Source organism: Lactuca sativa, chromosome 7, assembly GCF_002870075.4.
Source record: "Lactuca sativa cultivar Salinas chromosome 7, Lsat_Salinas_v11, whole genome shotgun sequence".
NCBI lineage: Eukaryota > Viridiplantae > Streptophyta > Magnoliopsida > Asterales > Asteraceae > Lactuca > Lactuca sativa.
Genome location: NC_056629.2, coordinates 50,526,717 through 50,598,805, shown reverse-complemented (window position 1 = coordinate 50,598,805; position 72,089 = coordinate 50,526,717).

The window sequence follows — 72,089 nt, the reverse complement described above, 5'->3', positions numbered from 1 at the left end:
ATATTTTAATTATTTATTTTTGTCAAGAATAGGGACTCGACGAGTTGACGCCTAGACTCGTCGAGTAGGATCGCGATTGTTGGATGGATTTAATGAATGGACTCGACAAGTCGGCAAGTTGACTTGATGAGTCCGCGCTATGGATAGAAACCCTAAATCCTTGGGCATGTGCCCTATTTAAGGGATCTTATGGCCCTCATTTGCGGCCACCTTCACCCTTGAGAGCACCAGAGAACCAGAGAGCATAGTGAGAGAGAAAGAGAGGAAGCCATTTTCATCATCTCTAGTGTGATTTTGCAAGGAAGAAGGAAGAAGGGCAAGCTAGACGGCTTAAGGAACTCAGATTTGCTACCATTTTATCAGAAGAGGCTACTAGAGGTATGGATTTGTGGTCAATCTCGTGTTTATGGTGATTTACTTGAATCTAGGGTTTTCTTATACCTTCTTTAGCTTGGATTCGAAGCTTGTGAGGTCCCAAGGTGGAATAACTCTTAGATCTGGACCTTAAGAGGTCCAGAGAGTCCCTTCCATTCTGATTTATGCTGTTCCATTAGAGATATGAACCTAGGTTGCCATTTTAGAAGCTATTTCACCAAAAGAAGCATTATGGACGATGCATGAGTGTAAAAATTGGACCATTACGTGATTATTGAGGATTGGGAAGTCAGATCTATAGGTTAGAGAAACAGATCTGAACTCAGAAGGTCAATTCAGTGTTGCTATGGAAGAAAGTCGCCGAGTCCATAAGAGAACACGACGATTTGAGTCGGGGTTGCCCCACGATTCATGACCAGTGGTAACCCGTCGAGTGGAAGGTTCACTCCACGAGTCGAGCGAGGCCTTAGAAGGATTCGGAGGACACGCTTGGACTCGCCGAGTCATCCGAGTGCACTCGACGAGTCTAGTCAAAGTTTGACCGTTGACTAGAGTTAACTTCAGTTGACCTTAAGATTTTGGTCAAGCTGGTTCAAGAGAGGTTGGGGAGGGGTAGAATGGTCTTCTACCCATCCTTTAGCAATAAGGACATGAGGAAGTATTGATTAGCTATGTTATTATGTTGATAGGAGGAGGCTAGGTCGGGTTATCGAGCACGAGAGGTTATCCGACATGGTACGAGGTGAGTCTTCTCACTATACTTTACCTAGAGTGGTAATTATGTGTGATCGGAAGGTCTTATGTGCTATGAGTACAATGTGATTTATGCTATTATATGATATGTATGTGCTATGTTATGTTGTGAGTAGTATGGTATGGAACGGAAGGTCATTATGATATGGACCGGAAGATCAACAGTGTATGGACCGGAAGGTCAAGGTGATGAGGACCGAAAGGTCATTATGGGTAGGGCCGGAAGGTCTACCAGGGTTGGGACAGAAGTCCCTTGAGACACATGGATCGGAAGGTCCCATAGAGTTATGTCCTTGAGTGACGTGTGTTTTGTATGTGGTATTTTGGGGAAACTCACTAAGCATTTATGCTTACCGTGTTATGTGATATGTGTTTTAGGTTACTAGCGAGGATCGTGGGAAGGCGCCGACATGATCTGTACATACTGATGAAGATTTATGTACTTGTGATTTTGGAGTTGTTTATTGAGATGACATGTGATACAATGGATTTTGTTATGAATGAAATTATGTTTTAAAAATGAAAAATTGTTTTGGAGATTCACGTTGTTACAAGTTGGTATCAGAGCCTTGGTTTGAGGGATTCGGATGCACCTTCGGGCGTATCTGAACTCAAACCGAGGATTTGAGAAAGGTTTTCATAAAAAGGAACAAGTTTTTCTATAAAAGAGTAAAAGACTTTGAGAAAAGCAGAAAGGAGCAGTGTGTACGATCGGCCAGCGCTCGAATGGTGATTTCCCAAAATACCCTTACATTATGTGTTATGAGATATGATATGATATGCTATGCATGCTAGAGTAGGCTAGGTATTCATATTAGGACTAGAGTGGCCTGATTTGTGATGCCTTAGCCTAGGAGATTACTGCTGCTATGAGATGCTTCGAGAGTGAGTAGGTAGCAGTAAGGAGCTTATGAGAAGTCCACCGAAGGGTAGCCCATGCTTAGCGAGATGTAGAGTACTTGTGATCTGGGATCCTAGGAGGAGGACTTGGAATGAATGTTGGTGCAGTGTGGAAGGTAGTATAGGGACCGTACTACTAAAAACACTGGATCAGTGCACAGTCCAAGTAAGAATCCTTAGGGTGCTAGGGAACAAGTAGGGTTATGTTATCGAGTGCGAGTATACTCGAGCGAGTCTCTGATATTTTTATGTCGTATTTCAGAGACATCATGGTTGGGACACACCACAGACCAGAGACCAACGGCGCGAGTGACGAGGAGCTTCGTGAGATGATCCACGATGAAGTGGCTACGGCTATCCGCGCAGAGATACCGAAGATGTTTGGGTCTATCAAGACCACCCTGATTGAGACGTTTGACGAGAGATATGTAGCGGTTACTGAGGCTGCGGCTGCTGCTAGACCTCAGGGGGGGGGGGGGGTTACTCGTTGCTGTTCCGGGAGTTCAGAAACACGAAGCCACTAGAGTTTGTTGGGACGCAGGATCCGATTGTCGCGATGAGATGAATTTATGATATCGAGGGATGCTTCTACACCTTTTCGCGTCCGGAACATCTGAGGGTTTGGTTTGCACTGAACCAGCTTCGCTTAGGAGCGAAGGAGTGGTGGAAGTTTGGATCCGATTGTCGCGATGAGATGAATTTATGATATCGAGGGATGCTTCTACACCTTTTCGCGTCCGGAACATCTGAGGGTTTGGTTTGCACTGAACCAGCTTCGCTTAGGAGCGAAGGAGTGGTGGAAGTTTGTGACGACAAACTTCACTCTTGCAGAGATCTCAGAGGTGACCTGGGAGATGTTCATCACCATGTTCAAAGACGAGTATGTTCCCCCGGTGGAGAGGGAATGGTTGGCACAGGACTTCTTGTCCCTCAAGCAGGGGACAGAGTCTGTGACGGTGATTACACGGATGTTTCACGAGAGGGCATTGTTTTGCCTTGAGCACGTGTCGTCTAAGCAGGCATGCATGAGCCGGTATTTGAGCATTCTGAGGAGGGACATTCGGAAGTTCATGGCGAACTCGACTTACTGAACATTTGCTGAGCTCCAGGAAAATGCCCAGAAGAGGGAGATTGAGCTAGAGACTCATGCTAGGGAGGAGACCGAGTCTTAGGGGAAGGATAGGCGGTCGGTACAGTCTCAGCCAGCTAAGCGGGCTAAGTCCGTTGATACGAGATCTAGAGGCCAGAAGGGCCACACTTGTAGGAAGTTCGGCAAGGGACATGATGGAGTGTGTCGAGCGGGCGCTTGCTACAAATATGGCAAGGAGGGGCATATAGCCAAGGACTGCCCCAAGGGATTCATGGTTTGCTTTCATTGCAACCAGATGGGTCACTGGAAGGCCGAGTGCCCACAACTATTACAGGGATTTGCGCAAGGATCTGCCCTTGCTACTGCACGAGCTACTGAGGGTCGGCCAGTGAAGGCCGAGGCACCGAAGGCTCGCGGGAGAGCCTTCCAGTTGACAGCGGAGGAGGTCCGTGCAGCGCCCGATGTCATGGTTGGTATGTATTCTTTCATTTATTTATGCTGAGTTGAGATGTTGTGCTTATATTATGATATGCGTAGGTACTTTTCTTGTGAGTTCTGTACCTGCTTTGGTGTTATTTGACTCGGGTGCGAGTCGATCATTTGTTTCGTTAGCGTTTAGTATTTGACGATAGGCGTTGAGTCGACCCCTACGAGTTTCCATAGCTGACGAGAGAGCGGTGTATGCTACTGACGTGATTCGAGGATGTGTACTCGAGATCTTCGGTGTTGAGTTCCCGATAGATTTGGTCCCGATTGCGATGGGGGACGTTTGTGCTATAGTGGGCATGGATTGGTTGAGCCGATTTGGGGCGGTTATAGACTGCAAGCGGCAGATGGTGCCGATACGAGACCCTAGTGGGGGAGTGCTGACTATATATGGCGAGGGTACCCGATGTGGGTCAGCATTTTGTTTGGCTGCCAGAGCGAGGCAGAGTTTACAACAGGGCTACAGCGGGTTTGTAGCTTATGTGATGGATACACGAGTGGCCGTAGAGAGGCCGAGCTCGGTTGATGATGTTCCGATAGTGCGTGAGTTTCCGAATGTTTTTCATAAGGAGTTGCCGGGTGTGCCTCCCGAGATGCAGGTGGAGTTCCGCATCGATTTGGTTCTGGGGGCAGCGCCTATCGCCAAGGCGCCTTATCTCCTTGTGCCACTAGAGATGCAGGCATTATCCTCGCAGCTTTAGGAGCTGCTAGGGAAGGGGTTTATTCGACCAAGTAGCTTGCCATGGGGAGCGCCAATCCTTTTTGTCAAGAAAAAGGATGGTTCACACTGGATGTGCATTGATTACCGGGAGTTGAACAAGTTGACGATCAAGAACCGTTATCCATTACCAAGGATTGATGATTTGTTCGATCAGTTGCAGGGAGCATCTTGGTTCTCCAAGATAGACATGAGGTCTGGATATCACCAGATGAGGGTGTGTGATGAGGATATCCAGAAGACGGCGTTTAGTACTCGTTATGGGCACTACGAGTTCGTGGTGATGCCTTTCGGGCTCACCAATGCACTAGCAGTGTTCATGGATCTCATGAACAGAGTATGGAGACCGATGTTGGATAGATCGGTGATTATGTTCATCGACGATATTCTGGTGTATTCGAGATCTAGAGAGCAGCATGAGGAGCATCAGAGAGATTCTCGGAGTTTTGAGATCGGATAGGCTTTACGCCAAATTCTCCAAGTGTGATTTCTAGTTACGAGAGGTCCAGTTCTTGGGGCATCTCGTCAGCCAGAATGGGATATTGGTCGATCCGGCCAAGATTGAGGCTGTGATGAGGTGGGAGGTGCCAAGATCCCCCATCGAGATAAGAAGTTTTCTGGGATTGGTCGGCTACTATCGGAGGTTTATCAGGGATTTCTCCAAGATCGCCATTCCTCTCACCAAGTTGACCCGGAAGGGCGTGACTTTTAGTTGGGGTCCAGAGAAGCAGGCCTCATTTGAGGCGCTCCACCAAAGATTATGCGAAGCCTCGATGTTAGCCCTCCCAGAAGGGATGGAGAATTTTATGGTGTATTGTGACGCATCGATATCGGGGTTGGGTGCGGTGCTTATGCAGAGAGGGCACGTGATAGCATACGCATCAAGGCAGCTGAAGCCTCACGAGGTGAGGTATCCCACCCATGATTTGGAATTGGGGGTCGTGGTGTTCGCCCTCAAGATATGGCGTCATTATTTGTATGGGGTTCGGTGTACCATATACACGGACCACAAGAGTTTGAAGTACTTGATGGATCAACCCAACCTGAACATGCACCAGAGGAGATGGTTGGATGTGGTAAAGGATTATGACTGCGAGATCCTGTACCACCCGAGCAAGGCGAACGTTGTAGCCGATGCCCTGAGCCGAAGGGCGGAGAGTGCCCCGATACGAGATATTTGTATGAGGATGACAGTGATGACTCTGGTGTTGGATACCATCCGAGAGGCCCAGGCAGAGGCTGTGAGACTGGATAACCGCAAGAGAGAGCGAGTGATTGGGCAGGTATCTGAGTTTGTTACCGATGGCCGAGGGCTTATGACCTTTCAGGTTTAGATTTGGGTTCCGTTTGCGGGCGGGGCACGTACCGTCCTGATGGATGAGGTGCACAGATCGAGGTTCTCGATCCATCCCGGGGCCACTAAGATGTATTTAGACCTGAAAATAGACTATTGGTGGCCCAGTATGAAGAAGGATGTTGCGTGGTTTGTTGAGAGGTGCTTGACCTGTCGTAGGGTTAAGACCAAGCACCAGCGTCTGCATGGCAAGTTGCAGCCACTTGAGGTTCCCCAGTGGAAGTGGGAACATATTTCCATGGATTTCATCACCAAATTGCTGAGGACAACGAAGGGTGTCGATGCAATTTGGGTGATCGTTGACCGGCTGACGAAGAGCGCTCACTTCCTTGCTATCAGTGAGAGCTCTTCCGCAGAAAGATTGGCAGAGATGTATTTGAGAGAGGTGGTATCACGGCATGGAGTACCGATCTCGATTGTGTCAGATAGAGATGTACGTTTCACTTCCAGATTCTAGAAGACATTCCATGAGGAGTTGGGTACAAGGTTGCACTTCAGCACCGCTTACCACTTGTAGACGGACGGACAGAGTGAGCGGACGATTCAGACACTCGAGGACATGCTTCGAGCATGTGTGTTGGACTTCGGAGGAAGTTGGGACACATACCTACCTTTGGCTGAGTTTTCCTACAACAACAACCACCATTCGAGCATTGGTATGCCTCCCTTCGAGTTGTTGTATGGGAGGAGGTGTCGGACTCCCATCTACTGGGGAGAGGTAGGGCAGCAAGTGATGGGTAGCACTGGGATAGTGCTTCAGACGACTGAGCAGATAGAGCAGGTTAGACAAAGGTTGCTGACAGAGTCTCCAGAAAAGTTATGCGGATAGGTGACGATCCGAGCTCGAGTTTTAGGTTGGTGACTTTGTACTCTTGAAGGTATCTCCTTGGAAAGGAGTGATCCGATTCAGGAAGAGGGGCAAGCTGGGGCCCCGATAATTGGTCCTTTCAAGGTGACCGTGAGGGTGGGTAGGGCAGCGTATCGTTTAGAGCTACCTGCGGAGCTGAGCCAGATACATGATACCTTCCACGTGTCTCAGTTGAGGAAGTGTATAGCCGATGAGTCGATGGTAGTGCCACTAGAGGATATTTAGGTGGATGCGATGCTGAATTATGTTGAGAGGCCAATCGTGATCCTAGATCGTAGGATCAAGGTTTTGAGGAACAAGGAGGTGCCCCTGGTTCAGGTCCAGTGGCAACATCGGAGAGGGTCCGAGCTGAGAGCCGGAGTTGGAGATGCGGGAGCAGCATCCAGAGTTGTTTGCAGAGCGTGACTTCGAGGGCGAAGTCTAATTCTAGTGGGGGAGAATTATAACATCCAGAATTCCAGGTATCATACTTTAATTATTTATTTTTATCAAGAAGAGGGACTCGATGAGTTGACGCCTAGACTCGTCGAGTAGGATCGCGATTGCTGGCTGGATTTAATGAATGGACTCGATGAGTCGACAAGTTGAATCGACGAGTCCGCGCTATGGATAGAAACCCTAAATCCTCGGGCCTGTGCCCTTGTTAAGGGATCTTATGGCCCTCATTTGCGGTCACCTTCACTCTTGAGAGCACCAGAGAACCAGAGAGCATAGTGAGAGAGAAAGAGAGGAAGCCATTTTCATCATCTCTAGTGTGATTTTGCAAGGAAGAAGGAAGAAGGGCAAGCTAGATGGCTTAAGGAACTCAGATTTGCTACCATTTTATCAGAAGAGGCTACTAGAGGTATGGATCTGTGGTCAATCTCGAGTTTATGGTGATTTACTTGAATCTAGGTTTTTCTTATACCTTCTTTAGCTTAGATTTGAAGCTTATGAGGTCCGAAGGTGGAATAACTCTTAGATCTGGACCTTAAGAGGTCCAGAGAGTCCCTTCCATTTTGCTTTATGTTGTTCCATTAGAGATATGAACCTAGGTTGCCATTTTAGAAGCTATTTCACCAAAAGAAGCATTATGGATGATGCGTGAGTGTAAAGATTGGACCTTTATGTGATTATTGAGCATTGGGAAGTCAGATCTATAGGTTATAGAAATAGATCTGACCTAAGAAGGTCAATTGAGTGTTGCTATGGAAGAAACTCGCTGAGTCCATAAGAGAACTCGACGAGTTGAGTCGGGGTTTCCCTGCGATTCATGACCAGTGGTAACCCGTCGAGTGGAAGGTTCACTAGAAGAGTCGAGTGAGGCCTTAGAAGGATTCGGAGGACACGCTTGGACTCGCTGAGTCACCCGAGTGCACTCGACGAGTCTGGTCAAAGTTTGACCGTTGAATAGAGTTCACTTCAGTTGACCTTAAGATTTTGATCAAGCTGGTTCAAGAGAGGTCGGGGAGGGGTATAATGGTCTTCTACCCATCCTTTAGCAATGAGGACATGAGGAAGTATTGATTAGAGATGTTATTATGTTGATAGGAGGAGACTAGGTCGGGTTATCGAGCACGAGAGGTTATCCGATATCGTACGAGGTGAGTCTTCTCACAATACTTTACCTAGAGTGGTAATTAAGTGTGATCGGAAGGTCTTATGTGCTATGAGTAGAATGTGATGTATATTGTTATATGATATGTATGTGCTATGTTATGTTGTGAGTAGTATGGTATGGACCGAAAGGTCATTATGATATAGACTGGAAGGTCAACAGTGTATGGATCGAAAGGTCAAGGTGATGAGGACCGGAAGGTCATTACGGGTAGAGCCGGAAGGTCTACCAGGGTTGGGATGGAAGTCTCCTGAGACACATGGATCGGATGGTCCCATATAGCTTTGACCTTGAGTGGCATATGTGTTGTATATGGTATTTTGGGGAAACTCATTAAGAATTTATGCTTACCGTGTTATGTGATATGTGTTTCAGGTACTAGCGAGGATCGTGGTAAGGCGCCGACATGATCTGTACACACTGATGAAGATTTATGTACTTGAGATTCTGGGGTTGTTTATTGAGATGACATGTGATACAATGGATTTTTTGATGAATGAAATTATGTTTTAAAAATGAAAAGTTGTTTTGGAAATTCATGTTGTTACAAATATAGCGATAATTATACCAGGTTTCGTCGAAGGAAAATAGAATTATTAGAAGCAAGGCGCTGCTCGAGTTGGGAATCATCACTTTAACAAGAGAGTGCATAGTTACTTTCAACTTACACATAGATATGAAGTACTTAATATAAATTATGTGCTATGTGTGCATATTATCTGTGTTCTTGATATCCATGCTGGATGAACGATTTATACATGTTTTAAATGATTGAAACTGTATATGTATTTTATATCTACGAATATGTTGGGTAGAATATGGGTAAATAAAATAGTTGATATGTGATAAAATAAAATGATGAGAGGCCTCGATGTTTACGATGATCCAGTCATCTAGCAGAGTATAGATGACAACCACAAACTATTCTAGTTTGTCTAGTGGAATGCTAGCAGGCTCGCAACCTATAGGTGTTTGTGAACGATGTGCTCACCGGTGTACTCCATCCCCCCTCATGGTTATCTTACAGTCATATATCGCTGAGGAATCCGCTTAGCAGTATTGTCCATCCCGATGAAAATCATTAGGCTAGGTCCCTTGAATTAGATGCTTTAGGGACAGAAAGTGAGGATAACGAGAATGGGTAATCGGGTTGATTTATTTGATGGAACTAATAAAATTAATTATTATTGGTTGAAAAACCTATGTGCTCACCAGGCTCCCAAGCCCGACCCACTCAGTTTCTTGTATTACAGGTAGTGGCACAAGAGCTTTAGATGTGATGATCGGATGAGAGTTTATGGATTAGAGGCCAGTAGATATAAATAAATGTTGTATGGCCTATGTTGTTTTGGTTTATGCTTTTGATCTGTATTGACAATGTCATCCCGAGGTTTTAATAAATGAAATACATTTCTTCAGAAATGCTTTGATAAAGTCTTTATCATATTTTGGGAACAAATTCCGCAACACTTTCTTTAAAAAGTTAGTCTGATTTTTATATAAAGCATAAAGAAAATCGGTCTTTTCTGGCTGTGAAATTGGGGATGTCGCAGTTGGTATTAGAGCATTAGTTTAAGTGAACTAGGAATTTGTAGGATTTTTAGACTTAAACTTAGAATGCTAAGTGATGATTGTCTACTATATTTTAGACACGAGCACTAGCTTATTTTAGGAAAGATAACTAAATTACTATTATGTGCTAAATGATTTATGTTATAGCTATAAAGATGCCTTATATGTTATTAATTGACCGGATCTATGGTTTATTGCCAATCGGATCTTGAAACTTTATGTGTACATAATTCTAAACGGATAAATTACGGTATTAGAACTAGCATGTAACTTTTCGCAGTGACAAAGAGGAATTAAACGTCTATCGTAAATAAATATCTAAATTCACCTATTTTGGTGTATAGATCGACATGGCGAGAACTCGAAGCGGATTAGGAAACACTAATGGGAACCATCAGCATGAGCCACGTGTGATTGTCCATGCACCAGAAGTAGTAGCTGCACCCGAGCCAATCACAATGGCAGGATAACAAGCCATGATTCAAATGATGTTGGATCGCCAGATGGAAGAGACAAGGCATGTATTTCAACAGAATAGGGATGAACCTACTGTGCATATTAAACAACCTGAACTAAATGAGGGACAGTCAGAAGAAGGAAACTATAGCAGAACCATTGGCCAAGCTAAACCGCTAATGTTTGGAAGGAATAACCAAGATAGAGGAATTGATAGAGATAGGTGTATGTATAAGAACTTCTTGGGTGCCAAACCACCAAGTCTTTTGGGAAGCCCAAAACCAATAGAGATTATGGACTGGATCTCTGAAATGGAGATGGTATTTGAAAGCTGCAACTGTAGTGACAAACAAAAGACCGTCTTTGCAGTTAGACAACTGATGACTAGGGTTTTGAGTTGGTGGAAGTTGTTGGCAGATACGATGCCATGAGGAGAAGCCCTAAGGATGTCTTTGGAAGCGTTCATGGAGCAGTTGAAAATGTAGTACTGCTCGGAGATAGATCTGATAGACCTAAACAATGAGTTTCAGAACCCGAGGAAAGGGAAAATGAGTATTGATGACTATGCTACTGCATTCACCAAGAGGATGAAGTTATTTCCCTACTTAGTGCCAAATGAAATCTCCAAAATAGAGAAGTTTGCTAATGGATTTCCAGCCGACTTTGGCCCAACGGTCAAAATGGCAAACACTTTGAAGGCAGCCGTTAAAGCAGCTAAGAATGTTGAGACCCAACTAACAGAAAAAGGTCTAGAGAGAGCGGAGGTTGGTGAGAAAAGGAAGTTTGATGGATCTTCAAGGTCCAACAAGAAGAGAAAATTCTTGAAGTCTGGTTCAAAGAAATTTGGAGGAGGAGGAGGTGGTGAAGCGAAGTGGTGTGAGAAGTGAAAAAAGAAGCACTTTGGGAAATATGGCGAGGAGGTGACATGTTTTAAGTGTGGAAAGGATAGGCACTATGCCAATGAGTGCAAATTAAAAAATAAGGTATGTTATGGGTGCAATGAAGAAGGGCATATTTCAAGGGACTGCCCAGAGAAGAAGGAGGCGGTAAGGCCTAACATTCCACCGAGGTCAAAATCAAGAGCATTCCAAATGACCCTGGAAGCCGAAGGATACAGCAGATGTCGCTTCAGGTACCTTTCCTGTAAATCGATTGCCTTCCAATATATTGTTTGATTCAGGAGTGAATTACTCATTTATATTGCACAAATTTGATGGAAGACTAGAATTGCCTATAGATAAACTTGATAATGCTCTAGTTATAGAAGTTGCGAGTGGCAAATTCATATTTGTTAGCTATAGTACTAAAAACATCCTCATCTACTTGAATGGGAATAAATTCCACGATGAGTTATTGCCCATTAAGTTGAAAGGTTTCGACATCGTACTGAGAATGGATTGGATTAGCTCCAATGATGTCGAGATACTATGCAAGAAGAAGATATTAAGAGTAAACCCACCTAGAAAAGATTCATTTATGGTGTATAGGGACAAACGTAGAGTGAATTCTAGAATCATTTTCCTAATGAAAGCTAGAAAATGTTTGTTGAAAGGATGCACATCATACTTGGCATTTGTGATCAATGCAAAGAAGGAGAAGAAGGATATACAAAAAAATACTAGTGGTGTGTGACTATTCAGAAGTCTTTCCCGAAGATCTTCCTGGATTGCCCCCTAATAGACAAGTGGAGTTTCGAATAGACTTGTTTCCAGGATCAACACCAATAACTAAAGCACCATATCGGTTAGCACCGACAAAGATGATGGAGCTTATGATGCAACTCCAGGAGTTGTTGGAGAACGGTTTCATTAGACCTAGTTCATCACCCTGGGGAGCTCCAATGTTATTCGTGAAGAATAAGGATGGAAGCATGACGATGTGCATAGACTATAGAGAGTTAAATAAGGCAACGTTAAAGAACAAGTATCCATTACCAAGGATTGATGACCTATTCGATCAGTTGCAAGGTTCGATCTAGTTCTCAAAGATCGATATTAGGTCAGGATATCATCAGTTGAAGGTGGGAGCAAGATATTGAGAAGACTGTATTCAGAACGAGATACGAATACTCTAAGTTCTTGGTTATGTCATTTGGACTAACCAATGCTCAAGAAACATTTATGGATGTGATGAATAGGGTTTGTAAACCATTCCTCTATAAATTTGTGATAGTGCTCATAGATGACATTCTGATTTACTCAAAGAGCCAGCAGGAGCATGGAAAGCACCCGTGAGAAGTTTTGAAGAAGGAGAAGTTGTACACAACGTTCTCCAAATGTGATTTTTGGATTCGAGAAGTCCAATTCTTGGGTCATGTGGTTAACCAAGAAGGGATAATGGTTGATCCATCAAAGATTGAAGCTGTGATGAAATGAGAACGATCAAAAAGTCCCACTAAGATTCAAAGCTTTCTGGGATTAGCTGGATATTACCGAAGATTTATCCAAGGCTTTTCTTCGGTAGCTACTCCATTGACGGCTATGATCCATAAAGGAGCTACCAATACATGGAGTGAGAAACATGAAGAAACATTCGATAAATTAAAGAATAAGTTGTGTGAAGCATCAATTCAATCTTTACCTGACGGAGTTGAAGACTTCGCAATCTATAGCGATGCATTTGGAGTTGGGTTAGGTTGTGTTCTGACTCAAAGAGATAAGGTGATGGAATATGTGTCTCGACAATTGAAGGAGCACGAGAAGAACTACCTCACTCATGATCTGGAGTTGTCAGCGGTAGTATTCACATTAAAGACATTGGGGAACCATCTTTATGGAACAAAGTGCAAACTTTTCACTGATCACAAGAGTCTCCGGTATCTCTTTAATCAGAAGGAATTGAATATGAGACAACAACGCTAGTTAGAGTTACTTAAAGATTACAACTGTGAGATACTTCACCACCCTGGTAAAGCAAATGTTGTAGCTCATACTCTAAGTCAAAAAGTAAACCTTGAAAGAAAAAGTCCAAGAGCATTAAGAATAGAATTTGTCTCAACAATCGTGGAAAGCATTAAGAAAGATCAGGAAGAAGCTATGGAGAAAAATGACCAAAAGGAAGAACGTTTAGGCAAAACGTTGTTATTCAGTATGAATCATCAAAGATTGAAGGTATTATGAGATAGGATTTGGGTGCCTAATATGGGAGGAATAAGGGATCTCTTGATGGAAGAAGCTCACAAGACCATGTACTCGATTCATCCCGACGACACTAAGATGTATTAGGATCTGAAACCCTACTACTGGTGGCTGACGATGAAGCTTGATGTTGCAAAGTATGTGGCAGATTGTGTAACATGTGTGAGGGTTAAGGCACAACATCAAAAACCTTATGGGAGTTTAGAAACTTTACCTGTGCCCATGGGTAAATGGGAAGACATCACCATGGATTTTGTGACTAAATTGCCAAGGAAAAAAACGATGACGACATGATTTGGGTAGTCATGGATCGATTCACAAAGAGTGCATACTTCATAGCAATCAATGAGAGATGGTCTATGGATAATCTTGAAAATGCTTACGTGAAGTAGGTAGTACAAATTCATAGTGTTCCTTTAACGATTGTATCATATCATGATAGTCGTTTCACATCAAGGTTTTGGAGGAGTGTACAAGAGGAAATGGGTATGAAGTTGTGTTTAAGTACAACTTACCATCTGCAGATTGATGGTTAGAGCGGAAGGACAATTCAAACACTGGAAGATATGCTAAGAGCATGTACCCTAGAATTCCAAGGAAATTGGGATGAACACTTACCCCTAGTAGATTTTTCCTATAACAATAGTACCATTCGAGCATCAAGATGGCACCTTATCAAGATTTGTACGGTCAGAAGCGTCGTACGCCGTCTTGTTGGCTTGAGGCCGGAGAAAAGCAGTTTATGGGCCACAAGATAGTCTATCAGACTACTGAAAAGTTGAAAGTGATTAGAGAAAGGACGTTAGCAGCTCAAGATCGTCAAAAGAGCTATGTTGACAAGAAGCGACAACTGATGATATTCGAAGTTGGAGATTCAGAATTGCTCAAAGTCTCACCATGGAAGTGACTTATACGATTTGGAAAGAGAGGAAAGTTGAGTCCAAGGTTTATTGGACCATTCAATGTTCTCTAGAGGATTGGGAACCAAGCTTAAAAGCTAGAACTACCAGAAGAACTAGATGGTATTCATAACACCTTTTGTGTGTGTTATTTAAGGAAGTTTATAGCAGAAGTTCCCGAAATAATTCCACTTTTGGAGTTAAGGATGGATGAAAATAAGAGTCTAATCAAAGAATCTGAGGCAATTGTTGACCGTAAGACAATGAAATTGCGACACAAGATGGTTAACTTAGTGCTTGTGTAATGGAAACATATGAATGTGCCGAACCTCACATGTGAAACAGAGAGTGAAATGATGAGTCGCTATCCACATGTGTTTGCAGATGCATGATTCAGGGATGGAATCATCCTAAGAAGGAGAGAATTGTAACGCCCGTGTTTCTAGGCTAGGCATTAGTGTGACGATGTAATAGGTAGGGTCAACAATTGTAACCTAATTTGAAGTAATAAAGAGGAATTACTTAAATATTATGTGAATTATGTAATTTTATGTGCATTATACTTATTTATAAGGTATATAAATCAAGAATGAAAATAAGCATCAAAAATAAATAATAGATAAACCCAATATCTATGGAGAAAGTTGTATTGGTCGTGACAAGGATTTCGGAGATATAGAGAACACCGCAATCTGTGTTATAACGAACAAGTTATAACCTATCGAAGTTTTATGGCTAAACCAACACGACACCATGTAACATAAAAACTGAATTTTTAATAAATTACTTTTTAACCTCATCGATCTAAAAGAAATTCGTAGTATATGTTAAACCGAGAACGTGCATAAAAAGAACATCCAAATCTGATTTCGTATGAGGAAGTTATGTTTTTTCTTAGATTTAGCATAACAGTGCACATCCTGGAATTCGAATTTTATATCGATCTATTTTTAGTAGACAGAACCTAAATGAGAATTGAAGATCTCTTTAATAGGATCTCAACGATAAAAATACAGTCGAAAACGGAGTCTGTATGTAGAAGTTATGAATTTTACACGGTCGTTAAAAAATTTAATCTTCTCATACTGTTAAATTTAAAATTGGTCAAGAATTAGCCGATGGATTGAAAAGTAGAGTTGTATATTTTCTCAATACCTATGTGTGGATATAAAGAACGTCAAAACGAAGCTCTTATGCGAAAGTTACGGAATTTAGAAGTCAGGATGGGCTGATGCGAAGTGGGTGACGTGACGTGATCTGAGCCATTGCTTCATCCCCACACCTTGCCACCAGATGGTGACACCTGGAACCCAAATTGATGAGTTGGAGGCTCAAGACTTGCGGAGTTGAGCCATTTTTCAGTCTATAAATACCATGTGAGGCTCACTCATTTTCCTTACACCTTAACCCTTCTCTCTCTCTCTCTAACTTTTCTCTAAACCTCCCCCAACCTCTAGTACTTCCCAAGTGCTAAGAGGCGAGTCCCAGAGTGCCAGAAGGTTCCGAGAGAAGAGATTTTGGCTCAAAAGTTTTGCCCCTGCAAAGCCCGTTCCCTAGCCAAATCTCTCGGTAACTGTGTTATGCTTACCCTACTTTAAGTATAGCTAATGTTTAAGTTTATTATCATTATTATGAACTTATAAACAATAAGTATGTTATAAAATATAATATTCAAATTGTTATTATAATATCTCTTAATTACTTGCACTAAGGTGAATCTCGTTTGAAGGGGTGCATAGGGTTGTTGGATTTTAGAAGTGCTATAATGCCAAAATGGTCCTACCCTCCAGTATTTCATGTCTACCCCTATCTGTAGATAATGGTTGAAAAGTCTTGTTTAACACCTATAAAATAATAACGCTCGTGAATAGTCGCAATAAATATTAGACTAAAATATGGCGGTAATGATACCAGGTTTCGTTGAAGGAAAATAGAATTATTAGAAGTTAAGCGCTGCCCGAGTTGGGAATCATCACTTTAACAAGTGAGTGCATAGTTACTTTCAACTTACACATAGATATGAAGTATTTAATATAAATTACGTGCTATGTGTGCATATTATCTGTGTTCTTGATATCTATGCTGGATGAACGATTTATACATGTTTTAAATGATTTAAACTATATATGTATTTTATATCTACGAATAGGTTGGGTAGAATATGGGTAAATGAAATAGTTGATATGTGATGAAATAAAATGATGAGAGGCCTCGATGTTTACGATGATCCATTCATCTAGCAGAGTGTAGATGACAACCACAGACTATTCTAGACAGTCAACGCTAGCAAGCTCGCAACCTGTACGTGTTTGTGAACGTTGTATTCACCGGTTTAAATACATATACAGTTTAAATCGTATAAAACTTGTATAAAATCGTTCATCCAGCATATATAGCAAGTATACGGATAATATGCACACATAACACGCATTTTATATAAAATACTTCATATCTATGTGTAAGATGAAAGGGACCATGCACTCACTTGAAAAGGTGGTGATTCCGAACTCAGACAGCGCTTCGAAACCTAGTATTATTACCACTAGAGTTTAGTCTATTATTCGCCGAGACTAATTAATAGTCTAGCTATTATTACTATTATATAAGCATTAAACAATACTTATATAACCAATAATAATAAATCACGTACTTATTATAAGTTCCTAATAACGTTACTATAATTAAATAAAAGCTATATTAAAAATAGCGTAGGCGTAGCTCACTTACAACGTGTTTTATAGAAAATCGAGCTTTGCTTGGAGCAGCGTTCCCAAGCCGAAAAGCTCTTCTTCTCGGAGACGTCGAGCACTCTAGGGCTCCCGCCTCGTGCTAGGAAGGTTCCCTAGGCTTTTCGGGGGGTTTAGGGGCTAGAGAGAGGTTCTAAAGAGAGAGTAAAGAGAAGAAATAATGGGAAAGGTGTGGAAAAAATGAGGGTGGGAGAGGTTCTATCTATAGGGTGAAATATGGCTGAACTTTGTGCCACATGTCACCATCTGGTGGCAAGACTTGGGGAGAAAGCAATGGTCAAGATTATGTCACATCACCCATTTTCGCACAACACACTTCCGACTTCTAAAATCCGTAACATTCACATACGAGCTCCGTTTTTGACGTTCTTTATATCCACGCGTAGGTAAAAGTAAGAGAATATTATATTGTTAACTATCCGCGAAAAAGTCATAACTTCTACATAAGGACTCTGTTTTCGTCTGTCTTTTTACCATTGAGTTCCTATTAATGAGATCTTCAATTCTCATTTAGGTCACGTAGGCCAAAAACCGCTCGATCTAAAATTCGAGTTTCGGGTTGTGCATTGCTAAGCCAAATCTTAGAAAATTCATAACTTCCTCATACGAAGTCAGATTTGGGTGTTATTTTTTTCGTATGTTCTTGGTTTAATGTACACTAGAACTTTTGTTTATATTTCTAAGGCTAAAGAAATCCTCCATCGTAAATTTACTATTTACGTCTCCCGGTGTCGTGCCGGTTTTGCCGTAAAACTTCAATGGACCATAACTTCTTCGTTATAACTCGGATTTCGACATTCTTTATATGTACGGAACCCTTGAGACGTATTCTACAACTTGGTTAAGATTATTTATTCTAAATAATATTTTTTCAACAATTCGTTTTCGACCCCTATTATCTCTAATTTAACTAGCCCGGATCTACGGGCGTTACATGCTACTTGGTGTCTTGAGGGATTCCTGGTTTTGGTCCTTATCATCAAAAGCAAACTAGTTGGGACAAGATCTCAATTGAGAAATCAAGAAGATCAAGAGATTAGTATTTTTCAAGTTTTAAAGTGGGTTGTAGTCATAGTAAAACCTAGATCCACATGATGCATGTACACACAAGGTATATATATATATATATATATATATATATATATATATATATATATATATATATATATAATTTATTAAATAGAAACCACTAAGGGTTAGGAACCATTTAGGAACCGTTTTCATCAAGGGCATTTTTGTAAATTCAAATATTAACATCATAAGCCTAATCTTCAACAACATTATCATATTAAGATCTATAAAACGCTCTCAATATATCTCATCCTCTCTTACCCATATTTAAGAGCACACAAACTCTAACACCATTGTTGTCAACCACCACCACTGACGGCTACCTCCACCACTATTGACCGCCCTCATCGTTGGAACTCTCATGTTGTTGTCTTTTACCATAATATCTACGAGCTATGTTCGAACTAGCAACCACTCGACACATGTGATCTCTAGAAAATCGTGAGTCTGATGAATTTCCATTGTGTTTCTTGATCATATCTGTGACATCTCCATTTTCTCAGCTAGAAAAGACCGATTTTGTTTATGCTTTATAAAAATCAGAGTACCTCTTTTAATAAAAATGTTGAGGAATTTGTTCCTAGTAAAACATGATAAATACGCTATCAAAGCATTTCCGAAGAAATTTTTTTTTATTCATTTTAAAACATTTGGGATGTCATCGTCAATACAGAAACATAAGCATACACAGAACTTACATTCAGTATCACTAGTGATCTACATCTCTTTTAAATCTCTCAGTGTAATGTAACTTCATATCGACACCTGTGATAGAAATAAACTGAGTGGGTCGGGTTGGGAAACCCGGTGAGTACATAGGGTTTTCAACCCACAATAATATAATTATTATGTTTAAACAATCAAGCAATCAACCCAATTACCCAACCCCATTATCTTCTTTATTCTTAAGGATCTACCCTAAGAATCAACTATTTCTCGTTCACTCATTCCTAAGGATCATCCTAAGGAATCGCACGAAGTCCATCGTTGCCACGGTTTACACAACGGGCACTAAGTCTGCATAGTTGTCAGGGCTTAGGGCATCTCCAACCCACCCCCAAACTCCATTTCTCCCCTCATTTCTTCCCCGATTCTTCTCCAACCCTACCCCATTTTCACCTCTATTTTTGGAGATATGAAGAGTATTCCCCCATATATGGGGGAATACTATTCATATCTCCAAAAATGGAGGTGAAGTTTGGTTGTCAAGTTTAGTCCTTCTCATTTTTATCTTATACATTTTTATTTTAATTTATCTACTAATTATAATTTAAATGCAATATTTAATATTTATAATATCATCTTACATACTAATTTATATTAATTAATCATAAATATAAAGTTTAATTAGTAGAGGGATGTATTTGGCAATATATATAAGTTAAAAAAATGGAATATTCTAAGAATATACTTTTTGTGGTAAAAATGGGGTAGAAAATGGAGTAGGGTTGGAGATGAAACACTATTCACTCCTTTTTTTACTCCATTTATGGGGGGAAAATGGAGATGGGTTGGAGATGGTCTTAGGCACTAACTCTGCATAGTCGCTAGGGTTTAGGCACTAAGTTTGCATAGTCGCCAGGGTTTAGGCATCAAGTCTGCATGATCACCAAGGTTTAGGCATCAAGTCTGCATGATCACCAAGGTTTAGGCACCAAGTCTGCATGGACGCCAGGGTTTAGAGTACATCGGGTAAACACATCATTCACAACACCTACAGGTTGCGAGCCTGCTAGTGTTTCACTGGACTGTCTAGAATAGGTCGTGGTTGTCATCCATACTCTGTAGAATGACGGGGCCATCATTTGGGAAAGGCTTTACACATCGTCCACCTCTCACCCTCACCTCGTGGTCTATAACACCTCTCAACTCATCATCCAACTCATATTCCATCTATTGCATCTACCCATGTTTTACCCCAACATTATCGTAGATATAAAATACATATACAGTTTAAATCATTTAAAACATGTATAAAATCATTCATCTAGCATAGACAATAAGTACTCAGATAATATGCACACATAGCATGTAATTTATATAAAATACTTCATATGTATGTGTAAGATGAAAGTAACTATGCACTCACCTGAGAAGGTGGTGACTCGGTACTCGGACAACGCTTCGTTTACTTTAAAATAATTTTCTTCGACGAAACAAGGGGGTTTTAGCTAGGATTTGGGATCTGCAGGGGCAGAACTTCGTCGCTGAATCTTTCTAAGAAAGATTCATGCAGCGCTTCGGCGCTCACCTTACTATACTAAAACTATAGAAAGAGAAGTCGAATCACAAGGGACCGAAATGCTCAGGGGATAAGAAGAGAAAGACTCTTGAATCAAGAGAATGGTGCAAGAAATATGAGAGCTAGAGGCCCTTATTTACACTAATTGAATTTTCAAAAACTACACTCCATAATTACTTAATGACCTTATAGTTATATAAACAACTAAACACCCTTTATAATATTATTTTAAATAGATTTAATGATATTTGTACTAAATTAATGTCGAAAGAACTCAACATTAGTCTTATAATGACCGCATCGTCGATACCTTTCTAATGATATATATATATATATATATATATATATATATATATATATATATATATATATATATATATATATATATATATATATATATATATATATATGTGTGTGTGTGTGTGTGTGTGTACGTATATATGATTTATACTTTATTTTAATACGTAAATATGCTACTATTATTTTTTAACTCGTTCATACGAACTCCGTTTTTGACGTTATTTATATCCACGTGCAGGTGGATACGTACTCTACAACTTTCGTTTAGACCCCGTCGGCTAATTTTGTATTTATTTTTAAAGTTATATTTTTAATAGGCCGGGACAGGATTGTTCCGTTAAAATCTCATAACTTCTTCATCCAATGTCCATTTTCGTCTGTCTTTTTATTGTTACGCTACTAATAACGAGATCTTCGATTCTCTTTTAGGTTTTGTCGGCTAAAAACCGTTCGATCTAATACTCGAACTTCGGGTTGTAGACCGCTAAGCTGAAACTTCGAAAAATCATAACTTCCTCATACGAAGTCAGATTTGGGTGTTCTTTTTATGGACGCTCTCAGGTTAACATATTCTACGACTTTCATTTAGATTACTAAGGCTAAAAGTCGCTCTATCATAAATTCACTATTTACGTCTTCCCGGTGTCGTGCCAGTTCCGTCGCGAAACTTCGACAGGTCATAACTTCTTCGTTATAACTCAGATTTCGGCGCTCTTTATATGTACGGAACCCTTGAGACTTATTATACAACTTGGTTAAGATTATTTATTCTAAATAATCTTTTGTCGAAAAGTCATTTTTGACCCCTATTATCTCTAAATTGACTAGCCCGGATCTAGGGCCGTTACAATTATCTCCCCCTTAGGATGATTACGTCCCGGAATCATCAACGAAATAGGACTCACATGATGAACCCATACGTTATCTCTTCATCCTAAGTAATAACCGTAACTTTGATGTTTCTTGGAATGAGTATCTAACTCTAAGACTTCCTGACTGTAGGCGGTGCCCGATCTTGGACCCTCTCTCTATCTCATGTTAGACTTTCCATCATGATCTTCATGTCGCGATCTCGATCTTTATTGGAGACTCCTTCTTTAACAAACTTGAGATAAGTTTCTTTCTTCGATTATCATAATAGACCGATGGGTTATGTTCTAATGACCTCTCATCGTATGATGCACCGCTTGGACTCAGGTCTTTTAGAGTCAAATTCCAGAACAGACTATACCTTCCTTCATGTTCTAACCATATCTTAAAAGGTAGCATTTCTAGCTACAAGCAACTGTCGCGATACCTCTACTGATCGTTTTGATTAATTCTTCCGGCTTAAGTCAGGTGCTACATCGAACTTGGTTCTCGGAACCACGTAACATACTCGTCGTAGTTGGACTCAATTTGTATGACCACTAGGGTCGGAATAACAATCATCTTCTTAATCTTTACCGAAACAATGGTAAAGACATACTTGAATAAAATGAATTCAATTACTAGCTCCTTGGTAACCTTGTGACTTTCCCTGATCCAAGCGTGAGTCCTGTGCTTTCGGTAGTATAGGACTCTACTACCATTCACACCTACTCATACTCGTCTTAAGTATTGTCTCGCAGTTCTCCAAGTTATTATCACAAAAACAATTTTAACACATACAAATGTGTCCAAACAATCATATAAATTTCTTTAGACTCTACTAGGAATTCTTCCATGCGTATCTTCAATCATCAATTCTGCTTCAACACGGTTGGTGATGGAAATGCCATACGATGGGACAACTTCATCGATTATATCAAAAATCTTTCATTCTGCTAATCGAAAGTGCACTTCTCCGGTACTAGACGTAATATTTATTAGTCAAATTCTAAAGGCAAGATATCACTCTTACGATATCTTCCGATAGGTATCATTCACTATCGTAAGCCATCTCATTTCCTCCATTTACTCAATTCACTACGAGTCTTCACCATGATGTTTTGCACACCAAAGCAGTAGTTTGGTGTGTCAAGACGAGAATATAGATAGAGGAAGGTTTTGACGCATATTCCTCCTTATTACTACGAAAAATTACATGTCAGTTCTAATATCATAATTAAATGTTTAAAAATCTGAACACATAGAATTTCCAGATCCGGTCAGCAACAGACCATAGATCCGATCAAACGATAGCATAAAACATCACAAATCATTTAGCAGATAAAATCATTTTAGGCATCTTCCCTAATTAAGCTAGTGCTTCTGTCTATTCAGGTGTACTACCTAAAATATATTAGACACACTCCTCACGATCATCGCTTAGCATTCTAAGTTTAAGTCTAGAAATAAATCCTTATTCCTAGTTCGCTTAAACTAATGCTCTGATACCAACTGTGACATCCCCGTTTTCTCGGCTAAAAAAGACCGATTTTGTTTATGCTTTATAAAAATCAGAGTACCTCTTTTAATAAAAATGTTGCGGAATTTTTTCCCAGTGAAACATGATAAATATGCTATCAAAGCATTTCCGAAGAAAGGTATTTTTATTCATTTTAAAACATTTGGGATGTCATCGTCAGTACAACAACATAAGCATAAACAGAACTTACATTCATTATCACTAGTGATCTACATCTCTTTTAAATCTCTCGGTGTAATTTACCTTCATATCGACACCTGTGATACAAATAAACTGAGTGGGTCAGGATGGGAAACCTGGTGAGTACATAGGGTTTTCAACCCATAATAATATAATTATTATGTTTAAATAATCAAGCAATCAACCCAATTACCCAACCCCATTATCTTCTTTATTCTTAAGGATCTACCCTAAGAATTAGTTATTTCTCGTTCACTCATTCCTAAGGATCATCTTAAGGAATCGAAATGAAGTCTATCGTTGCCACGGTTTACACAACTGGCACTAAGTCTGCATAGTCGTCAGGGTTTAGGCACTAAGTCTGCATAGTCGCCAGGGTTTAGGCACTAAGTCTGCATAGTCGCCAGGGTTTAGGCATCAAGTCTGCATGATCACCAAGGTTTAGGCATCAAGTATCCATGATCACCAAGGTTTAGGCATCAAGTCTGTATGATCACCAAGGCTTAGGCACCAAGTCTGCATTGACGCCAGGGTTCAGAGTACACCGCGTGAACACATCGTTCACAACACCTACAGGTTGCGAGCCTACTAGTGTTCCACTGGATTGTCTAGAATAGTCCATGGTTGTCATCCATACTCTGTTCAATGACGGGGACATCATTTGGGAAAGGCTTTTCACATCGTCCACCTCTCACCCTCACCTCGTGGTCTATAACAGCTCTCAACTCATCATCCAACTCATATGCCATCTATGACATCTACCCATGTTTTACCCCAACATTATCGTAGATATAAAATACATATACAGTTTAAATCATTTAAAACATGTATAAAATCATTTATCTAGCATAGACAACAAGTACTCAGATAATATGCACACATAGCACGTAATTTATATAAAATACTTCATATGTATGTGTAAGATGAAAGTAACTATGCACTCACCTGAGAAGGTGGTGACTCGGTACTCGGACAGCGCTTCGTTTACTTTAAAATAATTTCCTTCGACGAAACAAGGGGGTTTAAGCTAGGAGTTGGGCTCTGTAGGGGCATAACTTTTTCGCTGAATCTTTCTAAGAAAGATTCGTGTAGCGCTTCAGCGCTCACCTTAGTATACTAAAACTACTGAAAGAGAAGTCGAATCACGAGGGACCGAAATGCTCGAGGGATAAGAAGAGAAAGACTCTTTAATCAAGAGAATGGTGCAAGAAATATGAGAGCTAGAGGCCCTTATTTATACTAATTGAATTTTCAAAAACTACACTCCATAATTACTTAATGACCTTATAGTTATATAAACAACTAAACACCCATTTATAATACTATTTTAAATAGATTTAATGATATTTGTACTAAACTAATGTCGAAAGAACTCAAAATTAGTCTTATAATGACCGCATCGTCGATACCTTTCTAAAGATATATACATATATATATATATATATATATATATATATATATATATATATGTGTGTGTGTGTGTGTGTGTGTGTGTGTGTGTGTGTTTGTGTGTGTACGTATATATGATTTATACTTTATTTTAATATGTAATATGCTATTATAATTTTTTAACTCGTTCATACGAACTCCATTTTTGACGTTATTTATATCCACTTGTAGGTGGAGACGTACTCTACAACTTTGGTTTAGACTCCGTCGCCTAGACAGGATTAGTCCGTTAAAATCTCATAACTTCTTCATCCGATGTCCATTTTCGTCTGTCTTTTTATCGTTACGCTACTAATAACGAGATCTTCGATTCTTGTTTAGGTTGTGTCGGCTAAAAACCGCTCGATCTAATACTCGAACTTCGGGTTGTACACCGCTAAGCCGAAACTTCAAAAAATCATAACTTCCTCATACAAAGTCAGATTTGGGTGTTCTTTTTATGGACGCTCTCAGGTTAACATATTCTACGACTTTCATTTAGATTACTAAGGCTAAAAGTCACTCTATCATAAATTCACTATTTACGTCTTCCCGGTGCCGTGCCGGTTCCATCGCGAAACTTCGACGGGTCATAACTTCTTCGTTATAACTCGGATTTCGGCGCTCTTTATATGTACGGAACCCTTGAGACATATTCTACAACTTGGTTAAGACTATTTATTCTAAATAATCTTTTGTCAAAAAGTCATTTTCGACCCCTATTATCTCTAAATTGACTAGCTCGGATCTACGGGCTTTACAATATTAGGTTAGAACTAAGTGATTGTAGTGGTTTTTTCTTGTCTCTGATGGTGTTGTTGTTCCATATATGCCTGGGTCTAGTTACATCTAATTGAATATGAATTTTGAAAGCTCCAATATCTCATTTCTGATGTTAATTTTTTGATTTTAATCCACCTTTGGTGTTTCCACGGCCACTACCTCCAATCAACAACAATATATCACCTTTTTACTACAAATTGGTCTTTCTTATCCACCATAATCTTGATATTCCACCGTTTTTACATTCTTTAGTGACTTCACCTTTATCAACGAAGATCTTGAACATCGTTCCTTCTGATGTCTCTCGTTCCAGAACCCTAGGCGAAACACTAGGCTTGTGACGTCATCTACGAGGCTCTCAGATCTGAAGTTTTTCGATCTAGGTCTACAATCTCCGAATATAGATCTATAATCTCTAGAAACGGATCTGCGATTTCCGCCTTTAGACATACAATTTACTTATCGAGATCTATGAGCTCTGGCACGATTGAGGGACCATATTTGAGATCGCCTTCAACCACCATCACCTTTGCTACCTTAACGCTCCGGTGAACCTCTGCCAACTCACCTCCATCTCTTTTTCTCTGATTTCCAGTGAAACACCACTAGATATTTATCAGGTATGTCGATTTTTATTTTAATTGTTTTTTCATTCTATTAAGGTGTGAATTTAATGTTTTAATTACTCATTTTTGGTTTACTTTTGTTAATCCTAGTTTTATATGTTATTAAGTTCTGAATCCAAGTGTGTTTTATTATTTGTTAAGCCGTGAATTTAATGCTTTAAATGGTTAATGTTTTATGGTTGTTATGCTGTGAATTGAGTTTAGAATGTTTGTTATTATGTTAATGTTTTCTGAAATAATTTGAATTTAGGTATTTATAAGTTGTGAATTGTGATGTTTTAATTTTTCAATCATTGTTTAGTTATTTAATGTTAGTTTTAACTAGTATTAATAAGAAGATATAAGCTTTAAGTTATGAATTCATGCATTTTTATAAATTTTAAGCTATGAATTAGTGTTTGAACTAGTCTATTAAGCTAAGAATATGGTTGTGAATGTATAATTTTTTGGTGTTAACTGTTATTAAAAATAAAATTTAAGTTTTAAGATGTGAATTCATGAGTTTTTATAAGTTTGAAATTATAAATTAATGATTGAACTAGTTTATTAAGTTGAGAATATGACTGTGAATATATAATTTGTATGGATAATCACAAAAAATATCATATAGATTGAGTTTTTTTTTCCGGATTAAACCTCTACTTTCTTTTTTACCTAATAAGTCCTTACATTTTTTCTATTTTTCCCGATTTCGCCATTGCATTTTATATTAATTCTATTTACCACTTACGTTTTCATTTTTTTCCAATTTAGCCCATATATTTTTATTTTTATTTTTATTTTTTTGGTTTAAACCTTAACTTTATTTATTTTTTCTAAAAAATCCTTACATCTTTGTTATCTTCAAAGTTTTCTTTCATTTGGTTTCATACTTCCATGGCAGATGCTCCCAACTTCTTAATGGTTTAGAGAAATGCTAGAGAGATTGTGTTGTAACTCCATTGCTTGACGATTGCATAAATTACTCTTCCATGTGGTATCATCGATGTGGTGAGGAACATTGTAGGTGCGTTTAATCATCCCAAGATGTATAACAATCATCAGTATGATTGAGGCTTATTCTCTTTATGAGCCATAAGGTTCGATGATGGAAGAAAAACACCCTCTATCTTCCTTTTCTTCCTAACATATGCTATCCCTCTTCTCCTATTGTCTTTCTCATATTCCATTATAGAACCTTATGACACCTTAATAAGAAAAAAAATCCATCAAGAACAACTTTTATAGTTAATGTGTTATAACCAATATAAAAAAACTCAATGTAGATAACCTGAGATTAAACCGATTACCATTATGCATCTTGAGTTGAACTTTTCCATATAATTACATAAACTTACAATATTCTTGATCAATCGCCAACCAATGGATTTACATGATCACCTCTTTAGATTTACCCCAAATCATGAAGCCGGAAACATCTGCTATGGAATTATGGAACCAGGTGCAAGAAATATTCCAAGATAGCAAATATGTAAGGTTTTTTTTTTTTTTTTAAATTAACTTGAGCTGTAATCCGAAAAAATAAAAAATATAAGGGCTAAATCGACAAAAAATGAAAATGTAAGGGGTAAATCAAAAAAATAAAAATTATAAGGGATAAATTTGGAAAAATAGAAAAAAAAAATGTAAGAGCTTTTCAGGGAAAAAATAAATTTAAGATTTAATATGAAAAAAACCTAATATATATGGTCTTTTAAGCGATTAACCCTAATATGTATTTATTAAACTTTATTATATTAAGATGTGAATTTTATGTACTAAAATGTGAATTGAATGTAGTAAGTTGTGATTTGATTGTATTAAACTATATTTTTATTATGATTTTTCTCTAATTTTGAATAAAGTATGTAATATTTTGAATAAAGTATGTAACATTTAAATTATTAATATTGTGTAAATTAAACTTTAAAAGAATCATTAGCCTCCAGATTTGAAGGTATGAATATAACTTTTAAGTTGATAATATGATTGTACGTTTAAATTTTATGTTAAATTGTAAATGATTTATGTAAGAATATTTGTATTAATTTTTCTGTCAAATTTTTTTTTTCTATTGTATAAATATTTAAGAATCTATTAGTTTCTATAATTATTTTGCGTTAAACTTTGCATGATTGATTTATAAGTTTATTAAACTATGAATATATAATTTAAGTTGTGAATGCATGATTGTAGATACATATATGATCGGGAAAAATGATAGTTGTGACGGTATCATAGGTGGTTGATGGCTACATGTGGTAGATTTTAGGTTTGACTTCTCTGAATCTGTGAATTAGTGTATAGCAGATTGTATTACGTTGTGAATTTTTTTTATACAACTATGAATTGACTGTATTAAGTTGTGTCTTTTATATAAAAATGTGTGATATAATATAAATGAATGTATGAATAAAAATATTAGACTATAAAAATTATAATTTAGTCCTTTTCTTAACAAAAAATTAAGATTTTAAAAGTATTTAATAACTATTTAGAATACATATTTAATAAATATTGACGGTATATATTTGACAAGTATTTATAAAATTGGATTCTTATGGTTCCTATTCTTTTATGGAATGCTCTTTATACTCGCAATTTTTCTTGATAATACCAAAATATTATAAATAAGTTGCTGTGAAATACGGACAATATGTTGCAAACTTTTGCTAGTTTATCATATTTGGTCAAAAATGAGATGATAGCGACTGAAATGTAAATTTAAAATTTTCATAAGTGAGACAACAAGTGACTAGAAATTTTAAAAGAATAAAATTAAATTTGTAATATATTCTCATCAAATTTTAAATTGAATGAAGCTACACATCATTTTACTAAATTTACCCTCTTATTATTTAATTAGGTGACAACGAATATCCTATATGGTTGGTTGACATTAACAAAACAATATAGATACTATAAAAATGACAATCATTTTTTTTAACGTCAGAGATTTTATAAAAAACTAGCAAGGAACTAGAAATAAAAAGACATCACTACAAATTACAAGCTATAAGAAGAATATGGAGCCAAGATGTCCAACTAATTTTAACTTTTTTACACCTATTGGAAATCCAAAAAAAAAAAAGATTTGTCAATCACTTTATCAAGAATAAGAGAGTTCCTGGGATGAGTCGTTCCGAAAATTGTTGAGTTATGGAAGTTCCATAAACACTACAAGGTGGTCAAGATGACGGTATCAAAAGCTTGACGTTGCCCTCGTCTTAAAGAAAGAGAATCAGACTAAAAATAACAATCATTAATCGTGCAAACAAATATTTTTTTTACATAATTTATACATCTAATCATTTAAAGTATCTAACTTGATTAGCTTTTAGATAGTTGTTTATTTATAGCATTTTTAAAACGGAATTATGACTTTACTGGATTATGTTTCATGAGCCACATTTATTGCTTATTTATTGGGGACAATTTTAAAATTAAGAAGCAATAATGCGACAAATTGCATAATATTATTTAGAATGTGTATTCAAGTGTGACACATAACAAAAATAAAAATAAAATTATTTCTTTATTAGTATAGAGAAAAGAGAGAGATGCAAAATGTATATCATGAAAAAAAATTCAAAATTTAATATACATCTTTGACTATTCAACTACAATTAATTAGATTAAGTAAGATATTAAACAGAATGTTCATGTAAATATAAAGATTGTGATGTCTTTTTAGGTTGGTAAAGTTATTTTCCAATTGTTATCATGCTACACGATATTGACTTCAAAGGAAAATGTACCGCTCACTTTCAGTTTCAAGTGTTGAAAAAATGTACAAAAATTCACTTTTTTCAAATTACTAACAATTTCATGATATTAGGTAATTAGACCAACTCCAATGGTCCATTAAAATACATTATTTTAGTGTGTCCTTTTCTGTTTAGGATTCTAACCAACATTTAAAATACATCAATTTTTAGTGTTTGGGTGCTTTCAAACGCAAACATGAAAGCCAAAATATTTGACCTTTAAAATAAATTTTAAAGTGAGATTGGCGTTGGTCTTTGAAAATGGAGAAAGATAAATAAAATAGAATAAATGGGAAATCTTGTCGTTATGTTTAGCAAAATTTTATAAGTTTAGTTATTAAGCTAAGAAAATTGTGTAGAATGCTTTTATGACCATGTTTGACTGTGGGTTTGGGCTTTCATCAATAACTATCATATCTACCAACACAATTTATAATTCTTTCTTTTATTTTAATTTTTAATTATAAAAAAGGTATGAATCTCTCTCTCTCATATCGTGGAATTACGCACTAGCGCCGCCCTTCTTTGCGGTTCGTCCTCTCGCTCCAACCTGACACAAATTTTAAGAGCATATGGTATGAGCAACTTGAAGTGGTGTTATGACAAGAAGCAACAAGAAGAGGGGGTGGTGTTCATGGTGTTATAACACCATGTTAAGCGGAGATATATATATATATATATATATATATATATATATATATATATATATATATATATATATATATATATATATATATATATATATATATAGAGAGAGAGAGAGAGAGAGAGAGAGAGAGAGAATTTGGGCAACCAATAGAAAATCACGTTGCATCTAGTCATGGCCACAACAAGAAGCAACACAACTAGATACAACAAGAAGGGGGGGGGGGGTGTTGATGCTTCTTAACGGCGTTGAGGATGTTCCACCTCAGCAACAACGAGATGTAACATGACCCATACCTTATACTCTAACATGTTTCTTTTATAAATAAATGATTTGGTTGGGCAATCATTTCTCAACGTTCTTCTATAGGACATTTATCGGTCATGGTTTGTTCGGGGCATTTTCATCCTATTCGTTTATTTAAATTAGGTTATCTTATTTTTGTTTTTCCTTTTATACCTAGCATAGATTTGCAAGTGTGACTATAATTCTATCCTCAGAATCTTTTAATCATTTTATCATCGTATTTTAGATAAGATAATTAAGTTACAATCCACATTTTATCCTAAGTCATATATCACATCTTAACCTTTTATGTCTACTCAAAAACTCGGTAAGTGTATTTCCATAATATTAGCGACTACTCGCGAAGAGAATCATTCGTAGATTTACGTCTGATATGAATTTCTTGGGGTTTTTGTTAAATAAATATAAGTATAAATCTCATGTGGGAAAAATAATAAGTAGTTAAAAGTTTAATCATTGAAGATGACTTAAAAATTAAAAATTAATGTAATGTCTGGTTTCTGGTACGTTTTTATTTATCAAATTATTCATTTTTACAGAGCTACTTGACGAGTTGGAAGCCCCAGACTCGTTGAGTAGAATCGAGTCTTGGACGTGGGTTTCCAGCCATCTATTTGACGAGTCGAGAGCCCTCGACTCGGCGAGTAGGTCTGCCAGAGTGAAACCTTAATTTCGGGGTTTCGTATCCTATTTAAGCATCTTAATCCCCACCTTTTGGCCTCATTTCCAGCCTCTAAGTCCTAAACCCTAATCCACAAAACCCTAGAGCATTTTGTGAGTGTGTGAGCCATTCTTGAGTTCTTTTGTGTGTGTTCTTGAAGCTAGAAGAAGAAGAAGGAGCTAGAAGGTTCAAGGAGAAGATTGTATATCCATGGATTTCCTTCCATCCTTATCACTTTCTGGTAATCAAGTCTCTAACTTGATCATTCATTCATTAGATCTACTTACTTCTATTTTTATGAGGGTTTTGGTTCAAGAACCTTGGTCTTTGGGATTTGGACGTTCCACATGACTTACATTTCAGATGTGGGATCTAGAAGGGGTTCCATGGCATAAAGGTGCAAACTTTATGACCATGGAAGCCCCATGCAAGCTTCAAAACGTTATTATGGTGTTTTTTAGCCCTAAAAGGCCATGCATGGAAGGAAATCTAGGAACTTTACGTGTCCAACTAATGTCCAGGGCCTAGATCTATTATAAGGTGCTTTATTTTAGAGTATTATGGCTTATGGACCAAGATCTATTTTCTAGAGAGTTAGGGTTTAAGATAAACCCATTAAGAAGGACTAATAACGGGTAAAGTTGGAAACTTTACCCTTAAAAGTGTATTCCCAGTGTGTAGATGAAGTATGGAGTTTGGATCTGAAGGGTAGGAGTTTAATCCATTGAGATGGCTCAATCAGACAGAGGAACTCGGCGAGTCCATAGAGGGAATCGACGAGTTGAGTCGATTTGTCCCGTTTTAGCTTAAGGTAGAACTCGACAAGTCGATGAAGGGACTCGACGGCTTGCTTTGGTAGATCGCGACTATGAGTAGCCTGGGAACTCGACGATTCAGGGGGGGAGACTCGACGAGTTAGATCGCGATTTTAGGTTCTAGGACTTGACGAGTTGATGGAGCAACTCGACGATTTGGGTCAACCAGAAGGTTGACTTTGGCCAAAGCATTGACTTTGACCAGGGTTAAAATGGTCATTTTACTGTAAGGAGAATTATCAAATTTTGACTAAGTGTTATTGTGATATTAATAGTCGGGGAGTTGTGGGAGCAGCCATCAGAGATTCCTCACTCGAGATTTCAGCAGTCAACTTTGCGAGGTGAGTTTTCCTCCAGTAGGACGGGTCTAAGGCACCAAGGCCGGACCCTATATGTATGATTAGTAGCCGAGTGTGGGTGAGGCTCGTATCTTATAGTAGTTGAGTGTGGGCGAGGCCCGTATCTCATAGCTTACTTGAGTATGAATATATGACTGATCGATAGATTTAATATACTTCTTGTCTGTGTGATACTTGTATGTATGTTTAGTAGCTGGGTGTGGGCGGGCAGGTATCTCATAGTAGCTGAGTGTGGGCGAGGATCGTATCTCATAGCCAGCGGAGTGTGGGCGGGACACGTATGTAACACCGAAATTTTCAAAAAGAAAATTTTCATTTAAAATTCGCTTATTTCTTTAACACATTTCATAAAAATCTCATTTTTATTTAAATTACAATCATGACCCTTTTGTTCAATCAATTAATAAACCAGGATCCTCCAAACCAAACGCTTCCTCTGGTGTGTACAATCGAGCCGGTGCCGTCCTGTGATTCTGACGAAACCTGAAACACATAACACAAAACACTGTAAGCACAAAGCTTAGTGAGTTCCCCAAAATACCACTCTAACACATCTTAGCCACTCAAGGCTATAACTCTATTGACCTTCTGGTCAGTGTGTCTCAGTGGGACCCTCCAGTCCCAACTCTCTATGGACCCTCTGGCCCTAACTCTATGGACCCAAAGGTCCTAACTCTGGTAACTCTGAATCATGCATATCATATATCACAAAAAATCTCATAACATAAATAGCATACAAATACACTGGCACATAACTCTAATCCTAACTCTGTGGACCCTCTGGTCCTAGCTCTGTGGACCTTCTGGTCCTAACTCTGATATACACACAGCATAAATCACATAGAAATAATGTAGTGCCACACATCGCATAGATAGCATACAATAACTCTATCACATAACTCTATTACCACTCTAAGTAAAGTATAGTGAGAAGACTCGCCTCGGATGTCTCTGGTAATCTCCCACGCGGATACACTGATCTAGCCTCTGCCTAAATACATAAACAATTATCTCAATCAATAACGGCTCTCCAGGCTAGAATAATCCCTTCCATGTCCTCTAAGAAGGATAAAAGACCATTTTACCCTTCAAATGGTCCACATGACCAATTGTTGACCAAACCCTAAAAGTCAACAAAAGCCAACTCAAGTCAACGGCCAACACTGACCAGACTCGTCGAGTACACAAGGGTGACTCGGCGAGTCCATGCGTGTCTTTTGACTCTTCCACGGCCTCACTCGACTCGTCGAGTGAACCTTCCACTTGACGGGTTCCCACTGGATTCGAATCGCGGGCAACCCGACTCGACTCGTCGAGTCCCCCCATGGACTCGGCGAGTTGCTCCCATGCCAACACTCATCTGACCTTCTGAGGTCAGATTTGTTCCTCTAATCCATAGATCTGGCTTCCTTACGACCAATAACCACATAAAGGTCGAGGCTTGACATACATGCAAAGCTCACAAGGCTTTCCTTGGAGAAATGGCTCCAAGAATGGCATCAAAGTCTCATTCTCTCCATGAATCAACATAAAGCATATAAAATAAGGCCCTATGGACCTCTATGGGTCCAGATCTAGGATCTCTCACACAAAGGGACCCTATATTCATCACTACAAGCCATAGGAATGTGTAAAAACCCTAAAATCATCAATCTCACCCAAAACAGAAAAGGGAAAACGATTTGATACTTCTAAAATGAAGATATAAGCTCAGGGACTCTGAATCAACAACTCCCTTGACCTCCCTTTGCAGGAAATGACTTCTCCGTTGCAAAATCACACCAAGAAATGCTTAGAATGGCTCTATCTCTCTCACCCTTCGCTCCAGCTCTCTAGGGTATCTCTCTCTGGACTGGTAGCCGCACAAGAGGGCTATAAGGTCCTTTAAATATGTCTCAAACCCGGGCAATTAGGGTTTTCCTTAATAGCTCTCTAGGGTATCTCTCTCTGGACTGGTAGCGAGTCCAGATACCCGACTCGTCGAGTCCCTTCATTAAACAAATCACCAAGCCGGGATCCTACTCGACGAGTTGAGTCATCAACTCGCCCATGTCTTCATATTTCAATATAAAATACTAAAATTTCCATGCCTGGATATCCGGATGTTACAATTCTCCCCACTTGAATTAGATTTCGCCCTCAAAATCACTGCTTAACCACTTATAGATTGAAACTAGCAACCCGAAAGGCATTACTGAAAAGATCTTCATACTACACCGTTATCTTTCTCTATGGACACGCAAAAAACATAAAACTTCCAAACCAAAATTTAAACCAACTCTTTCATAGCTAAAATACTCCTTTCCAACACCCAAAACTCTAGTGGCTTGACCCACCGCCCGATCGCCTACTCAAGCGATCACTATGATATTCGCTCCTCGAATATCAACCACGCTACTCACTGGCTCTGTGATTCTCATAAGACCACATCCAACAACCAGCTATCGCCCCTTCAAACCAATCATGCTAAATCATACGAATCACGCCCCACAACTAAAAGGGTTCACACTCCACCGGGGCACATCTATTAAACTGCTATCAGAAACCAACCGAACATAGAATCCCAACACTCTGCCCTCAGACACAAAAGCATAACCATGCTCGATCAGAAGTGTCTTGAAACATCACATTCATAAATTTCAGCTCCAACTTCCATACCCCTTTTTAACACCACACGAGGTCTAACCATCGTATATCCGCAAAACTCTTCTGATGGCTCTGGGCCATCAACAACCTCTATCTGACCTGTTGAATCTACTCGGTTGTCAGAAGCACCATCTCTGTACTACCCATCACACGCTGCCCTACCTCTCCCCAGCAAATGGGAGTCTGACGCCTTCTCCTATACAACAGCTCAAAGGGTGGCATACCAATGCTCGAATGATGACTGTTGTATAAGAAAAACTCAACCAAGGGTAAGTACATGTCCCAACTCACTCCAAAATCCAATACACATGCCCGAAGCATGTCTGAATTGTCCGCTCACTCTGCCCGACTCTCCGCAAAAGAGCTCCCACAGACTTCCCCTTCGCATCAACTATCTTGGCCCTGTGACACACAAGTCACAAAATTCTCAAATGAAAACTACAATCCAACCGGAAATTGACTTAGCCCTGACAGAGATGGAGACCCCAGTCTCACCCCTGGTTCAACCACCAGGCTCCAAAACCTCAATACTAAGGCTACTCAAGCCTAAAACTCTTCTGCATCATACACTGATCGGAGAACACTCCAACGTCACACTCTCTTGCCGTCTAGTGAGTACTAAGGCACCCTGCAACATCACGACAACCTCTGACTAGTGAGTACTACGGCTCCCCATAGCACCATAACACCAACTGTCTAGTGAGTACTACAGCTCCCCGTAGTACCACGACTCCCTCTCTCTGACTTGTGAGTACTACGGCTCCCCATAGAAACACAACACCCTCTAACTAGTGAATACTACGGCTCCCCGTAGCTTCACCCTTTACTCTCATTCTCATCACAACACCACACTACGTCCACTAACTCATGCTCCGTAGACTATCATAGATAGCTACACACTTGTCCCACATATACATCATAGACTCTGGCGGAAACCGCTATAACAAAATACCTACCTCTGCGGAGATCCACTTTCTTAAATAATCCCTCTTGATGTCAATACCCAAAGGGCTCCCACTGGAACCATAGATACATGATACACCACTAGTCGTCTCAAACTCAAGATTCTAAATAACTCCGAAATCAGGACATATACCTGGGTACCACGGAACACTATTACAGAACATCACAATGTCCTGCCTCAACCACTGATCTCCTACTCCCAACACCATACAGATACAACAATACATTTACTCTGAACCCCATAAATCATTCTTCATTTTACCTAATACGCAACTTCAGTGTATCCAAACACTCAATTGGAATACAAGGAAAGCGCTAACGCTTCAAAACACGCTGATGATCCTCCGAAACCCTTTCCCCTACTGCAAGAATACACATACCGGCCCGGGAGTTGGCTGCTCGATAATCTTCTATCCACCCCAAAAAGGGGCATATATAATCCATACTTCGACCCAGAAGTTCTCAACTGCCCATACCATCATTACGAGTCTTCCACTTGAAACGACCCTGACCACCACCAGATTCCTGACCATTGGCCACCTGCCGTGGAGACACTCATCCTTTCTCAGACACATACCACATGCATTAACTTGCTCTGCACCTTTCCTTGATCACCAATGACACTGGCCTCAGGAATTCGAGCCGCAGGTTTCTGTATCCAACCCCTAACCGCTCTTGTACAAATCTTTGGTTCCCTCAATAAAATATCTGGTTCTCCCCCACTTAGGGTTCGAACCATCACCAATTGATGCATCAACACTCTACCCCACAGACGGTTTCCTCCAGAAACATCACACCTATGCTTGGAAGGTGCCATACAACGCCCAATGATCTCCCCACATAGAGATCAAGAAACCTCAAATACCCTAAATATCCGAAGAAATCCTCAAGGACTTCTCATCATGACTGTCTCTAGCCATTTGAAGTCTCATACCATCCCAATACTGAACATCCGAACTGTTCAGTACTATCACTGACTCTTAGACTGAAACAATAAATCATCATACTTCTCCTCCTCGACTTCTCAACCCCTGCTCCAACACGTGAATCATCACGAGAATAGGGACTCCACTAGCATACTCAATGTCCATCATAGACAGAAGAGCCACCGCTCTGATATACTTGATTGGATTACCCGCTGATACTGCTACCACACGCCCTACTATACTCAATTAGGGTGTAATGTGGTCCTTGACCATCTCAGTCCCCACTAACTACCTGCTCATGGTAGATCATTTCCTCGCGGCAGACATGCTGCCTGATACTCTGGTGGAAAAATCGACATCAATGTCAACCCGTAGGGTTTACTCTTAAACCCAAAAATGAAATCTCATGCCTCTCCTACTTCCCATAGGAAACATAAATAGCACCCAACAAGTCACAGAAGGTGACATCTCTTCCATCGGCTGATTGGTCACTCAGACCGCAATCCCTCATAAAAGCCTCCTCTACTAATCCCTGAGTCTTGCGACTACATCTGACATCTTACCAAGGTACTCTGAAAGTCTCTCGACCTCCCCCTCAAGGGATGCCTTTTCAAACTCAATCATCGCCCTCAGGCCTTAAACCCCATCGCGTCGAACTCCACCAATCAATCCTGATCGGAAAACCGGAGAATCACAAGCATCCTATGCTAAGAACCATCATACTCAGCCCCTGACATCTCTTCTCAATCTGCTACAATGCATGGTACTTGAACCATAACATCACTCCTCAGTCTGCTACGATGCCTGGTACTCGAACCATGACATCACTCCTCAATTTGCTACGATGCATCGTACTTGAACCATGACATCACTCCTCAATCTGCTATGATGCATGGTACTCGAACCATGACATCACTCCTCAATCTGCTACTTAGAACCTTCAGAATACTCCCTGTATCGAGTATGGGTCCTCTGCTTTCGGTAGTATGGGCCCATACTACCTGCCACATCTACCCATACTTTCCACATGGACCATCCCAGAGCTCCTAAGTAGCTGCTCAACCTTCTCGTTCACCAATTTTGTCATGTGTGCTCGCTCCTCAGCGAAATGCTATACTCTGCCAGCGCACTCATCTGGCCAAGGTTACTACCTAGGCTCTTTCTTGGTTCTACCACTTCTCCGCCATCAGCTGCTGAAGAACTCCTAATGATGCCAGCCATCTACCTCCTAAATATCGTCATATTTACTTAGTAGCTGACTCCCATCATCGAGAGCTCCACAAAGCACGAAGCAAGCAGCATTCGGGCATCAAAGCATCTCCTTCAGCACGTAAAACCTCCCAAGGTTATTATCCACTCACTTTCCTCACACTCGAAGGATATCACCGAACTCTAACATCTTCGCCCCACATGGCCTCTGGCTACCCTCTTGGCAGACTCCTCATATGCTCATATAGATACCTCTCTTAGATTACTCCTCTACTCGAATCCCCTAAAGGATTCCTGCTGAATACTCTCACTTTATCTCATACTCAAAAGCACATCACATACAACAACAACTCCTAGGCTAAGGCATCACAAATCATGCCACTCTAGTCCTAAGATATGAAATACCTAGCCTGTCTCTAGAATGCATAATATCTCATAAAATGTATCATAAATATCTCATAACAAAGTAAGGGTATTTTGGGAAATCACCGTTCGGGCTCTGGCTGATTGTACACACTGCTCTTTCTCACTTTCTCTTTGAACTCTTATTCACTTTTAGAAAATCATTTCTTTGAAAACTTTTCTTACTTCCTCAGTTTGAGTCTAGATTTACCCGAAGGTGCATCCAAATCCCTCAAACCAAGGCTCTGATACCAACTTGTAACACCGAAATTTTCAAAACAAAATTTTCATTTAAAATTCACTTATTTGTTTAACACATTTCATAAAAATCTCATTTTTATTTAAATTACAATCATGACCCTTTTTTCAATCAATTAATAAACTAGGATCCTCCAAACCAAACGCTTCCTCTGGTGTGTACAATCAAGCCGGTGCCGTCCTATGATTCTGACGAAACCTGAAACACATAACACAAAACACTGTAAGCCCGAAGCTTAGTGAGTTCCCCAAAATACCACTCTAACACATCTTAGCCACTCAAGGCTATAACTCTATTGACCTTCTGGTCAGTGTGTCTTAGTGGGACCCTCCAGTCCCAACTCTCTATGGACCCTCTGGCCCTAACTCTATGGACCCAAAGGTCCTAACTCTGGTAACTCTGAATCATGCATATCACATATCACAAAAAATCTCATAACATAAATAGCATACAAATACACTGGCACATAACTCTAATCCTAACTCTGTGGACCCTCTGGTCCTAGCTCTGTGGACCTTCCGGTCCTAACTCTGATATACACACAGCATAAATCACATAGAAATAATGCAGTGCCACACATCGCATAGATAGCATACAATAACTCTATCACATAACTCTATTACCACTCTAAGTAAAGTATAGTGAGAAGACTCGCCTCGGATGTCTCTGGTAATCTCCCACGCAGATACACTGATCTAGCCTCTGCCTAAATACATAAACAATTATCTCAATCAATAATGGCTCTCCAGGCTAGAATAATCCCTTCCATGTCCTCTAAGAAGGATAAAAGACCATTTTACCCTTCAAATGGTCCACATGACCAATTGTTGACCAAACCCTAAAAGTCAACAAAAGCCAACTCAAGTCAACGGCCAACACTGACCAGACTCGTCGAGTACACAAGGGTGACTCGGCGAGTCCATGCGTGTCTTTTGACTCTTCCAAGGCCTCACTCGACTCGTCGAGTGAACCTTCCACTCGACGGGTTCCCACTGGATTCGAATCGCGGGCAACCCGACTCGACTCGTCGAGTCCCCCCATGGACTCAGCGAGTTGCTCCCATGCCAACACTCATCTGACCTTCTGAGGTCAGATTTGTTCCTCTAATCCATAGTTCTGGCTTCCCTACGACCAATAACCACATAAAGGTCGAGGCTTGACATACATGCAAAGCTCACCAGGCTTTCCTTGGAGAAATGGCTCCAAGAATGGCATCAAAGTCTCATTCTCTCCATGAATCAACATAAAGCATATAAAATAAGGCCCTATGGACCTCTATGGATCCAGATCTGGGATCTCTCACACAAAGGGACCCTATATTCATCACTACAAGCCGTAGGAATGTGTAAAAACACTAATATCATCAATCTCACCCAAAACAGAAAAGGGAAAACGATTTGATACTTCTAAAATGAAGATATAAGCTCAGGAACTCTGAATCAACAACTCCCTTGACCTCCCTTTGCAGGAAATGACTTCTCCGTTGCAAACTCACACCAAGAAATGCTTAGAATGGCTCTATCTCTCTCACCCTTCGCTCCAGCTCTCTAGGGTATCTCTCTCTGGACTGGTAGCCGCACAAGAGGGCTATAAGGTCCTTTAAATAGGTCTCAAACCCAGGAAATTAGGGTTTTCCTTAACAAAACTGACTCGACGAGTCCAGATACCCGACTCGTCGAGTCCCTTCATTAAACAGATCACCAAGCCGCGATCCTACTCAACGAGTTGAGGCATCAACTCGCCGAGTCTCTTCATATTTCAATATAAAATACTCAAATTTCCATGCCTGGATATCCGGATGTTACAACGTATCTCTCAGATAGCGGAGTGTGGGCGGGGCCCGTATCTCTATGAGTGTGGGCGGGGCCCATATCTCCTAGTTGCATGTTATAAATGTATGGTATGCAGTAGTTTGGGGAGACTCACTAAGCTTTGTGCTTATAGTTTTCAATTTTGGTTTCAGGTACTTCTGGTAGCAAGGGGAAGAGCTCGGGATGATTTCACTGCACACACCGTTTGTTCAGCCTGGGATGTTTAGACTCTGATATTTTGGCACATGATTTTGACACAATATTTTCTTATGATGATTTGAGATATAACACTTATGTTCTTTTATGAGATGACAAATGATATCTATGGTTTTTATAATTAATCAAAAAGAAATTTTTGAACTGTATTTTGGGTTGTTTCAAGTTGGTGTTGGGTTATGAGCAATCTAACACTCCTAAGGTGTTCATGCAAACCTAAAACCTTAGATCTATGTTTTATTGTGAATACATGCAACTTTGATTTTTCTAAGGTTCATAACCTATCTAGCATGGCATGGGGAACATTAAACCTAATGGCTAGAAGAGTTACATACCTTTCAATTGTGAGTTGATTCCTTGGAGTTTAAGAGCCTAGCACCAATGATATGGATGCCTCAAATGGAAATCACAAATCACCACAAACTTGGAAAAACCTTATGAGAGTGTATGCTTGCTTATGGAAATCGGCCACCACTTTTTACACACACAACTAGTGTCATTTCAAGCATCACAAGCTCCTTTATATAGTGTGGTGGATTAGGGTTACATCTATGTAAACCCTAATACCCATGACTTTTCCTTTCCACGGATCCATGGGTTAAAAGCTCCATGGACTATCCATGGACTCCCATGCATGCCAAGTCCATTCCAAATGAGTATTAGCCCACACTTATATAAATACGAGAGCCCATATTTTATTAGTCACCTTTTTATCACCAAATTAATTCTAAATTAATTTATGATCAATACTAATTAAATAATATGATTTCATATTAATATATTATAACTTATAATATATTAACAAATCATAAACATACAATTCTCAAAGGTTTAACCATAAATCGTTCGGGTGAAGTGAAACCCAAATGGACCATGCCGGGTCGGGTCAAGTATATACCAAATAAAGTTATGGACTTAGACACCTTATCCAACAGTTGGTATTAGAGCCTTGGTTTGAGGGATTTGGTCACACTTTCAGATGTGTCTAAACTCAAACTAAGTAATTGGTATAAAATTTTTTGAAAGGAAAACCTTTTTATAAAAATGACTTTGAGAACAGAGAAAAAGGTGTGGTGCATGCAATCAGCCGAGCTCAAGTAAGTACTCGCAAATTACCCATACAAGTTTATTTTATGTTATGAGAGTTGCATGCTAGAGTAGGACTAAGGATCTAGGAAGGATGCCTTATATGCCTGTTATATGTATCTCAGCTTTATGAACTGCATGCTAGTAAATATTAGTCAGGGATAGCCTGAATGAGATATGCTTGATAATGTTTACTCGATGCTCGAATGCTGCTTGGTTTGTGCTTTTTGGAGTTCTAGTTATCTTTTACTAACTAGTAAACAAATATGTTAAGTTACATATTGCGAGGACTAAATAATTTCAAAAGGTTAGGTCTATTGCGCAACTCTTGTTTGAGTCCAACTGTTTTAGGGCAGGACCTCTCATTCGAAGAATTATCTAGTCTTAGTAATATGTAATAGTATTTGCAAGTTAGTTAGGGGGAGATAGTAGGGACTTCTTATGCAACTGATGGCGGAGAATGGGTCGGTGATTACCCTAGCACTAGTCTAGGATGAGAATTAGCGCGTGAAGTAGTAGTAGTAGAAGGGACTTGGTGGAGTCAAGGCAGTTCTTAAGGAAAGTATGGATAGATGTGGAAGGTAGAATGGGCCCGTACTACTGAAAGCAGAGGATCCATACTCGAGTCAAGGAAGGCTGAGATTAATCCAAGGAACTTGTAGTATATGTGATCCCTTGAGATATGATTAGTATTCTAATGTTGTTATGATGTTGTTTTTCAGAATGGTGACACTACGCTCTAGACTAATCGGCAGTTCAGGCATCGATGATGGATCATGCTTAGGCTCAGGAGCCGGGCAGCTAGACGATCAGACCAGGGAAATCATCTCCTATGAAATCACGTGCAGTATCCTAGATCAGAATCCTGTGATCTTCGGCATGATCAAGGAGGGTGTTTTGGAGCTTCTAGATGAGAGATTGAGTGCTTTTCGCACCAAGGTGGCGACCATGATGTGGCCGCGCACACTGACATTTAGGGAGTTCAGAGCTTGTGGAGCTCCCGACTGCCATGGGGCTCGGGACCCCATTGCGAGCACTAGATGGTTGACAGATGTCGCCAATGCATTCCGCACTAGTAGTTGGCCCAATAGGGACAAGGTTAGACTTGTGTCCTGTCTTCCGAAGGACAGGGCACGTGATTGGTGGGAGCAGGTCGGACGAGTCATTGGTGATGATGAAGCTCTTGATGCTATGACTTGGAGTGATTTCTCGCCTAGGTTCAGAGTCGAGTTTGCACTTGTGATAGAGGTGCAACAGCTTGTTAGGGAGTTCCAGGACCTCCAGCAGATGACTGAGACAGTGGCAGAGATTACCGCCAAGTTTAGGGAGAGGGCCTTTCCCGTTCCACAGTATGTGGTGGACAAGGAGATGAAAAAGGCCAGATATCATGAGATGTTGAGGGGTGACATTCGTCAGTTTGTAACCCGATCCAACTGCAAAACACTGGAGGATATGATTGCTAGAGCTAGAGAGAGAGAGAGAGAGAGAGAGAGAAAGAGAGATAGATAGATAGATAGATAGATAGATAGATAGATAGATAGATAGATAGATAGATAGATAGATAGATAGATAGATAGATAAAGAGACTTAGAGATGGAGAAGAAGAGGAAACCAGATGCGGCATCAGGTATGGAGGGCTCGGGTAAGAAGCCCAAGCAGATTCCCAAGGGAAGGGCCAACATGGCTGAGGCCACTATGGAAAAAATGTGGTAGGTCGCACGAGGGGACGTGCAGAGCGGGTAGTTTGGGTTGCTTTAGGTGCAGCCGAACTGGTCATGTGAGCAGGGACTGTACACTAACACCACCACCATGACAACAGCTGGTCTGATTTGCTTCCAGTGCAATTAGAGGGGCCACAAGAGGTCCCAGTGTCCGAGCTTGGCAGCAGCACGACAGGTGGCAGCACCCGCTCCTACTACATTGAGGATTACAGATGGACGATAGAGCCGTGTAGAGGCGCCAGTAGCAAAGAGAAGGGCCTTCCAGTTGATAGCAGAGGAGACACATTAGGCCTGTTGAAAATACCCAATACTCGATTACCCGACCCGACCCGTTTTAAATTTGTGTAGATCAGGTCGGGTAAATCGGGTTTCGGGTTAGAAAATTCAGGTAATCGGGTAACCCGATATTTAAATAGGTCTGGTATTGGGTAGGTTTAAAAAATTTCGGTTATACCCGAACACCCGATTTAAAAAAATAAAAAAAATAATTAGTACACTAGTTATAATAACTATTCAAGTTGTATCATTTTTTTACATGATTATTGTTCCTTATAGTTTAAACCAAATGTTATATGGCTTCATCATTTGAACGGTATATAGTAAATACAAAATAAATTGTTGAAAATGAAATGAAATTTTGAGCAGAATGTTACAACAAATATAATGAAAATGAATCAGATGTTAGATTCCCCTTAGTTTTCTATGTGCACTGATCTGTTTCTTTTTTTTTCGATTATGCACATGTTTCCTTTTTGTCATTTCTTCTTTGTGAATTGAAAAATAGTTATATAATTGGTCCCTGCAATTTAGATAACATGCTAAATTTTTTATTTATAACTTTTATGTACTCACATTTTGCATTAAATCATGTAACAAGTTTGGTTAATCCAAATTTGATCTAACACTGATCATGTACTCCACAAATTGTTTTTTCTTTATCAAAATTTGAAATGGAATACAAAAATCACATAACATATTCTAATGACTTGTATTATTATCGTGTATGCACTTGTTAACTGTATGAAATATTTTGTTACCCAATTTTTTATTAAAGCAACTTAAATGTAAAAAAGAATTAAAGAAATCAATAAGTGACACTTAAGTAATTTTCGGGTATACCCGAAAATACTCGACCCAACCTAAAACCCGAAACCTGAGAACCTGAATTACAATATAGGTCAGGTATTATTATTTTAAGGAAATACCCGAACTACCTGACCCGTTCTACCCGAAACCCAAAATTTTTACCCGATCAACACCCCTAAGGCACGTGCAGTTTCCGATGTTGTTACAGGTATGTATCTTCTCCTTATCTCTTTGTTTATGTTGATTATGTTGGGTTATGTATACTACAACATCCTCTCGTGCACATACAACCCTAGTGCTTTGGATCTAAGTTTTCTCTAGTTATACATGTAATAAAATATCCAAAGCATGAAGCCTACAACTAGCATATAATTTGATACTTGAATCATAAAAATAGATTAGATGATTACCTCTTTGTTATAGCTTGATGTATTTGGCCTTTAAGAACTTAGCACCTCAAGTGTGATGCCTCAAACGGTTCACAACACACCATGAACAAAAGGAGAACTTGCGAGAAGGAGAGAGAGAGAGAGAGAGAGAGAGAGAGAGAGAGTTTGGAGTCACAAAAATCTGTTATTGTTCTCTAAGAGCACATGTACACGATTTTGGCCATGGGATAACATATATATAGTGTAGGATTCCAAGGGTCACGGGTAAACCCTAATCCATACACATATGTTATGATCCATATCTCATGTGGGCTAACTCTTCATGGATACTTACTTAAACTTAGCCCATCATGGATCAATAGCCCAAACTATATATATATATATATATATATATATATATATATATATATATATATATATATATATATATATATATATCTTTACTATCTTATAAAAGAAATCTAACTATTTCTAAAAATAGATTGATTATAATAATAATATTTTTTAAGATGTCCAAATGATGAAGCTGATAGTACAAGTAACCATTAATAAAATAATAGTATTAAATTTTAACCACTTTTTGAATTCAAATATTTCTCATCAAATCTCCTTATATTTCTCAGCAATTTGATATGGTTCCCTCAAATCCCGGATTCATTCAAAATTTGAACCCTTTTAGATCTCCTTAAATTTAGCATGTTGATTCAAATATCTCTCTCATCGCATATACCTCTTTGTTCCCTACCCTGCTATAAAGTCCACCGTCCAGGAACAGAAAATGACTTCGTCTCCCGTCTTCCACTATCCCCAACCACCGGTTCTATGACACCGCTTTCTGACGTCTTTCCTTCCAAAAACGACTTCACCACAAGAACCCTAAATTACTTTTAGAAGCTCTCCTCTTCTCATTCTCTATCTTTTTTCTCTCAACTAATATTTGGAGTTTTGATTTGTCACATGTGACGCCGTCCACCGCGGCCATGACATTTTTTTATCGTTTTTACATCGTCGCTTCCAGTCAAACCCAACCATTCCCAAATTTCGGCCTGATCGATACACACTTTTGTTGTTTTCATGGTTATGCCTTCAACCACCCAGCACCATGGTTGCCAACATATTCCGGTATATTTCTAGACTATACATTTATGTATAATCTTTATTGCAATTTTAAAATATTTTAAATAGATACTTAGTTTTTGACCGACTTCGATTTTCTAAACATCGAGGTTCAATTTTGTGGAAACATCTATGTTTGAGAATGTTATTACGAAGCTCAAAATCTAGAAGAAAAAATGAGCAATGGGTGACATTCATATTAAAAATAAGGGAGATAATCATTGCCAAAAGGAAAGTGTTCACTAAAATAAATATATTTGACGTCTGCGGAAAGAAAGCTAATCACCTATTGAAACTAATCGACGATAGTGAGAAAAAACAAGCCGTCATATCCAAATTTATAGCATAAAAGTCCAAAGTTAGTAATAAAATCATAAAGAAGACAAACTTTAAGTTTTTTTTACACAATATTGTTTCTGCTAGGGACACAAAAGTATTAGTGAAGCTTAACGAAAATTTAAAAGGTGATAAAGTTTATACATCAAATGTGGTGTATAAAGAAGTGTTGCACGATTAATAATATATAATTAGTCATGTGTTATTACAAATTTTCATATTTTGTATATTCTTATAATTCTTTATTTTTGTTTGAATGACTTAAACATTTCATATTTTATGTCGTCTTGACCAGTTTGTTTTTATCGGTTATTTGATGTATCATGTAACAAATAACACCATAATTTGATTATTTTGTCTTCGACATGTACTTTCTTTTGTAACATAACATTTTTTTAGAGGAAATATATCACCGAAAGAATTTACACGCCCCGCCGCCTTGTGCGGGTACATTGATAGTATATATATATATATATATATATATATATATATATATATATATATATATATATATATATATATATATATATATATATATATATATATATCACTAATTTACATAATCAGTCCCCGTTAATTTAATTAGTGTCTTTTGATCACTTAATTAAATCCAAATCAATTCTTGATCAATACTAATTAAATAATATGATTTCTCCATTAATATATTATACTTATAATATATTAGTAAATCCTAAATAACCTCTTACTCAAATATCCATCCTATCAAATTGTCCTAGTGATATGCAACCCGAAATGGACCATGCTTCTCTCGGGTCAAGTAGATACCAATTATAGTTATGGGCTTAATCACCTAATCCAACAGTCTCCCACTTGGATAAGTCTAATAACTATTATTTCAAGTACGACTCGAAAACCCCAACTAACAATTGTAGCTCTTAAAAGTCGTTGTCGAACTCTGACCTAGTCAATGACGCGTCCATTAGATAAGGGATCATATATTCCTACATTTTACAAAATATCATATGGACTGAGACATGGATTATAATCATTCTCTGTATCCATCTATTGTATCCCGATTTCCGATTTATGACAACTGACTAATTGAACAAATCAAATCAGTTCAGGCTTGGCCAAGCGCTTCGGGTGTCATCACTAAATTATCGTGGGGCCCACAGATATCGCTTTTATCCCTCTAAGGGTAAAAGGAATTGATAAACTTCGACTCATATGCTTTCTATATTTACCCATCAAATTACACACAACAATGTGTTTTATAACACCGAGTTACTGGTACGTTTACGCATCATCAATGTGCAATCGATTTGTAAGCTACAACTCACATGTCTCTGTTTTAAGAATATAAGATATTATCGTCTCACAATCACTCGTGATAAAATCCATGAAGTGATTCAGATGAGCGTAGGTTAAATCCAATACTCGAATCTTATTCCAGGAGTACTCATGAACACTGCAAAAAAGTTGTGCTGTGTTTAAAAACCATAGACAATCTACACTCAGATTCATGACAGTCTTTCCTCAATACCTACTTCCAAAGTATGATCGACTGTGGATGGTTTGAATAATCTTATTATTCTGGAAGTCCAAACACGCAAAGTGAAACACAAGAATAATCGAATCCAATATGGTCTCAGAGCTTATGAATATAAATAAAACACCTTTTAGTTAATCACCATATTGATTACACATTATTCACTGTATAATGTTTGGATTAATCAGCGTAAAACTTGAATTGGAACAATAGTTATCCCATGCTCAAAGCATGCACACTATTTTTACCTATGGTCCTTACTTTGTGAAATAGATCAATTGTAACCATTTCCAATGATACTCATTTCTCAATCCAAATCCTTATAGTAAGTGTAAGAATACCAAATTCTTGCCATTTACTATAATCTGTTAGATTCGAAACTAAAATGCAATAATCCTTTTGTATTGTCAGTGCATAAAGGTCACAAAGACTATGCAATTGACATTACAAAGTATTCCCTTTGGACATTGGTTATTGGACCAATTCCATGGAAGCGAAGTCTCATGTTCAAATTACATTCCTTTGAACATCCTTCTTGCATTAAGGTTTCTAATCTTACAAAAATTTTATGATTAACTTCAACTTATGGAACATTTCCATAATTTCATATGACTAGCACTTCTGTACAAGAGTTACATCTTCTCAGAAGTTGTCAGTATGGACTTCCAAAACTTATACTATACTTCCAACTGTCCATAAGCAACCAATCTTTGGTAAACCTCAGATTGTCCTTAACAATTCCTTAACCATTTTAGTAATATCTCGTTCTAGTCCCTTATCCCTCTTAATGCCCTAGGCATTTCGAAAATTAGAACACATTAATATTATAACATATGTAATCGATCCTATATCTAAAGCATATGGAATACGATTCATAATGTCTCACATAAAGACATGATACTTTACAAGTCTTTCACTATAATATTTCCACATATAGAATTTCCTTATGTTGAATCATTTCAACATAACATTCACATATGTCCATGACTAAATTCAATTAAAATCTCAATCTAATCATTTAGATTCGAAATGAAGTATGAATTCCTCTCCCTTAATTATAGCAAAACAACTTTTCAAACCCTGCAACTTTGCGAGTTGAAACTTTTATAATTAACATTGCTAACTTACAACACTTACCATAATCCTTATGCTCCCACTAGCATAATAATTATTATCTTACTAGCATAACACTTATGCTCCCACAAGCTTTGACATGTACCCAGAAATCAGATGGACTTCTAGAAATCAATACTTGTTGATTTTCTTACCAAAATCCAGATTTCTGATACACGATGCTTTGATAAGACTTTATCTAGGCTCCTCAAACTCATACACCTTTCCTTAGATAACTCACATGTGTGTCTAAACAATTTCAGAACTTACAGTAACAAGTCTTGAATTATTAGACCTTTTGCCATTTCTCATAATTCCAACTATGAAGATGGATGCCGTAATCATAATCAAATTTTAGAATCCAAATATCACAAATGCTATCTCCTTAAAATCTACTTAGTGAAAGCTTTTCCTCACAATCATTTTCATGAATTGGAGAGAAAACTTATGACACTTAGATTTTATGTTGTATGTGTTCCTATCCATGTGAATTTGTCATAACCATAATCACAAGACAAGGTTATTGACAAACCCAAACTCATATGGATTGAACTTGTTCAATCTTAATTTCTTGCCACCTGGCAGCTCAAGGGCCTACCATTGCTTCCTAGTTGTTATGAAAACATTTGAGCAGTCATAGAACTAACATGCATGGTCAACTTTAGCTGGAATGGGCACAGAAACTAGAATATGTCAACACGATAAGTTACAAACCTCAAGTCGTGTGCTAGTGATTAATAATAGGTTTACTCTTGATTAGTTCTTGAAACTTTTCAAGATCTTTAAGACTCCTACTGACTTCTTGACATATAAGATTCCCTTGGAAATAATCATTCCTTGACAAACAAATATTCAAGAGTTAGTGCGGTTTCTTATCGAGACAAACACTTCACATAATTGGTATTAGTTGGTCTTTGTCTTCTCCAAGACATCACAAATTACCAATTTCAAATGTACAAGAGTTAGAAACATTTTACTCTACATTTTATAAGTGTTATAAACCTTTCTTAAGATTATGTTACTAAAGTTACAATCTTGGAGTATGACTCTAAGACTTGATTTTGGAACGAAGTATGATCCACCTTTTGATTTAACCATTTCAACAATTCTTGATTCCTCTTCTTAGCTATACAAGTGCACTTAGAGGATCAATTGTGATATGGTTCCATAATCACTAAGATGATCATAAAACATGATACTTAAGTACACTCCCTTCTTTTCATAAAGGAGAAACTTTTATCTTTCTGTCTAATTTGATTCTTCTTATTCGTTCTGCTATACATTGAAACTTTTTCAATGATTCAGAATTACACTTAATCTTGTAAGTATAACCATATTTACTAAAATTTTAGTAAATCATAACGAATAGTCTTATCGTTCTTTGTGGTGGACCTGACCAGTGCACAACCAAATGTACCCGATCCCCTAGTCCTTCACTTGACTCGCATATACATGTGAACAATACAAGTTGCATGATTCCAAGTTTCTATCCAATTGAAACTTAGGTGATGAGAATCCTTACTTATTTTGTAAATCCTCAACACTACCACAAACGAAAGAATCAAATCCATTTTCTGAAAAATAGAAACATACAAACATCAATTTTCACAAATGCCATTGCAAGGTAAAATCAAATTTTTATTTATTTATAAAATGCAGAAAAACTTGTCCTTACAATGCAATTACAAATGAAAACTATGTTACTACATATTTCTAAGTAATCTATCATAACCCCCAAGTAGCAGCTCAAAAATCCGATCATCGAATCAGGCGATCAAAATCTATCTCTTCGCGATCAAATTCAACTTACTCTTCCTTTAAGCTTCCTTTCTTTTCTTCGATCCTACAAAACATCAGAATGTAATTACAGTACATCATGTATTAAGAAACATCATAAATACACTCTGACTTTACCATCCTTATGATCCTTCAGGTAGATTCGGTAGCTTTGCAATCAATGCCCCTTCTCTTGGCTATAAAAACATATGGACTTTTTGGGAATGCTACACGGGACAATCTCAGACTTAGTCTTTCTCTTTACCATCAGATCAAATGGCTTGACCATGGCCGACCCCTTTCCATTGGGAAGAGAAGACTTTTTTGGACTTCCAATGTTTCCCTTGTCAATGTCCATGGAAGTTTGGGAAATAGATCCAATCAAATTTGCATTACAGGTGCGCCAAATCATTTCTGATTCAGCAACAATTAGCAAATAGGTAAGATCAATAAGGGTCACATCACAGTCTGTCATAAAGTAGTCTTTAAAAAACTAACTATACGACTAGGGAAGTGACTGTAGAACCAAGTCAACAACCAACTTCTTCGACACAACGACTCCCAACATTCCCAGCCTGTCAATGCATGACTTCATCTCCAAGACATGCGCACATACAGACCTTCCATCTTGGTGTTTTCTAGCTAATAGGGCTTGAGTGACCTTGAACTTTTCAAGTCGACAAAATTGTGGGTTAGGGAGAATTATTGGAGGAGGTGGAGGAAGTGAATTATGATTTCCATTTCCATGATCCAATCGTGGAACATTATCTTCATGAGGAAAGCTTTTTCCAAAAGATTCGGGAAGACCCTAGTTGTCAGAACTAGACATCTACAAGGGAGAAATTCAAGTTTAGTTGATTTAAGTCCTTAATATAACACCCAAATGAAATATTAAGGCTAGGACCCAACACAATATTCTACAATTAGGAAAATGGATGCCGTAATCCAATTGTAAAATATTTAAAGGTCGGTAAATGACGATTTACCAATTTCCACCCTGAAAAACGAAATTGATTATTAAGTTTTAAATGAATTGAAATTCCTAGATCTTTTGAGATTCATTGGATTTTTCACTGGAATGTTTAATCTTGATTATGCCCTTCAAGTTTCTGACTGGGATACCGAGGATCACAAATAAGGTGTGAATAACCATGCAAATTAGTTTGGTACTCTCGATGTCATTTATCACCTAATCAATGTGCCGGTTAACCACACACACTCCATTGATCTATGACAAACATCAAGCTCCCCTTTGCCACCCTTGTTAGTCCAAGTTAATGTGTCGGTTAACCACACATGCTCCACTAACAACTTGGTAAGGTGCAAAGTGCAGTTTCATGGAATAACATCAAATTCACATATTTCCTAAAGTAACTAAGATTAAGAATTTATAAGGGTTTAGTTAAAATATAATTCATTATACTTTTAATGAGGGTTTAGTGTCCTATCCTACCCGTTCGGCTAACGACCCTCCACCAGTCAAGGAAGCGGTGGGTGAGAGTAGACACCCATTAAACCACCATTTTATAGGCAGTAACCTTATACCCCCCTTATAAACTGGCTTCATGAATGAGGCCTACTAACGGTAAAACTGACAGTTTACTTATACATATATAATATATTAAACTTTTAATTTTATATAGTATAAGGATATATTTTAAACTTTTAAAATACTTGATGGTTTAATTAATATATTATACTCTTAATTTAATTAAACTTAAACCATGTCATTATTATGGATTTATTAATCTACTCTTTTAATTAAACACTTTAATTAATTTAATACAATCCATAAGAGGCAATTTGAATCATTCAAAAATACATCAAGGTTCTAAATATAAAATTCAAAGTTAAAACTATTTAATTAATTTTTAAGTTATGAACCCAAGAGTCGCACCCCTTTGAAAACTTTTCAATGTTCCATCAATGTGACTTTTCAACTTTCAAAACTAGAGGGAAAGTTTTGGAACTCTTGAAAATCTATTGAGTTTTCATAACTTATAAGTTTAATGCATTTTATAAAAGAGACTTTTCATTTTCCATAACTTGAGGACAAGTTATGGTATTCTTTAAAAGCATTTAGATCAATATTTTATACTAATAAAATTACCATATAATTTATCATTGATCTATTCTAACTCATAAGGCAAGATAATACCAAGTCAACAATTTGCAAATAAATTAGCATATCATATAAACTAACACTAAACTTGAAATTTTGACGATTATCTTTTATTTGGATGAGGCTAATTATTTTCATAACATAAAATAACGAATTTATATCAAGAAAACAATCCATAGTTAATTATCCAAATCCAAATTATGCCAAGAAAACTGAAATCTGCCATCAGATGCTTCACCATGTCGTGGTGGGCATATAGAAACGAAATTGGCAGATTTTCCAGCTTTGAAAATAACATAACGCAACAATATAACAAAAAACTACCCTAGGCAACAAGTATTCAGATAATATGCACACATAGCACGTAGTTTATATAAAATACTTCATATCTATGTGTAAGATGAAAGGGACTATGCACTCACCAGAGTAGGTGGTGACTCAGCACTCGGACAGCGCTTCGATACTCTCAAAACAATATTCCTTCGATAAAACCTAGTACCAATACCACTAGGGCTTAGTCCAACGATAACTGCAACAAATTAATTAGTCTGACTATTATTAAGCGTTAATAATGCTTAATATAACTCATAATAATAGCCCAAATAATTATTTTAAGGACCTAATAACATTCCTATAATTATTGGAAAGCTATATTAAAAATTGCGTAAGCGTAGCATACTTACAGCGAATTTTATCGAAAACCGGAACTTAATTGGAGCAGCGTTTCGAAACCGAAAGGCTCTTTTTCTCGGGACTCCGGGAGCCTCGGGGCTTCCCTCGGGAGCTAAGGGGTTTAACTAGGGCTTAGGGGGGGGGGGTTAGAAACCCTAGAGAGAGAAACAAATCTAGAGAGAGAAGGAAAATTGTGTGAAAAATGCGAAGGCCCTCGCCCCTTTTTATACCCTGCGAGGCCTCGGACTACGCTGGGCGTAATCCTTGGCTACGCGGGGCGTAACTTCGGATAAGGCAGACACGCATGATCCAGCTGGCTCGCACTCGGACAGGACCAGGATAAGACCGAAGGTACGCGGGGCGTAATGTGAAGGCTTCGTGGCATGATCCGAAGCGAGGTCTGATCAGCGATGGAGGGTCCGGATGTTGCCACGTCATCTCAGTTTCGCAAATTTCCTTCTCGACTTCTAAAGATCATAACTTTCGCATACGAGCTCCGTTTTCGACGTTCTTTATATCCATGCGAAGTTGGGATCATACTCTACAACTTTCGTTTAGACTCCGTCGGCTAATTTTGGCTCGATTTTAAATTTTATATTATTAACAGGTAGGGACAAGATTGGTCCGTTAAATCCTCACAACTTCTTCATCCGACGTCCGTTTTCGCCCATCTTTTTCTCGTTATGCTACTCTTAACGAGATCTTCGATTCTCGTTCAAGTCATGTCGGCTAAAAACCGCTCGATCCAATATTCGAATTTCGGGCTGTACACTGCTAGTCCGAAACTTCGAAAAATCATAACTTCTTCATACGAAGTCAGATTTGGGCGTTCTTTATATCGATGTTCTTAGTTTAATATATTCTACGACTTTCGTTTAGATCGCTAAGGCTAAATCCCGCTCTATCGTAAATTCACTATTTACGATTCCCCATGCCGTGCCGGTTCCGTCGCGAAACTTCAACGGGTCATAACTTCTTCGTTATAACTCGGATTTCGGCATTCTTTATATGTACGGAAACCTTGAGACATACTCTACAACTTGGTTAATATTATTTATTCTAAATAATCTTTTGTTGAAAAGTCGTTTTCGACTCCTATTGCCTCTAATTGACTAGCCCGGATCTACGGGCGTTACAGTTATCTCCCCTTAGGATGATTACGTCCCAGAATCATCAACGAAACAGGGCTCGTATAATGACTCCATACGTCATCTCTTCATCCTAGGTAATTATAACTTCTGTATTCCTTCAAGTCTATCTCTTAGACTCATTGATATTAAGCAGTACTCGATCGTACACCTGCTGTCTACCTCAGGTTAGACTCCAAATTATGAACTTTAAGTCACAATCTCGATCCTTACTGGATACGAACTTGAGATGATTTCTTTTATTACTACTATGGATCGATGTGTCATATTCTAATGACCTATCATTGTATGTTGCAACACATAGACTTAGGTCTCTTAGAGTTAAATTCTAAAACAGACTATGCCTTCCTTCATGTTTTAATGTGATATAATCACACTTTAACATTATGCATTTCTAGCTACCAATTTTTTTAACAACTAGCACGATATTTCTATCGATCGCTTTGATTTCAATCGTTTGGTTTAAGTCGGACGCTACATCAAACTTGGTTCTCTGAACCGCGTAACCTACTCATCGTAGTCGGACTCAATGTGATATGACCACTAGGGTCGGGATAACAACAATCTTCTTACTCATTACCAAAACAATGGTAACGACGTACTTGAATAAAACGAAATCAATTACTAGCTTCTTGGTAACCTTGTGACTTTCCCTGATCCAAGTGTGAGTCCTGTGCTTCCGGTAGTATAGGCCTATACTACCATTCCCACCTACTCATACTCGTCCCAAATATTGTCCCGCAGTTTCCCAAGTCACCATGCAACAAATCACATAACGAGTTAACACACCAGATAACAAAACGAAGATTTTATTATTTATTGAAACTATTACATAGGTGTTCAAGTTCACCCTAGACTATGCCTCTAATAGGCTACATCATAAAATACTATGGCTACTACATAACTTGATCTTCCGATATGAAGTCTTCATCCTTGACTCCTCGCACGGTTATATGCCTCGTCGAGGATCATGTGAAATGCCCTTGGCCTTGGTGGCGTTTCTAGTCTTGCTGTTTTATTTTTCCTTGGGCAGTCTCTTGACACGTGCCCCTTGCCTCCACATCCGTAGTATACTTTATCATTATGTGTGCAGTCCTTGGAATAGTGACCAGTCCTCCCATACTTGTAACAAGTCACTTTTTCGTTGCACTTTCCACCATGCTTCTTCTTACATTTATCACACCATCTTGCTGCACCTCCATCTCCTCCTCAAAGCTTTGAGAATTTACTTTCCTTGTTTGACCTCAAAGATCCTTCAAACTTCCGCTTCTCTCCTGCCTTATCTTTTTCTAGACCCTTTTCTCTTATCTGGGCCTCTACGTTCTTAACTACCCTAACAACTGTTTTCAAGGTAGTTGCCATTTTGACCATTATGGCAAAGTCAGTGGGTAGTCCGTTAGCAAACCTATCAATCTTGGAGAGTTCAGTAGGCACCAAGTAGGGAAATAGCTTCATCCTCTCAGTGAATGCGGTGGCATACTCATCAACACTCATCTTCCCTTTCTTCAGGTTCTGAAACTCGTTGTTTAGGTCTATCAGATCTATCTCCGAGCAGTACTGCATTTTCAACTGTTCCAAGAACTCTTCCCATGAAATCCTTAAGGCTTCTCCTCGTGGCATCGTATCTGCCAATAGCTTCAACCAGCTCAAGACTCCAGTTTTAAGTTGTCTTACGGCGAAGACGGTCTTCTGTTTCTCGCTGCAGTCGCAGCTTTCAAACACCATTTCCATCTTGGAGATCCAATCCATAATCTCAACTGGCTTTGGGCTTCCTGAGAGGCTTGGTGGTTTCGCACCCAATAAATTCTTGTACATTCGCCCATCCTTGTCATTTCTCCTCTCCGGGCCATCCCTTTGATCACCTTGAGTCCCCACTTGACTCACTTGGTGGCTGTAGTTCCCTTCCTCCGATTGCTCGGGAATCAGCTCGGGTTGCTCAGTGGGCATAGTAGGTTCGTCCCTATTTGACATCCTCCTCATTTCTTCCCTTTGTTCAGCTAGCATAGCCCGAATCATGGCTTGAACTCCAGCCATGGTGAATGGCTCAGGTGCAACTTCTTCTACAACAGGTATTTGCTGAACCACTGGGGGTTGGTTCCTATTTTCATTTGCGTTCACGTTTCCGCTACGGGTCCTTACCATCTTGATCTATACACCGAATAAGGAGAATTTATATCTTTATTTAGGATAGACGTTTAAATTCTCCTTATCACTCCGAAACATTTACATGCTAGTTCTAATATCGTATTCGTACGTTTAGAATCCTAAACACATAAGGTTTTCAGATCCGGTCGGCAACAGACCATAGATCCGATCAAACTATAGCATAACAAATCATTTAGCACATAAAAGCAATTTAGGCATCATTCCTAAAATAAGCTAGTGCTCACACCTCACAATCATCGCTTAGCATTCTAAGTTTAAGTCTATAAATAAATCCATACACCTAGTTCGCTTAAACTAATGCTCTAATACCAACTGTGACATCCCCAAAATCAAGGCCAGAAAAGACCGATTTTGTTTATGCTTTATAAAAATCAGAGTACTTCATTTTATAAAAAGGTTGCGGAATTTGTTCCCAGAAAAACATGGTAAATACGTTATTAAAACATTTTCAAAGAAACGTTTTTCTTTCATTTTAAAACGTTTGGGATGTCATCGTTAAGACAGGAACATAAGCATAAACAGAACTTACAATTATTTACACTAGTGATCTACATCTCTTTAAATCTCTCAGTATAATGTCACTTCATATCGTCACCTATGATATAAATAAACTGAGTGGGTCAGGTTGGGAAACCTGGTGAGTACATAGGGTTTTCAACCCACAATAATATAATTATTATGTTCAATCAAACAATCAACCCAATTACCCATCCCCATTATCTTCTTTACTCTTCAGGATTTAACCTAAGAGTCATCTACCCTTCATTCGTTTATTCCGAAGTCCCTTACTTCCAGGGTTATAGGACTGGCACTAAATCCATAGCTGCCGATGTTCGTTCGTAAAGCACTAAATCCATAGCTACTATATCCTACTCATCGGGTACTAAATCCATAGTTACTAGTGTTCAATAGGTACTAAGTCCATAGCTACCAATTCCTAACAGGTACTAAATCCATAGCTACCAGCATCTAACTAATAGGTACTAAGTCCATAGCTACCAATTCCTAACAGGTACTAAATCCATAGCTACCAACGTCTAACAGGTACTAAGTCCATAGCTACCGGTGTTTGTCCCATAGACACTAAGTCTATAGCTGCCAATGTATACTCACGTCATCTTCTATCTCTCATCATTCATCTACCCATCTCATACCCAACATATTCATATATATAAAATACGTATACAGTTTAAATCCTTTAAAACATGTATAAAACGTTCATCCAGCATAGACAACAAGTATTCAGATAATATGCACACATAGCACGTAGTTTATATAAAATACTTCATATCTATGTGTAAGATGAAAGGGACTATGCACTCACCTGAGTAGGTGGTGACTCAGCACTCGGACAGCGCTTCGATACTCTCAAACCAATATTCCTTCGATAAAACCTAGTACCAATACCACTAGGGCTTAGTCCAACGATAACTGCAACAAATTAATTAGTCTGACTATTATTAAGCGTTAATAATGCTTAATATAACTCATAATAATAGCCCAAATAATTATTTTAAGGACCTAATAACATTCCTATAATTATTGGAAAGCTATATTAAAAATTGCGTAAGCGTAGCATACTTACAGCGAATTTTATCGAAAACCGGAACTTAATTGGAGCAGCGTTTCGAAACCGAAAGGCTCTTTTTCTCGGGACTCCGGGAGCCTCGGGGCTTCCCTCGGGAGCTAAGGGGTTTAACTAGGGCTTAGGGGGGGGGGGTTAGAAACCCTAGAGAGAGAAACAAATCTAGAGAGAGAAGGAAAATTGTGTGAAAAATGCGAAGGCCCTCGCCCCTTTTTATACCCTGCGAGGCCTCGGACTACGCTGGGCGTAATCCTTGGCTACGCGGGGCGTAACTTCGGATAAGGCAGACACGCATGATCCAGCTGGCTCGCACTCGGACAGGACCCGGATAAGACCGAAGGTACGCGGGGCGTAATGCGAAGGCTTCGTGGCATGATCCGAAGCGAGGTCTGATCAGCGATGGAGGGTCCGGATGTTGCCACGTCATCTCAGTTTCGCAAATTTCCTTCTCGACTTCTAAAAATCATAACTTTCGCATACGAGCTCCGTTTTATATGTTCTTTATATCCACGCGAAGTTGGGATCATACTCTACAACTTTCGTTTAGACTCCGTCGGCTAATTTTGGCTCGATTTTAAATTTTATATTATTAACAGGTTGGGACAAGATTGGTCCGTTAAATCCTCACAACTTCTTCATCCGACGTCCGTTTTCGCCCATCTTTTTCTCGTTATGCTACTCTTAACGAGATCTTTGATTCTCGTTCAGGTCATGTCGGCTAAAAACCGCTCGATTTAATATTTGAATTTCGGGCTGTACATTGCTAGTCCGAAACTTCGAAAAATCATAACTTCTTCATACGAAGTCAGATTTGGGCGTTCTTTTTATGATGTTCTTAGTTTAACATATTCTACGACTTTTGTTTAGATCGCTAAGGCTAAATCCCGCTCTATCGTAAATTCACTATTTACGCTTCCCGGTGCCGTGCCGGTTCCGTTGCGAAACTTCGACGGGTCATAACTTCTTCGTTATAACTCGGATTTCGGCATTCTTTATATGTACAGAAACCTTGAGACATACTCTACAACTTGGTTAATATTATTTATTCTAAATAATCTTTTGTTGAAAAGTCGTTTTCGACTCCTATTGCCTCTAATTGACTAGCCCGGATCTACGGGCGTTACAATTATCTCCCCCTTAGGATGATTACGTCCCAGAATCATCAACGAAACAAGGCTCGTATAATGAGTCCATACGTCATCTCTTCATCCTAGGTAATTATAACTTCTGTATTCCTTCAAGTCTATCTCTTAGACTCATTGATTGTAAGCAGTACTCGATCGTACACCTGCTCTCTACCTCAGGTTAGACTCCAAATTATGACCTTTAAGTCACAATCTCGATCCTTACTGGATACGAACTTGAGATGATTTCTTTTATTACTACTATGGATCGATGTGTCATATTCTAATGACCTATCATCGTATGTTGCAACACATAGACTTAGGTCTCTTAGAGTTAAATGCTAAAACAGACTATGCCTTCCTTCATGTTTTAATGTGATATAATCACACTTTAACATTATGCATTTCTAGCTACCAATTTTTTTAACAACTAGCGCGATATTTCTATCGATCGCTTTGATTTCAATCGTTTGGTTTAGGTCGGACGCTACATCAAACTTGGTTCTCTGAACCGCGTAACCTACTCATCGTAGTCGGACTCAATGTGATATGACCACTAGGGTCGGGATAACAACAATCTTCTTACTCATTACCGAAACAATGGTAAGGACGTACTTGAATAAAACGAAATCAATTACTAGCTTCTTGGTAACCTTGTGACTTTCCCTGATCCAAGTGTGAGTCCTGTGCTTCCGGTAGTATAGGCCTATACTACCATTCACACCTACTCATACTCGTTCCAAGCATTGTCCCACAGTTTCCCAAGTCACCATGCAACAAATCACATAACGATTTAACACACCCGATAACAAAACGAAGATTTTATTATTTCTTGAAACTATTACATAGGTGTTCAAGTTCACCCTAGACTATGCCTCTAATAGGCTACATCATAAAATTCTATGGCTACTACACAACTTGATCTTCCGGTATGAAGTCTTCATCCTTGATTCCTCGCACGGTTATATGCTTCGTCGAGGATCATGTGAAATGCCCTTGGCCTTGGTGGCGTTTCTAGTCTTGCTGTTTTATTTTTCCTTGGGCAGTCTCTTGACACGTGCCCCTTGCCTCCACATCCGTAGTATACTTTATCATTATGTGTGCAGTCCTTGGAATAGTGACCAGTCCTCCCATACTTGTAACAAGTCACTTTTTCGTTGCACTTTCCACCATGCTTCTTCTTACATTTATCACACCATCTTGCTGCACCTCCATCTCCTCCTCAAAGCTTTGAGAATTTACTTTCCTTGTTTGACCTCAAAGATCCTTCAAACTTCCGCTTCTCTCCTGCCTTATCTTTTTCTAGACCCTTTTCTCTTATCTGGGCCTCTACGTTCTTAACTACCCTAACAGCTGTTTTCAAGGTAGTTGCCATTTTGACCATTATGCCAAAGTCAGTGGGTAGTCCGTTAGCAAACCTATCAATCTTGGAGAGTTCAGTAGGCACCAAGTAGGGAAATAGCTTCATCCTCTCAGTGAATGCGGTGGCATACTCATCAACACTCATCTTCCCTTTCTTCAGGTTCTGAAACTCGTTGTTTAGGTCTATCAGATCTATCTCCGAGCAGTACTGCATTTTCAACTGTTCCAAGAACTCTTCCCATGAAATCCTTAAGGCTTCTCCTCGTGGCATCGTATCTGCCAATAGCTTCAACCAGCTCAAGACTCCAGTTTTAAGTTGTCTTACGACGAAGACGGTCTTCTGTTTCTCGCTGCAGTCGCAGCTTTCAAACACCATTTCCATCTCGGAGATCCAATCCATAATCTCAACTGGCTTTGGGCTTCCTGAGAGGCTTGGTGGTTTCGCACCCAAGAAATTCTTGTACATTCGCCCATCCTTGTCATTTCTCCTCTCCGGGCCATCCCTTTGATCACCTTGAGTCCCCACTTGACTCACTTGGTGGCTGTAGTTCCCTTCCTCCGATTGCTCGGGAATCAGCTCGGGTTGCTCAGTGGGCATAGTAGGTTCGTCCCTATTTGACATCCTCCTCATTTCTTCCCTTTGTTCAGCTAGCATAGCCCGAATCATGGCTTGAACTCCAGCCATGGTGACTGGCTCAGGTGCAACTTCTTCTACAACAGGTATTTGCTGAACCACTGGGGGTTGGTTCCTATTTTCATTTGCGTTCACGTTTCCGCTACGGGTCCTTACCATCTTGATCTATACACCGAATAAGGAGAATTTAGATCTTTATTTAGGATAGACGTTTAAATTCTCCTTATCACTCCGAAACATTTACATGCTAGTTCTAATATCGTATTCGTACGTTTAGAATCCTAAACACATAAGGTTTTCAGATCCGGTCGGCAACAGACCATAGATCCGATCAAACTATAGCATAACAAATCATTTAGCACATAAAAGCAATTTAGGCATCATTCCTAAAATAAGCTAGTGCTCACACCTGACAATCATCGCTTAGCATTCTAAGTTTAAGTCTATAAATAAATCCATACACCTAGTTCGCTTAAACTAATGCTCTGATACCAACTGTGACATCCCCAAAATCAAGGCCAGAAAAGACCGATTTTGTTTATGCTTTATAAAAATCAGAGTACTTCATTTTATAAAAAGGTTGCGGAATTTGTTCCCAGAAAAACATGGTAAATACGTTATTAAAACATTTTCAAAGAAACGTTTTTCTTTCATTTTAAAACGTTTGGGATGTCATCGTTAAGACAGGAACATAAGCATAAACAGAACTTACAATTATTTACACTAGTGATCTACATCTCTTTAAATCTCTCAGTATAATGTCACTTCATATCGTCACCTGTGATATAAATAAACTGAGTGGGTCAGGTTGGGAAACCTGGTGAGTACATAGGGTTTTCAACCCACAATAATATAATTATTATGTTCAATCAAACAATCAACCCAATTACCCATCCCCATTATCTTCTTTACTCTTCAGGATTTAACCTAAGAGTCATCTATCCTTCATTCGTTTATTCCGAAGTCCCTTACTTCCAGGGTTATAGGACTGGCACTAAATCCATAGCTGCCGATGTTCGTTCGTAAAGCACTAAATCCATAGCTACTATATCCTACTCATCGGGTACTAAATCCATAGTTACTAGTGTTCAATAGGTACTAAGTCCATAGCTACCAATTCCTAACAGGTACTAAATCCATAGCTACCAGCATCTAACTAATAGGTACTAACTCCATAGCTACCAATTCCTAACAGGTACTAAATCCATAGCTACCAACGTCTAACAGGTACTAAGTCCATAGCTACCGGTGTTTGTCCCATAGACACTAAGTCTATAGCTGCCAATGTATACTCACGTCATCTTCTATCTCTCATCATTCATCTACCCATCTCATACCCAACATATTCATATATATATAATACGTATACAGTTTAAATCCTTTAAAACATGTATAAAACGTTCATCCAGCATAGACAACAAGTATTCAGATAATATGCACACATAGCACGTAGTTTATATAAAATACTTCATATCTATGTGTAAGATGAAAGGGACTATGCACTCACCTGAGTAGGTGGTGACTCAGCACTCGGACAGCGCTTCGATACTCTCAAAACAATATTCCTTCGATAAAACCTAGTACCAAAACCACTAGGGCTTAGTCCAACGATAACTGCAACAAATTAATTAGTCTGACTATTATTAAGCGTTAATAATGCTTAATATAACTCATAATAATAGCCCAAATAATTATTTTAAGGACCTAATAACATTCCTATAATTATTGGAAAGCTATATTAAAAATTGCGTAAGCGTAGCATACTTACAGCGAATTTTATCGAAAACCGGAACTTAATTGGAGCAGCGTTTCGAAACCGAAAGGCTCTTTTTCTCGGGACTCCGGGAGCCTCGGGGCTTCCCTCGGGAGCTAAGGGGTTTAACTAGGGCTTAGGGGGGGGGTTAGAAACCCTAGAGAGAGAAACAAATCTAGAGAGAGAAGGAAAATTGTGTGAAAAATGCGAAGGCCCTCGCCCCTTTTTATACCCTGCGAGGCCTCGGACTACGCTGGGCGTAATCCTTGGCTACGCGGGGCGTAACTTCGGATAAGGAAGACACGCATGATCCAGCTGGCTCGCACTCGGACAGGACCCGGATAAGACCGAAGGTACGCGGGGCGTAATGCGAAGGCTTCGTGGCATGATCCGAAGCGAGGTCTGATCAGCGATGGAGGGTCCGGATGTTGCCACGTCATCTCAGTTTCGCAAATTTCCTTCTCGACTTCTAAAAATCATAACTTTCGCATACGAGCTCCGTTTTAGATGTTCTTTATATCCACGCGAAGTTGGGATCATACTCTACAACTTTCGTTTAGACTCCGTCGGCTAATTTTGGCTCGATTTTAAATTTTATATTATTAACAAGTTGGGACAAGATTGGTCCGTTAAATCCTCACAACTTCTTCATCCGACGTCCGTTTCCGCCCATATTTTTCTCGTTATGCTACTCTTAACGAGATCTTCGATTCTCGTTCAGGTCATGTCGGCTAAAAACCGCTCGATTTAATATTCGAATTTCGGGTTGTACATTGCTAGTCCGAAACTTCGAAAAATCATAACTTCTTCATACGAAGTCAGATTTGGGCGTTCTTTTTATCGATGTTCTTAGTTTAACATATTCTACGACTTTCGTTTAGATTGCTAAGGCTAAATCCCTCTTTATCGTAAATTCACTATTTACGCTTCCCGGTGCCGTGCCGGTTCCGTCGCGAAACTTCGACGGGTCATAACTTTTTCGTTATAACTCGGATTTCGGCATTCTTTATATGTACGGAAACCTTGAGACATACTCTACAACTTGGTTAATATTATTTATTCTAAATAATCTTTTGTTGAAAAGTCGTTTTCGACTCCTATTGCCTCTAATTGACTAGCCCGGATCTACGGGCGTTACAGTTATCTCCCCCTTAGGATGATTACGTCCCAGAATCATCAACGAAACAAGGCTCGTATAATGAGTCCATACGTCATCTCTTCATCCTAGGTAATTATAACTTCTGTATTCCTTCAAGTCTATCTCTTAGACTCATTGATTGTAAGCAATACTCGATCGTACACCTGCTCTCTACCTCAGGTTAGACTCCAAATTATGACCTTTAAGTCACAATCTCGATCCTTACTGGATACGAACTTGAGATGATTTCTTTTATTACTACTATGGATCGATGTGTCATATTCTAATGACCTATCATCGTATGTTGCAACACATAGACTTAGGTCTCTTAGAGTTAAATGCTAAAACAGACTATGCCTTCCTTCATGTTTTAATGTGATATAATCACACTTTAGCATTATGCATTTCTAGCTACCAATTTTTTTAACAACTAGCGCGATATTTCTATCGATCGCTTTGATTTCAATCGTTTGGTTTAAGTCGGACGCTACATCAAACTTGGTTCTCTGAACCGCGTAACCTACTCATCGTAGTCGGACTCAATGTGATATGACCACTAGGGTCGGGATAACAACAATCTTCTTACTCATTACCGAAACAATGGTAATGACGTACTTGAATAAAACGAAATCAATTACTAGCTTCTTGGTAACCTTGTGACTTTCCCTGATCCAAGTGTGAGTCCTGTGCTTCCGGTAGTATAGGCCTATACTACCATTCACACCTACTCATACTCGTCCCAAGTATTGTCCCACAGTTTTCCAAGTCACCATGCAACAAATCACATAACGATTTAACACACCCGATAACAAAACGAAGATTTTATTATTTCTTGAAACTATTACATAGGTGTTCAAGTTCACCCTAGACTATGCCTCTAATAGGCTACATCATAAAATTCTATGGCTACTACACAACTTGATCTTCCGGTATGAAGTCTTCATCCTTGATTCCTCGCACGGTTATATGCTTCGTCGAGGATCATGTAAAATGCCCTTGGCCTTGGTGGCGTTTCTAGTCTTGCTGCTTTATTTTTCCTTGGGCATTCTCTGGACACGTGCCCCTTGCCTCCACATCCGTAGTATACTTTATCATTATGTGTGCAGTCCTTGGAATAGTGACCAGTCCTCCCACACTTGTATCAAGTCACTTCTTCGTTGCACTTTCCACCATGCTTCTTCTTACATTTATCACACCATCTTGCTTCACCTCCATCTCCTCCTCAAAGCTTTGAGAATTTACTTTCCTTGTTTGACCTCAAAGATCCTTCAAACTTCCGCTTCTCTCCTGCCTTATCTTTTTCTAGACCCTTTTCTCTTATCTGGGCCTCTACGTTCTTAGCTACCCTAACAGCTGTTTTCAAGGTAGTTGCCATTTTGACCATTAGGCCAAAGTCAGTGGGTAGTCCGTTAGCAAACCTATCAATCTTGGAGAGTTCAGTAGGCACCAAGTAGGGAAATAGCTTCATCCTCTCAGTGAATGTGGTGGCATACTCATCAACACTCATCTTCCCTTTCTTCAGGTTCTGAAACTCGTTGTTTAGGTCTATCAGATCTATCTCCGAGCAGTACTGCATTTTCAACTGTTCCAAGAACTCTTCCCATGAAATCCTTAAGGCTTCTCCTCGTGGCATCGTATCTGCCAATAGCTTCCACCAGCTCAAGACTCCAGTTTTAAGTTGTCTTACGGCGAAGACGGTCTTCTGTTTCTCGCTGCAGTCGCAGCTTTCAAACACCATTTCCATCTCGGAGATCCAATCCATAATCTCAACTGGCTTTGGGCTTCCTGAGAGGCTTGGTGGTTTCGCACCCAAGAAATTCTTGTACATTCGCCCATCCTTGTCATTTCTCCTCTCCGGGCCATCCCTTTGATCACCTTGAGTCCCCACTTGACTCACTTGGTGGCTGTAGTTCCCTTCCTCCGATTGCTCGGGAATCAGCTCGGGTTGCTCAGTGGGCATAGTAGGTTCGTCCCTATTTGACATCCTCCTCATTTCTTCCCTTTGTTCAGCTAGCATAGCCCGAATCATGGCTTGAACTCCAGCCATGGTGACTGGCTCAGGTGCAACTTCTTCTACAACAGGTATTTGCTGAACCACTGGGGGTTGGTTCCTATTTTCATTTGCGTTCACGTTTCGGCTACGGGTCCTTACCATCTTGATCTATACACCGAATAAGGAGAATTTAGATCTTCATTTAGGATAGACGTTTAAATTCTCCTTATCACTCCGAAACATTTACATGCTAGTTCTAATATCGTATTCGTACGTTTAGAATCCTAAACACATAAGGTTTTCAGATCCGGTCGGCAACAGACCATAGATCCGATCAAACTATAGCATAACAAATCATTTAGCACATAAAAGCAATTTAGGCATCATTCCTAAAATAAGCTAGTGCTCACACCTCACAATCATCGCTTAGCATTCTAAGTTTAAGTCTATAAATAAATCCATACACCTAGTTCGCTTAAACTAATGCTCTGATACCAACTGTGACATCCCCAAAATTAAGGCCAGAAAAGACCGATTTTGTTTATGCTTTATAAAAATCAGAGTACTTCATTTTATAAAAAGGTTGCGGAATTTGTTCCCAGAAAAACATGGTAAATACGTTATTAAAACATTTTCAAAGAAACGTTTTTCTTTCATTTTAAAACGTTTGGGATGTCATCGTTAAGACAGGAACATAAGCATAAACAGAACTTACAATTATTTACACTAGTGATCTACATCTCTTTAAATCTCTCAGTATAATGTCACTTCATATCGTCACCTGTGATATAAATAAACTGAGTGGGTCAGGTTGGGAAACCTGGTGAGTACATAGGGTTTTCAACCCACAATAATATAATTATTATGTTCAATCAAACAATCAACCCAATTACCCATCCCCATTATCTTCTTTACTCTTAAGGATTTAACCTAAGAGTCATCTATCCTTCATTCGTTTATTCCGAAGTCCCTTACTTCCAGGGTTATAGGACTGGCACTAAATCCATAGCTGCCGATGTTCGTTCGTAAAGCACTAAATCCATAGCTACTATATCCTACTCATCGGGTACTAAATCCATAGTTACTAGTGTTCAATAGGTACTAAGTCCATAGCTACCAATTCCTAACAGGTACTAAATCCATAGCTACCAGCATCTAACTAATAGGTACTAAGTCCATAGCTACCAATTCCTAACAGGTACTAAATCCATAGCTACCAACGTCTAACAGGTACTAAGTCCATAGCTACCGGTGTTTGTCCCATAGACACTAAGTCTATAGCTGCCAATGTATACTCACGTCATCTTCTATCTCTCATCATTCATCTACCCATCTCATACCCAACATATTCATATATATAAAATACGTATACAGTTTAAATCCTTTAAAACATGTATAAAACGTTCATCCAGCATAGACAACAAGTATTCAGATAATATGCACACATAGCACGTAGTTTATATAAAATACTTCATATCTATGTGTAAGATGAAAGGGACTATGCACTCACCTGAGTAGGTGGTGACTCAGCACTCGGACAGCGCTTCGATACTCTCAAACCAATATTCCTTCGATAAAACCTAGTACCAATACCACTCGGGCTTAGTCCAACGATAACTGCAACAAATTAATTAGTCTGACTATTATTAAGCGTTAATAATGCTTAATATAACTCATAATAATAGCCCAAATAATTATTTTAAGGACCTAATAACATTCCTATAATTATTGGAAAGCTATATTAAAAATTGCGTAAGCGTAGCATACTTACAGCGAATTTTATCGAAAACCGGAACTTAATTGGAGCAGCGTTTCGAAACCGAAAGGCTCTTTTTCTCGGGACTCCGGGAGCCTCGGGGCTTCCCTCGGGAGCTAAGGGGTTTAACTAGGGCTTAGGGGGGGGGGTTAGAAACCCTAGAGAGAGAAACAAATCTAGAGAGAGAAGGAAAATTGTGTGAAAAATGCGAAGGCCCTCGCCCCTTTTTATACCCTGCGAGGCCTCGGACTACGCTGGGCGTAATCCTTGGCTACGCGGGGCGTAACTTCGGATAAGGCAGACACGCATGATCCAGCTGGCTCGCACTCGGACAGGACCCGGATAAGACCGAAGGTACGCGGGGCGTAATGCGAAGGCTTCGTGGCATGATCCGAAGCGAGGTCTGATCAGCGATGGAGGGTCCGGATGTTGCCACGTCATCTCAGTTTCGCAAATTTCCTTCTCGACTTCTAAAAATCATAACTTTCGCATACGAGCTCCGTTTTATATGTTCTTTATATCCACGCGAAGTTGGGATCATACTCTACAACTTTCGTTTAGACTCCGTCGGCTAATTTTGGCTCGATTTTAAATTTTATATTATTAACAGGTTGGGACAAGATTGGTCCGTTAAATCCTCACAACTTCTTCATCCGACGTCCGTTTTCGCCCATCTTTTTCTCGTTATGCTACTCTTAACGAGATCTTCGATTCTCGTTCAGGTCATGTCGGCTAAAAACCGCTCGATTTAATATTTGAATTTCGGGCTGTACATTGCTAGTCCGAAACTTCGAAAAATCATAACTTCTTCATACGAAGTCAGATTTGGGCGTTCTTTTTATGATGTTCTTAGTTTAACATATTCTACGACTTTTGTTTAGATCGCTAAGGCTAAATCCCGCTCTATCGTGAATTCACTATTTACGCTTCCCGGTGCCGTGCCGGTTCCGTTGCAAAACTTCGACGGGTCATAACTTCTTCGTTATAACTCGGATTTCGGCATTCTTTATATGTACGGAAACCTTGAGACATACTCTACAACTTGGTTAATATTATTTATTCTAAATAATCTTTTGTTGAAAAGTCGTTTTCGACTCCTATTGCCTCTAATTGACTAGCCCGAATCTACGGGCGTTACAGTTATCTCCCCCTTAGGATGATTACGTCCCAGAATTATCAACGAAACAAGGCTCGTATAATGACTCCATACGTCATCTCTTCATCCTAGGTAATTATAACTTCTGTATTCCTTCAAGTCTATCTCTTAGACTCATTGATTGTAAGCAGTACTCGATCGTACACCTGCTCTCTACCTCAGGTTAGACTCCAAATTATGACCTTTAAGTCACAATCTCGATCCTTACTGGATACGAACTTGAGATGATTTCTTTTATTACTACTATGGATCGATGTGTCATATTCTAATGACCTATCATCGTATGTTGCAACACATAGACTTAGGTCTCTTAGAGTTAAATGCTAAAACAGACTATGCCTTCCTTCATGTTTTAATGTGATATAATCACACTTTAACATTATGCATTTCTAGCTACCAATTTTTTTAACAACTAGCGCGATATTTCTATCGATCGCTTTGATTTCAATCGTTTGGTTTAAGTCGGACGCTACATCAAACTTGTTTCTCTGAACCGCGTAACCTACTCATCGTAGTCGGACTCAATGTGATATGACCACTAGGGTCGGGATAACAACAATCTTCTTACTCATTACCGAAACAATGGTAATGACGTACTTGAATAAAACGAAATCAATTACTAGCTTCTTGGTAACCTTGTGACTTTCCCTGATCCAAGTGTGAGTCCTGTGCTTCCGGTAGTATAGGCCTATACTACCATTCACACCTACTCATACTCGTCCCAAGTATTGTCCCATAGTTTCCCAAGTCACCATGCAACAAATCACATAACGATTTAACACACCCGATAACAAAACGAAGATTTTATTATTTCTTGAAACTATTACATAGGTGTTCAAGTTCACCCTAGACTATGCCTCTAATAGGCTACATCATAAAATTCTATGGCTACTACACAACTTGATCTTCCGGTATGAAGTCTTCATCCTTGATTCCTCGCACGGTTATATGCTTCGTCGAGGATCATGTGAAATGCCCTTGGCCTTGGTGGCATTTCTACTCTTGCTGCTTTATTTTTCCTTGGGCATTCTCTGGACACGTGCCCCTTGCCTCCACATCCGTAGTATACTTTATCATTATGTGTGCAGTCCTTGGAATAGTGACCAGTCCTCCCACACTTGTATCAAGTCACTTCTTCGTTGCACTTTCCACCATGCTTCTTCTTACATTTATCACACCATCTTGCTTCACCTCCATCTCCTCCTCAAAGCTTTGAGAATTTACTTTCCTTGTTTGACCTCAAAGATCCTTCAAACTTCCGCTTCTCTCCTGCCTTATCTTTTTCTAGACCCTTTTCTCTTATCTGGGCCTCTACATTCTTAGCTACCCTAACAGCTGTTTTCAAGGTAGTTGCCATTTTGACCATTAGGCCAAAGTCAGTGGGTAGTCCGTTAGCAAACCTATCAATCTTGGAGAGTTCAGTAGGCACCAAGTAGGGAAATAGCTTCATCCTCTCAGTGAATGTGGTGGCATACTCATCAACACTCATCTTCCCTTTCTTCAGGTTCTGAAACTCGTTGTTTAGGTCTATCAGATCTATCTCCGAGCAGTACTGCATTTTCAACTGTTCCAAGAACTCTTCCCATGAAATCCTTAAGGCTTCTCCTCGTGGCATCGTATCTGCCAATAGCTTCCACCAGCTCAAGACTCCAGTTTTAAGTTGTCTTACGGCGAAGACGGTCTTCTGTTTCTCGCTGCAGTCGCAACTTTCAAACACCATTTCCATCTCGGAGATCCAATCCATAATCTCAACTGGCTTTGGGCTTCCTGAGAGGCTTGGTGGTTTCGCACCCAAGAAATTCTTGTACATTCGCCCATCCTTGTCATTTCTCCTCTCCGGGCCATCCCTTTGATCACCTTGAGTCCCCACTTGACTCACTTGGTGGCTGTAGTTCCCTTCCTCCGATTGCTCGGGAATCAGCTCGGGTTGCTCAGTGGGCATAGTAGGTTCGTCCCTATTTGACATCCTCCTCATTTCTTCCCTTTGTTCAGCTAGCATAGCCCGAATCATGGCTTGAACTCCAGCCATGGTGACTGGCTCAGGTGCAACTTCTTCTACAACAGGTATTTGCTGAACCACTGGGGGTTGGTTCCTATTTTCATTTGCGTTCACGTTTCCGCTACGGGTCCTTACCATCTTGATCTATACACCGAATAAGGAGAATTTATATCTTTATTTAGGATAGACGTTTAAATTCTCCTTATCACTCCGAAACATTTACATGCTAGTTCTAATATCGTATTCGTACGTTTAGAATCCTAAACACATAAGGTTTTCAGATCCGGTCGGCAACAGACCATAGATCCGATCAAACTATAGCATAACAAATCATTTAGCACATAAAAGCAATTTAGGCATCATTCCTAAAATAAGCTAGTGCTCACACCTCACAATCCTCGCTTAGCATTCT